We start from the raw sequence: 64,612 nt of genomic DNA on the forward strand, positions 1-64,612 counted from the left end.
TTCAACGGCCGGATTTTACTGTCGCATTTAATGCAAGGCACGTCCCCTGACATCAGCCTCCCCCTTGCCTTTATCCAGAATGCCGAAGTGACTCACTTCGCCGAAGTGATTCACTTCGCCCTTCGGGGGGGTAGTGATGGGGTGCGTACTAAACAAGCCCAACAGCAATGACGGCCCATCAGCCTAAAGCCCAAGAAAGAGTATCAGTTCGGCATGACTAAAGAGTACCAGTCCGGCATGACTAAAGAGTTCAGTTCGGCACAACCAAAGAGTTCGGCCCCAGCCTACAGCTCGGTAAAAGCCAACCAATCAAACTCTGCTCTCAGGTCGGCATCAAGCTCTACTCTCAGATCGGCAACCAAAGCAGTTCGGTCTCAGTAAGAGTTCGGCCTCAGCCTACAGCTCGGTAAAAGCCAACCAATCAAGTTCTGCTCTCAGGTCGGCATCAAGCTCTACTCTCAGATCGGCAACCAATGCAGTTCGGTCTCAGTATTCGACCGAACAAGGAGTTAGTGGACCCATACAGGATTTCCACAACTTCCAACACACCCACTACCACGTGGTGTCAACTCAGGCCACGATCGTAGGCCATGACCTACGCTACATGCAGGACCTCCACGACATCCACGACATCCACAACCATCATTAGTGGTGATGCAAGCCACGATCTTAGTTCAATGTATAAATAGAACTTAGATCAGATAGAAAAAGGTTAAGCTCTCTAGAGATAAAATAGCAAATAGCAAGTCTGTATTGTAAGCTGTAGAAAACAGATCAAGCAATACAATCTTGCCCTCCCTTCTTCCCGTGGACGTAGATTTACTTCAGTAAATCGAACCACGTAAATTCTTTGTGTCGTGATCTGTTTTCTCTACCAGCATTCACTAACATCAGAAATTCGCGGATCCATCACTGGCGCCGTCTGTGGGAAACAGAGAACCAAATTTGTGATAAAGCGAATTTTTGACCCTTTTTCCACCCCAGAAAAATGCATACCAGATCACACACTACCCGTAATACCGTTCGTGAAAATCATGAGGAAGCTAGTCCAGCCCGCAGGTCCGGAAAACAGCCTCGGGAGACATCTACTTCCAGTTTTCACGATGAAGGAACAAGCCGCTCAAAAGGTCCACACACCGAGTCTTCCCAGCAGCCTGATTTGAATGAGGCTGTCAAGCTGTTCTTGGCTGAGAAGCAGGATGAGTTCTTAGCCTTCCTGCAAAAGAGCCAACAGCCGAAGACGAAAACGGTAGATTCTCCTTCCTCATCCAGACATGAAAGTCACTACCACAGTAGTGCCGTGTCTTCCAGGAAGAAGAATCCTCAACCCCGACATGTTCCTGTTCCTCCTCGGTACCGGAACCACAGGAGAACTCCCTCTCCTCCGTACCGAAGAGATGTCGGGCTCGCCATGTACGGAGCATTAAAGACTCCGTTCTCGGACGATATCACCCGAACTCCTTTGCCGCGGAACTACCGGACACCGTCAATGACTTATGACGGGCTAGTGGATCCTCATGACTTCTTAGGACGCTATCAATATAATATGGCGAACCAGGGTCTCAATGAGGTCCATATGTGCAAGCTGTTCCCCGAGCTGCTTATCGGGAACGCGAGAAGGTGGTTCGATAGCCTCCCCCAAGGCGGCATTAGATCTTACCGAGATCTAATGGATGCTTTCCACAGGAGGTTCTTTCAGAAAGCGGAAGCCCGGATCACTTCGGCTCAGCTGCTTTCTATACGTCAAGGTCGCGACGAAAAGATCAGCGACTTCATGACGAGATTCCACAAGGAATGCCTACAAGTAGATGATCTCAACGATCTACTTGTCTTTTCGGCATTCCAAAATGGAATCCTGCCCGGAGCTCTGCCCTCAAACACCACCAGTGGTTTTCTAGTTTGTGTATTTTCAAAGACAAAAACAGCTCTGCCCTCAAACAATTGTGGTGTATACAGAGTTCTTAGTAATCTGCAAAGTGAAACATGAATGCATTAACATTAGTGGGAAAAAAAGCACATAATCATCACCATTTCAAACATGATTCAAGAATCCATACCATCTTTTTTCTTCAATAAACCCCTTGCAAAGAGCAAGCAAATGACCAAAAACCCCACTCCTGCTGCCCCTCCCACAATGATAGCCACTGTCTTCCCTGTATTAGGCCCTCCCCCTACAATAATCAAATTAAAAATCCAATCTTGCATTAATCAAATCCAAGAACCAATCAATTAAATAACATAATCGAACAAAAAATAGTACTACTACTACCTGAAGAAGAAGGAGATGATTTCTTGGGGATCCCATTAGGATAATAGCTATAGCCAATGAAGCACTTGTGGAGATAAATTTGAGCAGACATGGAGCTCCCACATTTCACCTGAGCTTTCTGGGCTGCATTTTTCACACACTCCACACAGTCAGAAGCCCCCACATCACCCTCACACTGCCCCAGCACATAAACAGCCTCATAACTGGTGGTGAAAAACCCACCACTCATCCCATTTTCAAGAGAACTCAAAGCAGCATCCCTCTTCTGCTCAAAGCCAGCTCCACCACCATTAGCCCCACTACAGCTCTCATACAGCATTTCCATCCCAGAAATCTGGGCAAAGCCAGCAACCTCATAGAGCATGTAGCAGCCATAAAGCTGCATTCTTGCTGCTATAGGCTTGCCACAGAGCTTGTCTATGAGTATGGGCAGCCTGCTCACACAGGTGTAGCAATCAAGATTTGATAGATCACCTCTGCACTGGAAAAGGCCGGAGATTGAAGACTGCCCACTGCCAGTTGAAGCCTTGTAGAACTTGGACTTTGAGGACTGTGTGAGAAGGGTGCCGTACAAGGAGGAAAGTGCTTGAGAATACACTCCTATTGGATCTGGAAAAGACTGCTTTGCACACCCCTTGTACACTATGCTGCTGAAATCAGGTGCAGATTTGGAGGGAGGGATGAGTTGAAGAGAGGTTAAAATGAGGAGAAGAAGAAGAGGGATAAATCTTGAGGGGTTTCTGGTTAACCCCATTAGCTCAATCTTGATGAACAAATCATGCTTCTTTTGTGGATTATTGGTTTCTACTGGAGGTCAAAAGACTGGAATTTGAGAAAGTTGGCGATGTGGGTTTTCAATTTCATTTAACAATGAGGAAAGATTGAAGTGCTTGGTTTCACTCTAGAGGTAGGTTTTTAGTAGTGTAGAAATAGGCTTCTCTTTATGTTTTACTGAAGGCTTCAGTTTCACAACTTTCACAAATGAAGAGGGATACCTTTTAGCTGTGCACGAGAAGAGTTGTGTGCTAGACTACTAATGTGAAATATCCCTTTGATAATTAATTGACTAGTGATGCTAAATGGTCATAATGTGGTCGGCCATAAAGAGTTAATTTAGTCCATTTACATGTATAAAAAAATTAGAATTACCGATATAAACTTATATGTGTGTGAATGGACTTGTGAGTTGATACTTATCTTTGAATTTCATTACGTAAAACACATTAATATCACGAATTAATGTATACGATGAACAGCAATCAAGAAATGACAGTAGTAATAAGTTGAACAAAAACTAGGAAAGAGCAACACTAACATGTTGAGCAACATATAATGAAGATGATATAAAAGTAAAATCAAGTAGTATTAAACCAAAAATTTGAAAAAAAATCAATTTTTTTTGTTATTTAATTAATTTATGGCTGGCCATAATGTGGCCGCATAGCTTTATTCTTAATTGACTTACTCCTTTCCTGTACAATTTTATCCTTGTCTGAGTTTTTGAATTTTGAAGATGATGAGAAGAGAGCCAAATAATTTAAATTCATAAAATTAAAAGCGGGAGAAAAAATATTCCTCTGTTGGGGTGGGGCATGGTGGATGCATCTGTTGGGAAGGAAGTAACGAAACGAAACGGGCGCGCGACGCCACGCGCTTCGCCCGCATCCACAACACGCGCCGCACGTATTCCGCGTTTCGTGCCGGAGGAACGAAACGGGCGCGCGACGCGTTGCGGACATGTGTTCCGTGCCCAGGCCGTGCCGTGTGCCGTCGTCGCGAGACGCAACACGGCCTGCGTCGCCACGCGCTTCGACGACGTGGCGCGCCCCTGCGTCGTGCGTGACGCCCACTCGCCGGCCCGCGAGTGGGCGTCGTCATTTATGACGCAATAAATCTTTTTTAATTCAAATTTATAAAAAAAAATTAAAAATGTGTAAACGGTAATATTACCGTTTTATATCCGTTTTTTTCTTTTTTTTATTTTTTTTACTCTATAAATACTCCTAATTCATCCTCATTTTACACACGACTACACATCTATTCTTCCTAAAATCAACTTCATTTCCTCTCCAATTTTCATCTAACATCTCATCAAAAAATGTCCGGCGACGGCAACTCCGGCGGTGGCGGCTCCGGCAGGTGGGATCTCAACACGTTTACCGATTGGGATACCATGTACAACACACTTGGTGGTTCCGGTTCGTCGACGCCACGCACGGCGGGTTCGGCGACGCCGGGTGGGTACCAACCACTCACTTTCGACGTGGATGCATACGCTCGACCCTCCGCCCCGCGGTATTCGCAGGGATTATCCCAGATTCGGGAGGATTTCCCCATTGAACCCACTCTGGGAGGAGGCCGAGGCGGGCGAGGAGGAGGATGGGGAGGAGGCCGAGGTGGTGGAAGCTCCAGGATGGAGTCGGAGGAGGAGGAGGAGGAGAAGGAAGAAGAGGTGGATCTAGGCCGGCATCCGTACAGCAACAACGAAACGATGGCGGTGTACAATGCCTGGATCACCGTCTCGTACCATCCCATCGTCGGGAATCAACAAGCCCACAAGCGCTTCTGGGAAAAGGTCACCGAGATCTACCACCAGATTAAGCCGAAAGGCTCCCGGAAGCGCACATATACAATGCTCCGCTCTCACTTTGGCCGAGTCGACAAACAGGTCAAAAAATTCTGCGGCATCTACTCGACCGAAGCGGCGCACTACCAAAGCGGATCCGCTTTCGGGAGTCGACATTCTGAGGGCGGCTTTGCGCGCCTACAACCAGGACACCGGCAAACAATTCAGATTTGTTGATGTTTGGCAAGCTGTCAAGGACGAGGAACGGTGGGCCGGTGGTGTCCGCTCCAGCTCGGGCTCAACCTCGAAGCGCACGAAGCACACGGCGAGTCGCCAATACTCGTCTGGTGACACCGGTGAGGGCAGTGGCGGACAAGAGGGTACACCGCAGGAGTTTGTGGGTACGGCCGGCGATGACGGGGGATCTAGCTGTGCGCGCCGTCGGCCGCAAGGGACGAAGGCGGCTAGAGCGAGGAAGGGCCGAGGCGAATCAAGCCAGGTGGGCTCGGGGGAGGCTCGAACACCCTTATGGCGGTGTACATGACCGCTACAATGGCGGACAGTTCCCGCTTCTCGCCCTCCCAATACGCAGCCTGGTGGAACGGAATTGTGCATATGGCAACACAACTTGGCCTTCCGACTCCCCCTCCACCTCAACCGCCTTCGGGGGATGATTCGCCGGCGGAGTAGTTTTTTTATTTTCTTTAAATTTATATTTTAATTTATGCAACGTTTAATTTTTTAGGATTTTAATTGTGTGTTTTTTATTTTTTAGAATTTTAAGTTGTAATTTTTTTATGTTGTGTGTTTTTAATGAAGTGTGTTTGTTTTAATTGAATTGGGTTGGAAATAAAAATTAAAAAAAAATGAAATTGAATGAATAGTAATTTAAGGAACGGTTAAGAAACGGATAAGGAACGGAGGGTTGCAGGCTCCGTTCCTTAGTTAAGGAATGGAGTTAAAAAGTACAGTGGGGCCCGCAAATAGTAGTTTAAGGAACGATTAAGGAATTGTGGGGGAACAACGTAGTGGATGCTCTAAAGAATCTCGGTTTTGGTGGAGTGATAGTTTAAGATGTTTGACCAAATTACACTTGACTTTGAATTTCCTAGAATTTTCTTAATCAAGTCTAATTTTCAATTTTTTTGTTTAATTATAAGTCGCATCTTTAAACTTTTGCTTGTTAGAGCATTAGCAATGGGAGCTAATCACCCTAGCTCATGGTCGGTCCCCCATCGGCCCCTATTGTGGAAGAGGGGCCTATCAACTGCCCTCCCCCTGCACCCCAATTGCCCGATCAATCGGCCATGGTCGATCCCATATCCCCATTGTGGTGATAGGCCGTGATCGGTCCTATCATGTAATTTTTTTATATAATTATTTTAAATCTCTGGATACCTTCATACCCCATTCTTTTACATTCACCCCTTCATTCTCACCCTATACTTCTTTTCCTCTCTCTAGAAAATGAATTCCGACAATTTCGGCATAATTCTGGATTCTGACGACGACGATGCTTGAGTCATTTTTCTTCCTTTTTCTACGTTTTTATGTGTTTTTTAGTTTGTTTTTGCTTAAATTATTTTTAAATGTAGGATGTTTTTAAAAAAAATAAGTATGGTATTTTTATAATTTATTTTTCTTAACTTTAATTTTATTTACGTTTTTATCTCATGTTATTTGATATCAACAATTAAAAATAAAATATACAAAGAGAGAAGATATGGAAATGAAATGGGAAGTGAGATATGCCCTTCTATTGCAGAGAGATAGTCCCGTGAGTAAAATGCTGACGTGAACGTATGAAAAAAAAGATAGGCCCTTGAGATTGGCCTATCCATTGCTAATACTCTTAGGAAAAATCCACAATAGGTACCTCCTAATCACGCATCTGTTCACCGTCATAACTCATATAATTACATCCCTTTATTTCAATCTCATATTACAATTCCGATATAGTCCCTCCATCTCATTAAATATGAAACATTTGCTTATCTGTACGAGATTTTATGTAGTTGTTGTTTTATGAATTAATGAAGAGAAAAATAAGGTAAGAGATGAAAAAGAAGAGATGATGGTGTTTTCATCTTATAAAACGTTTCATTTTTAGTGAGAAAAAATCCAAAAAGAAAAACGTTTCATTTTTAGTGGGACAAATGGGTATCATATTCCTCTCATTTAATTTTTAGTTTTTAATTTTTTAATTATCAATTAATTTTGACTTTTTATTACCAAAAATGCATAAGAAATAAATTATGAAATTACTTCAATAAAATTACTAAGTCCTAGAAATTAAAAATTAAAGGTATATTTCACGAATGAAATTTGTTGGTGCGGTTCCAAATATCTTCGATGAGGTAGGCTTGGAGCGACCATGGACTTATTTTTTGGGCATAGAAGCACGCCGATTAGAAACCTCTCGAAATTACGGAGGTGTGCCTTGACTTGGAGGATTATTTACGATGGTCGATCTAGACCCACCATTTGCTCGTCCTGCCAATAAGTAACATTGTTTCATTCATCTTCAATTATCATGTTATGTATTATAATGCATGCATACATAATGTTGAAGATGCATGATCGGTAGCATACATATCAGAAGATATCGCCATCATGCACTTTACCAGATTTAATAGACCACGTCGTCCAAATTCATCAGGGCTAAGTCGTGATTTCCATCCCAATAAATTACGAATAAAAATAAGTGGTCGTCTCCCTTTCATATCTCGAGCTAAAACGGTAAAGTCTCTCCCTTCCACATTCGTTCTCCCACTTCAACATCCATCCCCATCTCCCTACACCAAATTCCATAAGGAAACAAAAATCTAATAATTCAACAAATAATGTTGATGCAATTCTTAATCGGGCTATTGCCGAAAGTGGGGGCCCAAGATTTTGAAAGTACTCCTTCACCTTCAACTCATTGCCAAAGTCCAATGACAAGGATGGGCCAGCCACAACATTATAAAGCCCAACTTCTTGAAGAATTGCGTTTATAGGGTAGGGTTATTGACCTCCCTTAAATATCATCAAAACAGTTATGACCGATCTCCGAATTAGTTAAAAAAAATTAATTAGGATGCATTATCATCCATTAATTCCCACGTTCTTAGAATTGCATGTTCCTATTTCAATCACTTTCCCACGATTTAGCATGTTTATTCCTAGTTGTTTATTCATAATGAGTAAGTCTTTGTTAATATGTAAGTCATTGTGGCATTTAAATAGCAGTAATGCCAATATATATATATATATATGGGTTGCGATAGAACCATTCTTAAGTGTAGAACCTAGAACTCTACATATTTTATTCATTGGATGAGGAAAAAATGACGGTCAAGATTAAAAATCATACATATTAGACTATCTTTTCACGACATTCCGGACTCAACATGTGAAAAAACTCACATGTTGATGGAAGAATGAATGAAACGAAGAAGAGTCCATGCATGCTTTATTTTTTCACTTCTCTGCATTCACACATTAATAATAGTTTTGGTTGTAATGGGAAGTTGCTGTGCAAATCAACACCATTGGATTAAAAGATCTAACGACCTCCGTTTGGCATTTGTTCTACGTTTAAGAATGGTTCTACGTTTAAGAATGGTTCTATCTTGATCACAATTATATATAAAATATATATATATATATATATATATATATATATATATATATATATATATATATATATATATATATATATATATATGGAGTATATGGTAATGTTATTTTAAAAAATATTCCTCATACTACTTGCAAATATATATACATAAGAATATAATTAAATAACAACTAGGATATTAGTACCCATTAGATTGCGAGATCTAATGATCCGGGAGATGTCACATGAAATTTTTTATAATTATTATTTTAATATAAAAATATATTAATGTCATATTTTCGCATAGTATATTGTAATACAAATTTACGCATAACATGAAAATTTCTCAACACAAAATCTGCAATATATTTTTATCATAAATTTTGTTATTTCATATTTTCATAATTTTTTTAGTTATCATAATGTCAACAAAGTATATTAAAGATATATACACGAATACTCTGTTCTAATTTTATTAATTATATAGTACTAATTATTATCTAAGGTAGTTAATAGAGGTCATATATATCTAAATCTTTTCATATTATCTTACTCCCCATCGCTGGAAGATATGAACTATTTCTTTTTTAATCAATTTCTGAAAGTTATGAACTTTCTAATTTTAGAAATCCAATTATACTATACTTATAACGTGGACCTTATTATCTGCTAACACTACTTCTACGATCATTTTTTCTTCATCTCTTTTACTTTAAAATATGAGGCCAACCAAAAATTTAATCTTTTTAAAGACAGTGGGTATTAAATTTCACTGATCTCTCAATCTTTCAAATTTTCGGTCATAATAGAATATAAGGGGATGGTTACACTTTAAAGAGACCATTTATGGTTGCATTATAGACATTTCATCCCTATATCAGTATATGTGTGCATAACCAAAGACAAAATAATGATTTATTGGATCAATAAATTAACCATCTAGATTAAATATCCTATATGGAGTATCATTTTGTAGCATATATACACAGGTATATGATGTAAAATATGACCATTTCAATGGAAAGTATCTGCATATGTAAATTGATTAATGCACTATAATGACTTTACTTAAGTATCGTATCGTAATTATCTACTAATTTATACTCCCTAACAACCCACTTTCCCACGTTATATTTTTGAAAAACAAATCAAAACATCCTTATTTTAATCCCTAATTTTTTATTTTGCTTAATTGAATTAATCAACCAAAATTTTATGTTTGACTAATATGCACCCCCCCCCCCAAAAAAAAAAAGGCCTAATATACTATAAAATGACATATGGGATATTTAATCTTGACAATTAATTTATTGATCTAATTAGATCTTTAATTATACATTAAGATTTAGTAATTATTAATATATTTATAGAGAGAGAATTATTTTTTCAGATTTATTCAGTCAGATATTAGTGAATATACCATAGTAATCATTTTCTCTCTTCAAAAATGTATTTCAAAGCTTTAAATTTAACATAATTTTCTTGATTTAAATTTTTTTTTATAAAAAATATTAAATTAAAGGGGATATAATAATGAATCTAATGAGATAATAAGTTGTATAATGTTGAAATCAACAAATTTAAAAATAAAGGATCATGTTATTATATTAACACATTTGAAAAATAGTATATTCTAGTTTTTCAGTTTAGGATATCTTTTATTAATTGTCGCACTCACACTTTTACTATTTTACCTTACTTTACTCACTTAATATAAAACGTATATAAAGATAAGACTCATATTCTCTTATATTTTCCGCTCACTTTTTTCTACATTTTTTATAACCGTTCGGATCAAATTAGTTGGACATATAATGAAAGCTGGAGAAAATAGTATATTTTGCGATATGTTTTACCTTGTAAATTGATATCGTTAATAGTTTTATGCTACTATTTAGTGTAAATATAATTAACTTTCTCACCACTCAGAAATGTTTATTTTTGGAATATGTCCCATTTATTTTGACACTGAACACCAATGTTTTAAAAATCGGACCGGTAAGCGAATTGACAAGATTATCGGTTCACGGTTCAACTGGTCCAATCGGTCGAACTATCTATTGAACCAGAACATTGTACAAAACATATACATAAATATTAATTTTAAAATTATGTCATAACTTCAGCATAGAAAAAGCACTCATATACATAATCAAATATCGTTATTTAATTGAATAACTACACATTACTTAATAAACTTACCAACTAATTCTCCATTATGCAAACAACTATTATAATACTATTTTAGATTTAGATATAGGCTAGGCATATTATTAGGTTAGATGAAGAGTCTGACTCACGTATGGGGAAGGGAAGTCATTTACTTGTTTAAATTAATTTAGATAATTGGTCCAATTATATCACATTCAACACTCTCTCTTTCTTCTCTTCACCATCGCATAACATCACTTCCGCCTCTTTTCTTAAGCCAAAGTTCTCTTGAAAGTTACTTCTAGTAGGAGCTGGGATTGAAAGTGTGAAAGCAAATTTTTTTTTCAGTTTTTAAATCTGGAACCGGTCGAACCGATTAGCGGTTTCCAGCCGAACCGCCCGGTTTTACCAGTTCAAAACAGCCCAATTGTCTAACGGTCTTAGATGCCAAACCGGACCAGAAAAGCCATCGGTTCACGGCCGAACCGGTCCAATCAGTCAGTCTGATCCGGTTTTTAAAACACCACTGAACACGACACATCAACATGCCTATATTAATTATGCAAACTACACATCTTTCCTGGCGTTCTGACTCCGAAGTCTGGTCGACGTGCAGGGATTTTTTACATTTATTAAAAAACACTACTATTGTAATTTTTTGGCTATGGACAGGAGTGGAGCATTTTGTTTTTTTTTTTAATTTCAACATGGAAGTCAAGTTGCTTTTACATAAATTAAGATTGAAATGGTAAGAAATATGCCCATAGGCTAGATTCCTAAGCCATCACACATATAAATACAATGCAATCCCATATAAGGTTGTATCATCAAATGGCAAGAAATCTACTAGTTATCTTGGCCATCTGCTATATACAGTTAGGCCTATCATGTGCAAGCGAATGTAGCATCTTGGATCAGAAAGCAATCAAATATGGCTGCAAAATCACCCTCAAGAACTACTGTGAGAGCTGGAGGATGAACGTCGAGCTCCACAACATCCGGGATTTCGATGTTGTGCCAGAGGAGTGCGTGGAGTACATGGGAAAATACATGACATCAACGCAATACAAGGTGGACTCTGAGAGGACGATAGATGAGTGCAGGGTCTACGTGAGCAACAGCTGCGCCTTCAAGAAAGATGGTGCTGATGCATGGATCTTTGATGTTGACGACACCCTCCTATCGACCGTCCCTTACTACATGAATCATGGCTTCGGGTGAGGATAACTAAGCAGAGCTAGTTTTTGGAGTTTCTATAATGTCATGTGTTGATTCTAGATTTATGCTGCAGGGGCGTGAAGCTGAACTTGACGTCGATGGAGGAGTGGATGAAGAAGGGCAAAGCTACGGCGCTTGAGCACTCGTTGATGTTCTACAATGAGTTGAAAGGGCAAGGAGTAAAGATCATTTTGGTTTCATCAAGAAGGGAGTTTCTCAGATCTGCAACAGTTGATAATCTTGTTAATGCTGGCTTTTATGGATGGAAAACTCTCATACTAAGGTTTGGAATCTCTCTCCTTTTCGGCTGTACCCCTCGCCTAGGCTTAGGGCCAGGCGTGCTCTCTGGTTCCATTTCCTAATGTAGTGTTTGCAATTGCAGAGGAGCGGAAGATGAGAAGAAGGAAATCGGAAAATTCAAGGCTGATGTGAGGGAGCAGTTGATGAGTCGTGGCTATCATATATGGGGCATATTAGGGAACCAGTGGAGCAGCATTCAAGGGCCTCCCACTGCTCAAAGGACCTTCAAGCTGCCTAATCCTCTCTACTACGTTGCCTAACATCTTCGATTGAATGCTCTAGCTTGTTTCACTTCTTACTAATGTTGATCATCATCATGTAATAATTCTAGCAACTTCAATAAAACTGTTCTTTTTCTATCTGAGGAATAGTTCTAGACAGTTTTAAGCAGTGTCATATATGCAACACATAATAAAAAAGAGTATTATATATAAAGAAACAACATTACTTCAATCTCACAATTGCATACACACTGAACATAACAATACCTAGGAGACTAGCATATATCCACTATCTTGATTATTTTAAATGCTATACTAACCGTAACTCCATTCACTCCATCTTTTGGTCACCCTGCGTTTGCATCCTGGCAAAGTACTCAAACAAACTGCCATCGAAGCAGCACCTGACGGCCTCTTTCGACAGCAAACCTTCTCGATCTCTAGCTAGAATGTAGAGGACAATCCATTCAACTTTGCTTAAAATCCTGCAACATAAAAAAAAACGCAATGATATTGAAAAGAAGAAGGAAGTAAAAGTGATTGCATCTTAAATCTGAATGACACTTACCATCCAAGGAAGTCCAAGGCATTTCTGTTGGCTTCCGTCATGTTCCACACTTCTCTGAATGTAAGCTTATCGGGATATGTTTTGCCATACTTGCTAAAGATGCTCTCGAATTTCGTAGGGGAGTATCTGAGAATCGAACTACTTGTTAGGTATCATGCATGCTTCGCAGTTTAAAAAAGGCAGGGCAACTGATTGCGTACCTTCCTTCCGTGTCATAAGTTTCAGAATCACTTCCGTGTTTGGCCTTGTGGATATTAGCTATGTATATGGGGAATAGAGGAGAGGGAAGCCATCCCTGCACAATTAAGTATCTCACTCAGTAAATTTATATGCAGCCCTTGCAAATAACACAAGGTAGTTCGCCATATCAGCATTTGATATTATTTTGAAACAAAACCATGAGATTTCAAATAGCATAAGCTTTGATTGGGTTGAACTTAAAACAATTTAAACACGAAAAACCAGTTGCGTGCTCAACTACATATCATACTAGCAATGCCACACATATTCAAGATGATGATCTGCATATAAAACAGTCATACTTACTGGGAGTGTAGGATAACTCATTGACAAATTGACAAAAATACCCAGGAAAAGTGATATAAAGAAATTGAGTCCAATTTTCCGGCATCCTACAAAAAGATAAATGTCAATGTCCATCCATAATGCTAACTGTTGTTGCTTTCTCATATTATAAGTTAAAATGGAGATGCAAATATATTCGTTCTTGAATATGCCAATATCATCAATAAAAAAGTTTGATCATAATCAGGAAGTGGGAACAAAGAAACATCATTTCCACTCATCAATGGAAAACTAAGTAATGAAGGAATGAAAATTACCAGCATAGGTTTCCCATGGATAAACGATACCATTGCCGTCTAGATCAAAGAAAGCAACATGCTGCTGCAGGGGACTCATATCACCATGGCTATGCCCAGGAGTTCCATCAGGGTGTTCCATATCTGGAGCAACCAATCCTCTCACCATATCTAAATTCACATTTCCCAAAACACCAAGGCACCGCTCAGTTCGTTAGACAAGATAAGACTGCGATGCTAGATAAGGCACAATAGAATTTGTCTAGAATTAAATTAGTCGATAATGGTGAGATGGTTAATCATGAGATACATCATACAACAGATAGGATTAGTCATGGCTTTTAATCACAAGTATTTACAGCAACACTGACGCACTTATACACTACAAAATCCACATACATGATTGCACTACATACTAAGAAATAGACAATTGATACAAAATTGATATACAGATTGAAGTATAATTGAGGTGGAAGAGAAAGAGGGAAAATAACTGACAGGGCTTGGGAATGGAAGTTTCGAGATCTGTGCGCACCGGGCGCTCGCTGGTAACCGGCGCAAGCGGTGCCACCGTGGACAAGGCCGGATTTCCATTAGTTTCAACGGCTGCCATCACTCTGCTCTTCTCTTCTCTAAACTATACTTGTTCCTTGCAAAGCCAGAAAAAGCAATTCAATATCAATGCGAACAATCCCCACGCTTAATTTAATAGCGTCACATGCAAATCGCAACACGCAACAGTATTGCTATTTATGTCACGAATTCTGCGAAATTGGGAAGGCTGTCAAATCAGCCGACCTAAATATGATGAACTCAAGAGTTCCGTAATCGAAATACTACCGACTTCTGGTAGAGTTGATCATAATCTAATTAGGGAATTCACGTCCGAGCAATTGCCAACTAGCACGGATATGGCCCCGGACCCACTTTACTCAAAACTCACCTCCGTGCTCTTCCGTAAGGACAAGCACAAGGGTTTCACCATTCCATTATTCAATTTAAATAAAAACATTTCCACAAAATTAAAATTCATTAAAAATAACCGAAATAATATTACAAATCACAAAAAAATTAAAAATTACATAATTAAAGTCCTAAAAAATAAAAATTACATAATTAAAATTCTAAAAATTTAAAAGTACATAATTAAAATCCTAAAAATTAAAAATTACATAATTAAATTCATAAAATTAAAAACCCACTACTCGTGGTCGAATTTCACTCAAATGTGTTTGATTAGGTCTTCTTGTAGCGCAACATGGGTTCGGGTATCACCCATTGTGTGTCTTGTTTCGATCCTCTCACCCACCGTCGTATGCACACCTCGGCGTGGGGGAGACCTCGCGGTTGAGCTTCCGGCTTCATCCTCGTCGTAAAAGCTAGCCGCCCTCGGTCCTTCGTCGGCTATAATCATGTTGTGTAAGATAATACACGTGTATATGATGTCGGCGATATTTTTCACGTGCCACAGCCGAGACGGGGCCTTCACAATGTTGAATCGGGCTTGAAGGACCCCAAAAGCTCTTTCGACGTCTTTCCGAGCGGACTCTTGACTCTGCGCAAAAAGAACCCGTCTCGGGTCTTGCGGGTTGCTGAGCATCTTCACGAAAGTCGACCACCTTGGGTAGATACCATCGGCGAGATAATAACCCATGTGGTATACATTTCCGTTGACGGTGAAGTCGACTGCCGGTGCTACACCATTCAACACATCATTGAAGAGTGGCGAAGAATAGAGCACGTTCAAGTCGTTGTTGGATCAGGCAACACCGAAATATGCATGTCAAATCCATAGGCGGTAGTCGGCGACCGCTTCAAGGATAAGTGTTGGTTCCGCCTTTGTGGCCACTTAAGTGTTGCCCCCTCCAAGCAGTCGGGCAATTCTTCCACCTCCAATGCATGCAGTCAATGCTACTAAGCATACCGGGAAAGCCATGGACTGTTTCGTGAAGACGAAACAACCATTGGCAATCATCGGTGGTGGGTGCCCGAAGGAATTCATCACCGAAAGCTGAACGAACGCCCTCGCAAAAATTTTTAAGGCAAAAGATTCCAGTGGACTCACCGACATGCAAATACTTGTTGAAGAGGTCAGCAGTTTGCCCAATAGCAAGTTGTCGGATGGCACACGTACACTTCTGCAACGGCGAGAGACTTTGTCGACCGGCTGCGCCTACTTGTTTGAAAGTATTCAACACGGCCGGCCAATGTGTTGACAATACGCATAAACAAGCTCTTTGACATGCGAAAACGGCGCCGAAAGTAATCTTCCGGAAACCGCGGCTGGTCAGAAAAATAGTCGGCAGCGAGCCTTTCGTTGGCTCCCTCCCGGTCACGATGGATGTAGCGGCGAATTGATCTAGTTGGTTGAGGAGGAGGGGCGGGGGTATTCGCCGCGACATAGTCTTCATAAGCGGCACGATGTTGTTCATAGTATTCTTGTTCTTCGCGCTTCGTTTCCGCAATGAGATGAGTGAAATCCATTTGAGGGTTTGAGTAAGAGATGAAGGTGTAGATAAGTTGTATGAAAAAATATGAATGAGAGATGATTTGATGTGAAAAATGGATGATGAATGTGTGTATTTATAGATGATTTTGGAGTTAAAAAATAAAAATAAATTAAAAAATTACAGATAAACGGTAAAAAACGGCCATTTTTTTGGGATTGTGAAAATATTTTTTTTTTTATTTTTTGGTATTATTTTCGATTTTTTTAAAAAAAATTGAATTTCCAACGGAAATGTCGTTGGCCAATCAGAACGCGCTACGTCGGCTGCTCGCTGGCACGGACGTGCTCGATGTATCGAGCAGCGCCGCGCCAGCGACAAGAGCGCAGCGACGGACAGCGGTGCCGTGCCACTGGGACGGACGGACGCCGTCCTGCACACCGGTGCGGATGCTCTTATTGGGATGATGACACATCAACTTATTGTTCATTGAATCATAATATATCGAATTAACACATGCTCAAAAAGATGAAAACGCTAAGTACTTTAATATCTTGAAATATTAGTACTGCATTATTATGATCATCTTTGATTTGATTGACTACTTTTATGAAGAAAAAAAAGTTTCCTCTTTTACTTAACTCACGTTATCAAACACTAATTGAACTCTCAAAATAAAAAGTTTCCTCTTTTATTTTCACGTTATGAAAATTAAAAGTTTCCTCTTTTACTTTTATGAAAATGTACTGCAATCCTTATTACTGTAGGAGTGTACTGCAAATAATCACCACTATACTAATTGGCTTCCTCAAAAGAGTATAGTGGTGATTATTTGCGACATATTGCGTTTGTTATGGTATGAAGTACTCCCTCCGTTCCTCCCTTCTAATAGAGGCGTTTCTTTTAGGCACAAGATTTTAAAAAATTGTGTTAGTAAGTTAAGTAAATGAATAATAAGGGTATCCACAATGGGGAGCCCTAAGTGAAGGGGTTGGCAGCGGAAGCGTGCGTAAAATCCGATCACATAATTTGACCTATTTAGCAGATTATTTAGACAAATTCTATTCGCGTAATTAACACATGTATCATGCTCATAACTTGAATTAAAACATGCTTTAGCATATTAAATCCCTAAAACATGCTTACAACGGAATTAGCTAGTTTACCTCATTGATTCAATCAAGAATCGATGATGGCTTGCTCCGTCTCCACGTGAAGATCTTCAGTACTCGACCTCGGATTTTCTGACTGGTGTCCCGGACTGTACACTGATATTTGTGTGGGCAAATCTCACCAGCGTACTAGGACTTGAATAACGAAGACAGAACTCTGCTCACGGAGGAAGCAATTTTCGAACTCTCTCTTTCTCTAGAGGGGGGCGAAAATTCTAGCAATAATAATTATTGTTATTGTCGTTGCTCTCTTGTTCTGTCTCCTTTATTCTCCTATTTATATTAAGTCACATATTGGGCCTAGTCAGGGATCTAAGGAAGAATTTGGATCAGGCCTCACCCAACTAGCTTTTTACTAATTAAATTGAACCCACAATTTAAAATAAGCTTATATTGGAATATTACAAGCAGCCACTACAGAAGTAATATTGCACTGCCTCTCCAAATCCGAAATTACGAGTATTCCGGGTTTCCTTTTTAAGTAAGTAATTTATTTCCCGTGCTTAAGATGGAAACATCCATTAATTAATTAATTAATGTCTGCTATGGACTTAATTAATTAACATATTTTAATCTTCAATAGTGGACTCAGCAAGAAACGCTTATTTATTATTCATAGAGTAATTAAACTCCAACTAGCTAGGTTCAGAATAATAAAACCTTGTTTCGAGCTCCTCTCGTGGATGTTATCAAACGAGACTCTGCTCGCGCACGATTCAACGTAATAGCAATCCTAGCACCGCTAGATAACGATCACCACTACCCAATATACCTGGATCGTTGGGTGACGAAAAACCCGCACCTTTGGTAAGTCAAAGTAGTAGATACTCAATATCGTATGCTCAATGCTAACGTACATTGATTAAGAAATTAATTATCAAGACCTCGTCTTTCAGTAGATAGCATAAAGACATGTCTTGCTGTTAGATCCATTCAGTACTATACCACACCAACATCATCTTATTTCAATAAGGCTTAGAAATAATCGGACTGACATTGCAACCTTTCACGATAGGTAGTCTAGGCCTATCTGGGTTGTGAAATTCTGCTTTTTCTTTGTTCAAAACTGACCGTGTTACCTTAAATTGGACGACACCCACAACCGGTCTACTAGAACAAAGACTTAGACTTTGTTACGTTCTTATACATTTAAATATGCAATAAACAACCATTAAATGTAAAACATAACAACATTATGACAAAAATAGTCTATTTTATTTATTGGAAAATAGCTTATAGACTTTTACAGTATTCAATCACTCGAAAGGTGATTTCTAGTATACAAACTCTAACACTAAGGTGCGTCCTATGGCGCGCCACGTTAACAGTTTTATCCTCCTACCCCCCACCTGCAATTGGGCGTCCTAAGGCGCGCCCTATGGCGTGCCCTATGCATTTTATTTTATTTGAATATTTAAATAACAAAAAATTGGGAAAAAACTTCATTTCATATATAAAAATTAATACATTACAATACGAATTAAAAAAATATGTAAACTCAACGACGACGGTAACGGGCCCACACTTCTTCAATCATGTCGTTCATGAGTTGCGCATGGTCTTGTTGGTAATAGGTAACGCGGCATTCTAAACCACCAGCGGAAAACAGTCGGTCCCCACCGTGGTTGATCGGCAAAATAGTCTTCAACCAGACGTTGGTGAGCTGCCACGGTGGTTTAAATAGAAAAAAATAAAAAAACGTGTGGCATCGTCCGCGACCATCGTCCCTCGATCCCGCAATGGGGCGCCCGATGGCGCGGACGATAGGCCATCGTCCGCGCTTCAACCGCGGACGATGCATCGGGCGTGGGCGTAGGCCACGGACGATGGCGGGCACCCACAATGGGGCGAACGATGGCGCCCGCGGACGATGGCACGCATCGGGCGTCCCATTGTGGATGCCCTAAAATAGAAATGAAAAAGGCAGATAGATGAATAGAGAATAAAGTAAGAGAATAGAAGTTGTTTTTTGCCAAAAAAATAACGACTCAACTATAGTGGGACAACCTTAAAAGGAATACGACTCAGCTACATAGGGACGGAGGGAGTACTATTATTAACACATTAATTTGTAGGGATTCGATACATTTGCTTTATTAATATATCAAGATTAGTATGCTTCAATAACAAATTATATGCATTATCGTGTCATAAACATATTAATCTCTAGACTAATTTTCTTGAATTTACGGAGGATTATGCATATTTTATCTTGCGCTCCGTTTAAGAATTTAATTGATGAAATTTGTGCAATTATATGATTCATGGAATTTGGATAAAGCTTATAGCGGATGTAAGAGCACCCTCAACACGGTGCTGATGCATCCAGCACCGCCGTCCCATTGGCGGTTGGGGCGAAATGGAACGAAATGGGTGTTGGGCCACTCGCTAGAATGGACGTTCCGCGCAAGCGAGCTTCGCTGGCTGGAACGGAACCACACCCGAGGCGACATGCTGCAAAAAGAGTGGGCGGTGACGCCCACTCGACAGCCTGCGAATGGGCGTCAATTAGAGCATCCACAACCGTACTATTAGCTAAGAGCACGGTTGTGGGCCTGGCTCCACTTTTATCCATTTTTTATTTTCTGTTCTTAGCTAAGGCACAATACCTTCAATGGTGCTCTTAGCTAAGACACACTTTTATTTATTTTTATTTTATAGTTAAATTTAAATACTTCAATTACTAAAAACAATTCCATAAAAAGAATCCAACTTTTTACTGTAGTGGATGCTCTAATTGACGCCCATTCGCAAACACGAGTTTAAAAAAAAATTCAAAATCCAAAAAATCGTAAAAAAAAATCCCACTTCCCCAAATATTACCATCTTTTACTGTTTTTCCTACTTTTTAAATTTTTAATTCCAAAATTTATCATCTTTCATCAATTTTTTTCACCGACCTTACTCGACAAACATGCAGAACGCCCTCTAAGCCAATTCAGGTAGACGTCCGACTACGCCCGATGCAACTGTTGTCCTAACTTCAAGAGGGCAGCAACTCCCCCAAGGAAGGAGACAATTTGCCGGATTTCAACGTCTGCACTCCTAACAGCCCAACCGAGATGGATAAATTATTCAAGGTGTATGTTGGCACCTCGGAAGATCCGGTTGTTGGCACCAACCAAATCGGGAGGAGGGTTTTGGAGTGAGTCACTGAAAGCTACAATGCAAAACGAACGGCTGGAAATGTTCAGCGCAATGTAAGCACGCTGCGAAATGGGACTAAGGCGGCGAAGCTAGCCGCATGGGAAGACAGAGCCAAACCCAAGCTGTTAGAGTTTGTATACTATAAATCACCTTTCGAGTGATTGAATACTGTAAAACTCTATATGATATTTTTCAAAGGAATGAAACAGATTATTTTTGTCATAATGTTGTTATGTTTTACATTTAATGAATGTCTATTGCATATTTAAATGTATAAGCAACATAACAAAGTCTACGTCTTTGTTTTAGTAGACCGGTTGTGGGCGTCGTCCACTTATCGTGAAAGGTTGCAATGTCAGTCTACCTTATCGTGAAAGGTTGAATACGGCCCCCCTAGACTACCTATCGTGAAAGGTTACAATGTCAGTCCGTATATTTCTAAGTCTTACTGAAATAAGATGACATTGGTGTGGTATAGCACTGAATTAGATCTAACGACAAGATGAGTCTTTATGCTATCTACTGAAAGACGATGTCTTGATAATTAATTTCTTAATCAATGTACGTTAGCATTGAGCATACGGTATTGATTATGCACTACTTTGACTTACCAAAAGGTGCTGGTTTTTCGCAACCCAAGAATCTTGGTATATTGGGTAGTGGTGATTAATATCTAGCGGTGCTAGGATTGCTATTATATTGATCGTGCGCGAGGTGAATCTCGTTTGATAACGTCCACAAGAGGAGCTCGAAACAAGGTTTTATTTTTCGGAACCTAGCTAGTTCGAGTTTGATTACTCTATGAATAATAAATAAGAGTTTCTTGCTGAGTCCACTCTTGGAGTTAATAATATGTTAATTAATTAAGTCCATAGCAGGCATTGATTAATTAATGGATGTTTCTATCTTAAGCGCGGTAAATTAATGACAAACAAATGGAAACCCGGAATACTTGTAATTTCAGATTTGGATGGGCAGTGCAATATTACTTCTGTAGTGTCTGCTCGTAATATTCCAATACAAGCTTATATTAAATTGTGGGTTCAATTTAATTAGTAAAAACCTAATTGGGGAGGCCATATTCAAATTCTTCCATAGATCCCTTACTGGGCCTAATATGTGACTAAATATAAATAGGAGAATAAATGAGGCAGAAAATAAACTTGTATTTTCCATCAAAATTTCGTCCCCCTCCTATTTCATATAGGGGACAATTTTTCTCCTCCGGGAGAAAGGATTTCCGTCTTCTTTATTTAAGTCCTAGTATTCTGATGAGATTAACCCACACTAATATCAGATTACAGTCCAGGAACCAGTCAGAAGATCCGTGGTTTAGTACTCAAGATCTTCACGTGGAGAAGACGCGAGCCATCTTTGATTCTTTAGTGGATCAATGAGGTAAATTGGCTTACTCCGTAGTAAGCATGTTTTAGGTATTATTTGTGGAAAAACGTGTTTAAATTCAAGTTATGAGCATGATACATGTGAGAATTACTCGAATATAAATTTGTCTAAATAATCTGCTAAATAGATCAGAATTTATGTGATCCGTTAGAACGCACGCTTCCGCTACCAACCCCAATACAAGCCCCCCCTCCCTCTCCACCCCCTCCTATCCTTCCTAGTCCAAAAACCTTATTTGGATATCGTAGAATGCACTCAACACCAATACGAGCCGAATGAATCAACAACAACAAGTTGTGCATGCCTAGATGATTGAAGCCTCTTAAGTAAATTGGGTATATCGGTCATACTGCAGCACCCACCACAGTAGTTTTCAATTTTTAGGACATGAACGATGTCATTTTTAATTTTTAGGATTTAAATTATGTAGTTTAAAATTTTTAGAATTTTAAAATTATCCAATTTTGAAATTTAAGAATTTAAATTATGTAAGTAATATTATAGGAATTCGTAATGTAATTCATTAATATTTTTTTATTAATTATATTTTTGAATTAAAGAATAGAATAATTGATCCATAAAATTTGGACATTATGGAATAGAGAGGGACATTGTGTCCAAACACCATTTTCTAAAAAATCACTTTCCAATTATTTTTTGTTAACCTATATCATATCGATAAATGTACGTGTATATAATTGAATATTTTAGATATTTTATAGTATTAAAAATCACATCATAAACATTGATTCATTTAAAATAAATTGGGTACTTCAAATTATATAACTCTTCTGCATTAATTTAGTAAAAGAATAATTTTTGTATAACATTTTAAAATCTAAGACTATATGATTATTTTCAAATCAAGCTCAACATTGCATGTGAATTTCTAAAAAAAATTAAAAATCGTTCATATGTTTTTATTAGTAATTAATTAATTTATTGAACATAAATTTAGTTTAATTTAATTGAAAATATAAAGACTCTATAGACTAAAGGCTCATTTTGGTCCTTAACATATTGCAATTTTACGATTTTGGTCCAAAACATTATATTTTAAATTATTCGGTCCCTCAAAAATAAAAACGGGTCACATTTAGTCCGAATTGGATGGCACTATTAAAATTTAACAGTCAACGAATCTTAATTGGATGTTAACTGAATTAAGTTAATAATTAGGGTTTATTAATGTCTAATATCTAATTAACCCAAACAAGAACTAGGGCCGCCCGCTTCATCCCCACGCTCTCTCTCTCTCTCTCTCTCTCTCTCATTCAGTTCATCCAATTCCTCTTTCTCTCTTTTCCCCATTCCCGAACCGGGACGCCAGAACTTCCATCGCCCTTCTCCTTTTTCCCTCTCGAGGTCGCCGACTGTCGCTTGTAACTCTCCTCCACCTGCTCCTCTTTGGGTTGCCGTCGTTAGCAACTCGTGCTTTCTAGTGAGCGTCGGCTCTTGTCTTCGTAGTTGAAGTTCGTGTTCGCCATCGCTGCCGAACCGCCGCGTCGGGAGTCGTGCAGCGTTGTCATCAACTTCATCAGCCGACGTCGAGGGGGACGAGACCTCGAGGGTGGCGTATGTATCGTCCTCAATCATCGGTGAGAGGGCGGGGAAGTTGGAGAAGTGGGCGTGGGAAGTGAGGGGAAGGAGGAGGAGGAGCCCTTGCTGGGGTTGGAGGTGCAGGTTAGGTGAGACATAAGAGAAAGAGTGATGAATCTGTTCAAAGGAAGCTTGAGCTCTTCCTCATTGCAGGAGAGAAGGTCTTTTTGCGTTTTTTGATTTTGCAAAGAATTGCAATCAATAATCTTTTTGTTTTGGGTTAAAAATAAATGACAAGCAATTCCTTTTGTTAAAAATAATTTCAAATAAAATTAGAATTTTTTTGAAAAAAATTTAAAATTCGAATTTATTAACTTAATCCGGTCAATATCCAATTAAGATTCGTTGACTGTTAAATTTTAACAAGACCATCCAATTCGGACTAAATATGACCCGTTTTTATTTGTGAGGGACCAAATAATTCAAAAGATAATATTTTGGACTAAAATCGCAAAATCGTAATATGTTAAGCACGAAAATAAGCATTTATTCTACTCTATAATTATCTAATTTTATAAACCCGAGTCTTGTTAAAATCCAACTCTAGTCTGACTAGACAAATATATCTGTCTCCTCTCTTCCGCTTTTTTTCCCAACCCTTTTTTATCGGTGATTTGATTTGGTGGAATGGCTTCTGAGGTGGCGGAGAAGCAGCCGCACAAGCTCGAGAGGAAGTGGACCTTTTGGTTCGATAACCAGTCCAAGCCCAAGCAGGGCGCCGCCTGGGGCTCTTCTCTTCGCAAAGGATATACATTCGACACCGTCGAGGAATTCTGGTGGTACGTACCGATTAAGGCCTCCAAATGTTTGATTTGATGAACAACTTTGCTGCTTCCCTTTATTTGCTACCGTGTTAATAATTTCCGATTTGACATATACAAGCTTGCTGCTTTAATTTATTTTATGTGTTCTCGCCTATTTGTTCTTGTTTTTTTGTTAATTTTGTCAGTATTTGTTGGAATTTGATTGCTATTGCTTTGGATTTGGTTGCGACTGTGAGTCTTGAGTTTTAAAGATACAAGTATTGGCACTGAAGAAGGACTTAAAGTTGTACTTTTCTTCTATCTTGTTTTATTGATATTAAAAGCTTAAAAACTATCCTGGATTTTCTCAAACAAGTCAAGTGACTTCTGCAATAATGCACAACATATTACATTCTCTCCTCACTAAGAAGGACTGCTTTGAACATCTGTGCCAAGTCCATCAAAACTTAGATTTATTAGCATTATGAATTTATGATATACTCCCTCCGACCCACCCTAAGTGGAGCAGTTCCTTTTCGGCTCGTTATTTTATGTAGTGTTATTTTGTGAGTTAAGTGGACAGAATAAAGTAAGAGTGAGAAAAAGTAGAGAGAATGATGATTCTATTTTAAGAAATGTGTCATTTAGGGTGGGACATCCTAAAAGGGGAAATGTGTACTTAGGGTGGGACGGAGGGAGTATATATATATATATAGTTCTGAAAGGAGCACACAAAAATGCTAGGTGTGTGCCTTAACCAAATTGAGCCAACAGATGGTTTCTCAAGCTTTGTTTCATTCTCATTTAACTTGGTCTGGTTCCCATGTATGCAAAAACATTAAAGTGAGCCTTTCTGGTGCGTCATTATTCATTATCTGAGCCCAAATTGGTTCATATGTTTCAATGAGATTGTGCGTGCCTAACCAGGGCAATTTTTATCATGGTGTAACAAACTAAGAATTGAACTTAATGTAGTATCTACTATAATTGGATTCTGTAGTTTGGTTTATTTTACTGCTGTATTTTGCACTTTTTACATCTTTTGCAACTTCTGTTTTCAACCGGCCTGCGTATTTGTGCTGTTTTCCATTACTAAATAGCTGAAGCCAATAACTAGTTTTAAGCTGCTTAATAGAAGTTTGGTACAGGTAATGGATGGAATGCTGTGAAGTTTGCAGCTTGTCATTGTTTTTCTATTTGTGGGTGGGGGGATGGGAAGGCCCTTGGGTATTCTCTTGTCATCTGCAGAAAGACAATTGGTTATGACTTCCGCGTGAAATGGTGTTTTTTTTGCAGTTTATACGACCAGATATTTAGACCTAGCAAGTTCCCCGCAAATGCTGATTTTCACTTATTTAAAGCTGGAGTGGAGCCCAAATGGGAGGACCCCGAGTGTGCTAATGGGGGCAAGTGGACTGTGACTAGCAACAAAAAGACTGATCTGGATAACATGTGGCTTTCAACTGTAAGAAATTGCTGTCCTTCACTTCTGGTTACTATGTGTTTTACAAGTAGACCTAACTAGATGATTATGAAAAAACGATTGATGGATGTATGGGGTTTCCAATTTGACATTTCTTTCTGTGGTTTTGTTTGTTAGTTAATGGCTCTTATCGGAGAGCAGTTTGATGACGCTGATGAGATATGTGGAGTCGTTGCCAGTGTGCGCCAAAAGCAAGATAAACTCTCATTATGGACCAAGACCGCAGCCAATGAAGCAGCTCAGGTATTTCCATTAGATAGCTAATCATGTCGATGCACTTATTAAATGGGTTTTAGATGATAAAGAGAACAGAATTCATGATGAGTAAAATCTCATTTGTCATAGCTTATGCACTTTGAATGATAACCCCTTGGTCGGGGGCCAAATTATGATAGGCATGAAGTAAAGGAGCAAATGCCAGCATGTGAGCCATAACCATTACTTGAAGCTGAAAATCACATTTCCATAGAATTGATTTGGTTTAGTCATTCAACAGTGTTCTTTATATATGTCCATGTGGTTGGACATCAAGGACACTAACTTTCCAGGCCATTTATACTATTAAAAATTAAAATTATTATTTTATAAAAATGCTAGCAGAACTGTAGGAGTGGAAATATATCAAGCCCTTGCAGTGATAGAAGCTTCAGGCATTTATTGAAATTATTTTTCATCTTTGCCACGCAGATGGCCATTGGAAGGAAGTGGAAGGAAGTGATTGATACCACTGACAAGATCTCATACGGCTTTCATGTGCGTTTTATTCTCTCTTCATGAGTATTGTACACTTGGATGCCTCATTTTCCTAACGTTCTAATCCTTTTTGGGTTACTACAGGATGATTCTAGAAGAGAAAGTAGAGCACCAAGAAGTCGATACCAAGTGTGAAGCAAGAGCCTATGATGTTATCGAATCATGCTACTGCTTAAGTTCCCAAACTTAACCGAGAGCTGCGATGCTCTCTTTCTAGTGAATTACTGGTGTTTTGTCTCTCAGTCTATCTGTTATATTATGAATTGGTATATTGCCATATTGAATCACCTGTGAAAGATATTTTCATTTTCATTCTACATGTATTGTGATGAGCAGATTGTTGTAAAACTTTTTACTACTATAAATTTTGAATATTAGGAAAACATGTAACAGCTCATACATGAAAGAGCAAATGAAACAGTGGTATTCACGTCACATGAAAAGAGTTGTGTTTTGAATGTGTATGAATACATACACGAAAGCATAAGTCGAATCAAGCAAGAAAACCAAGCCACTCCCCGTTCTTCTTGGCCAGCCGAATAAGCCCCTGCCGCTGCTTGCTGTCAGCTCCTATCGATTTGCAAAATTCTGTTATCACCTGAACAGATAAAAAAAAGGTTAAAATCTATTGGTTGGAAATGTATTTTGAGTGACAAGAAAATGCTGGGATTTTGGTTACCTGTGAGTGAAGAGCAATGGCCTTGCCTCGAAGCTGGTTGAACCTCTTCTTTCCAATGATGTTTCTTGTGACGACGACGGCCGGAGCAAAGATGCCGCCTCTTCCACTCCCCATCATTGGCTGGGGCCGTACCGCCACCCTGAGTTGGGGGGGCCCGGCCGCCTTGGCCTGCAGCAAGGAGTGGTCTTCACCTGTACCCCAGCTCCCAAGAAAAGGAGAAGCAGAAACTGAGGTAGCAGCCATTGATTAGAAGTTAATCTTTGAGTTTTTTTGCTGAAATTTGTGTTGGAGGTTTTTCTGTTTTTTTCATGATTTATGTCTTATAAATATTTGAGGTGAGGAGGCGCGCTCAGAGCCACAGAAATCTGGTGGGCTTCGATTTTCTTTTCTATTTCTATTTTGATATTCAGTTAAATAGGGGTTCTTTTCTATATGACGGACAAAGGAGCAAATTAATGTGTTAAGGTGATCCATAAACTATAAATATTCATTTTCAAAAATTCCTAAAACTATTCTCATGAGCATGAACAACAAATTATTAAGGTGACATGGGGATTCTCTATGGTCAAGATGCGTTCTTGTAATCCAAAAATCTTTATTTCGCGGAATGAATCAGAATTTGTATAGCAAGATTCGATATTTCCATAGAGTTGTAAAAGTCATGCTAATTTTTCTGTTTTTTGGATTAAAAAGTGCCCTTAAAATTTCCTTCAGTGAGCTAACACTCCCTCTGTTTCTTATTAATAGAGATGCTTTTTTTTCGCACGCAGATTAAGAATAGTGTGTTATGTAGATAGTAAATAAAGTAAGAACGTGAATTATTTTTTGTCAAAAATAGAAATGACTCAATTATCTTCAAACTTCCCAAACTAGAAAAAAAAGGACTCAATTAACATGGAATGGGGGAGTACTACTTTAATTGAGGCTATGTCTAGTGAGATTGTCTCACAATTGAAACTAAAATAGGTGATCGAATAAAATAAGAGTGATTAGATATTTTTTGTCAAAAAAGGAAATGCATCAACTTAGTTGTGACATTTCATAAGGGAATACGACTCAACTTAGTTGGGACTGAGGGAGTATAATATAATTATTTCATATCGGTGTACAAAGAGAACTAAAATCACTATATAAATCTTATGAGCTCCTTATCCTATCACCAATTAGTTTTAGGATAAAATCCATAGATTTCTATCATGTATCAGAGCGGGTCTCCCACTATTGGTTAAATTTAGCTGATCCAGCGGTATTATCTGGGCTGTAACCAAAAAAATCATTGAACCAACAATATATCTAGACTTAAAAATTTGGGCTAGTATAAAAGTCCAATCCCTCAAAGCTTCACCTTAAAGAGTTTGAGGGAGGGTATTGACAATTAAATTAAGAGATACAACTATCCCACATCTGTATATAAAGAGAACTAAAATCACTATATAAGTCTCATGATATCCTTCTTTTATCATCAATTGATTTTAGGATGAAATTATGTATTACCGTCACTTATTTTTCACGAACTAGAGATATAGAGATGGGGAGAGATAGGAGTGAGGTGGAAGAGATGGGTGAGGTGCCAATGGCACGTTCAATTTTTATTTGAAAATTTAAAATTCATAAAAACGTTCAATTTTTATTTGAAAATTTAAAATTCATAAAAACATCATATCAATAGCCGGAAACTGAAACAAAACATCCAAATAGTCTCGCCCTAGTTTTTGTCCATAGCCCCAGTTTTTTTGTTCACAGCCCCAAATTTTTATAATCAATTTTTATTTTAATGTTTCAAGTAATTATGAATAAATTTATCGAACTATACGTAATTAGAAGAAAACGACTATACGTGAAGAAATTAAAATTAAACACTAAATTATCGTCGTACTAAAGTACAGGAAAAATTATACAACGAAAATTTAATCTAGTGCAAATTACAAAGGTGTTCACACTGCGCCGCCACCTCCCCTACGTGCCCACACTTCTTCAATCAAATCGGCATGGAGTGTGGTATGTGATGTGGTCCTGCGCATATCAGCAAAATGTTGGATCAAATATTCATTGCTCCGTGGTACGCCCATCTGGATCGGCGCGGAGGCAACACCGTGACTTGTACTTGCGCCCTCTTCCGGTGCCCAGCGCTCTGCCGCAAATCTTTCATCTTCTATTATCATATTATGCAATATGATACATGCTAACATAATATTCGCGACATCATCTTCGTGCCAAACCCGTGCCGGGCACCGTATAATGGCACACCGTGATTGGATGACACCAAAAGCCCGCTCAACATCCTTCCTAGCACCCTCTTGTTTGCGCGCAAAATATTGTTTCTTCGGTCCAACCGGTTGGTAGACAGTCTTGACGAATACGGGCCACCGCGGATATATCCCATCGGCCAAATAGTATAGCGACATCCTGAATCTCCGGCGGAATATCTCGGGTGGATAACGGGGGTTATCCACAAAGTAATCAGCCATTAGACGCTGGTGCGCACCGACGTGGTCTCGTGGGATGGTCTGCCGATGAGTAATCGCACGAGGGATCGCAGCCTCCGCCTCCTCCGCCAAGTGCGCCGCATCCTCCTGGGTGGCCTGGTGTTGCACCTGTTGAATCAGAGCATTCCACGTGTCTCTCCACAAATTGTCCATTTCTGACCACAAATTCTAGTGAGAGAAATTTTAAGTGTTGAAGAGTTGGAATGGTGTGAAAATAATGAATGGAATGAGGAGTATTTATAGGCGAATTAAATTGAATTAAAAAAAAAAATTCGCCGCCTACCGTCGTGCCGGGCACCGCTCCACTATAGGAATCCCGCCTATCCGCCGCGTCCTCCCCGGAGTCGCCGCGTCCTCGCCCCGGAGTCGCCGCATGCCCGTCCGCCGCCTACCGCGCCCACAATCCTCGTCTGCCCCGGGGGCGGACGTCACCTCCACTATAACCGCCCCGAGATCGCCCTGGCGGGGGCTATAGCCGCGGCTATACCATAGTGGACACTCTAAGTTCATGATATTCACATTTAAATTTCTAGATAACACCAAATTAGGATGATTTTAGCAACTATCTTCTGTTTTTATTTATTAGAGCATATGCAGTAGGGACGGATGTCCCGGCGGACAAGTCAGCAGACATCCTAAAAACACCTCCTGCCACTTCATTAGGACATTCCACAACACTGTCATGTCATAAGGACATCCTACTGCACAATAGCGGACATCTCCAACGACATCCCAGTGGACAAGAACAATAACAAAAATTCACAAATTCACAAATATACAATTTACGGAATTAAAATTTCAACACGAATACAGGGAAAATGCAACCATTTTATTTTTAAAAAAAACATACATAATTAAATAAAAAAAATACATAGTTCATAAAAAATACATCCCAAAGCTTCGACACACACGATCCCCTTCTCACTCCTCGTCGTCCCCTTGGCAAGTCCCGGCGTCACTCCCGGGCAGGGGTGGGAGCTCCAAATCGCGTCGCATACTGTCGATGACCCCTTAAGCATCTCCTTGTATACTGGGTCAGTCGTCTCCTACCACTTTTCTATGGTGTCTATCATGCTCTGCTGCTGCTGCATGCCCGCGAGTTGGGCGAGTTCGGGATTGGCCTGGCTAGGAGCTGCCGATTGGACCTCGTGGGACCTGCTGGCGCTTCCCCTGGCCATCCGCATAGCTGTCTTTTTCCCAACCGGGCGACGGTGGCGGGAGAACGATGGAGGGGTCGGGATCTCTGCGGCGCCGTCGGGGAGGTCGTGGGAACCGGCACTGCTGCTGTACTTGCCGGAGGAGTTGAGCTTTGTCCGCTTCGGCCAGCCAGCTTCAACACCCGCACGAAACTTGGCGGAATTCTGCAGCACAACATAGGCATCCCAATATTTGAAGACGCCGAACTTCTTCGACTTGTCGGGGTACTGGTGCATGGACAAACTCTTCACATCCTCCATGGCACATGCCGCTGATTGTCGTGCGGATGTTGTTTTCGTAGATGCCGTCAAATAGGCTGATGGCCCTCCTCAGCCGCTCCCACTGTTTCCGGCATTGCTCTCCAATGTGAGACTTCCCACATGGCGGGTAGAATTTGATGTAGTTCTGGCTAATGCGCCGCCACATTTTGTCGATAGTCTGGTTAGCCCCGATGTAGGGATCCTCGACTATACTGACCCAGGCCTTTGCCAGCGCGACGCATTCCGCCTCGCTCCAGACGGTCCTCTTTCCCTCGTCGGCCTACTCCCCCTCCCCTTCGTCCCCCGCACACAAGGACTCACTAGTGCCCTTGTCCTTGCCCTTCCCTTTGCCCTTCTTCTTCGACTTCCCTACCGCTGGTGGTATCTCAGTGGGAGACTCCCTGGCCAGAGATATCCCCAACTCCTCAAAAGAGAAAGTCTCAATGCCGGTGAACTGACTCTCCAGATGAGTACTCTGGGAATCGTTAGACAATAAATCCATGTAGGGGCGATACACATTGTCCCCAGGTGATTAGGGGACCCCCCAATCTGCTACCCCCGCAGCGGCAGACATGCCCTGCATCATACCGGGCATCATCATCCCGTGCATCCCTGGCATCATTCCCCCAATTCCGGCCGCCATTCCGGGCATCATTCCCCCATCATCCTGGCCGCCATCCCCGTCATCCCTCCACTCAGCTCAGGCATTTGGGGCACCATCCCACCCATTCAAGGGTACATATTATAGTACCCGCCCATCATCCCCGACATTTGGGGCATCATCCCCCATCCCCGCCATTCCGGGCATCCCTACACTTCCGCCGGCGTTTCCCCACCTCCGCAGGGGATCGTCAGTGTTTGTGACTCGCTCGTGGCGGGAGAATCACGGTCGTGCTCCATTTATCTTCAAAAGAAATGAGAGTAGAGAGAGAAACTCATTAATACAAGTGGTGCGAATGAAATGAAATCCAACGAGCCGTATATATAGAGTTTTTTTTAAAAAAATCGGAGACGTCCGTCGTGTCACCGCAATAGCGGATGTCACGAAAAACGACCCGACAGACATCCACGCTCAACCGCGGACGACCTCTCGTCCGCCGCCGACGTCTGTATCCGCCTCAAACGTCGCAATAGCGGACGTCCGCCGGAAAATCCGCTATTGTGGATGCTCTTATTACGAAATATTCGCATGTTGAAGAATGAAATTGGAAATGTATTGAAAACAAAAAGCAGAATTAAAATACTATGAGTGAGATCTATGTGGTAGTACTAAATTAAATTAGAAGGCTCTTCATTAATGATAACGAAATTACCTAAAAATAAACCCCCCCCAGTGGCCGTCAAATCTGAGCCGTTGGATCTATCAGCCAAATCTAGCAATTTAACGACCTTTCAGCAGCCAATTAAGAACAAGGCGTGAATATGGTAATGATCAGTGTTTTGATGATTTAATTATCATCAAATATCGCTCACATAAAGCCTTCACCGCTGCCAACAAACTACACTAAACACCTCTCTCTCTCTCTCTCTCTCTCTCTCTCTCACGCACACTTCAAATCTTTCAATTTCAATTCAAGTGGTTTTCATCAAATCGTATCAGTCTGTGTTATCAGAGTATCTGTGTATCGATGTCGAAATTCTGATTCTTCGAAGAAGCAGTTTGTTTTCTGCTATTGATAATTTGCTCCAAATCAGGCTCTACTCTTCTTCTCGGGATCTCTTCAATGCACTTCCCCCTTAGGTTTTCTGATTCTGTAATTTGATTGCTATCTTGGTCAATCTCTGCGTTGACTTTTCTGAAGTAATCGGTTGAGTTTCCTGAGATTAGCTCTAGAGACTGGGGTTTGATTTGATTTGATTTGATTTGATTGAGGGTGATGAATGTTAGTATCGATGTCTGTAAATTGAAATTTTGGTGAGGTTTAGATTTGTTGATGGATATGAGTATTAATGGTGTGAAGATAGAGGTGAACAATAGTTTGGAGTCTCCAAAGGTAGTTATGATTGAGGAGAGTGATGAGTCTAAAGCACTGTTGCCTTCGAGCAACGGTGGATTGGCGAACAAGTCGGATAAACCTAAGAGGAAAGTTCATTGGATGGATAACAATGGGGATAAGCTTGCAGAAATCTTGGAATTTCAACCTAGGTAATTAGGATTTTTTTTGATGTTTTATGTTGTTGATGCTGCTGTATTTGATTCTGGTGAGTTCTTCAGTTTTTCAATATATGCTGATCAATTTATGACTATGGAACTGCATTAAGTTAATAGACTGTAGATGATGGATGAATTGATGGTTTTGTTGGTGGCTATGCTTGATTTTGTGCTCTTTTTTGTTTCCAATCATATCATTATGCTACAGCACGGCACGATTTCAACAGAAATTGGTGAGTTTCTGCAACTATGGTGCTCAACATTTTAATCACTGATGTTTTGGCTAAATGAACACGACCTGACGTCCCTGTTATGTTACGAGGCTTCAGCCCCGTCACTGCATGGTTTCATTATTTCTTTCACTCGTGATAAGGTTATAGATTGACTATGCTCGACCCTTGTTGCTAGGAAGGATATATACGACACATTTTTGGTGGCTCTTAGTTTGTTTTACAGAGAATTTCAGTAGCTCTTCATTTGGTGGTGTATGATCAACGATGCTCATCATAATCTGCCATTGGTTGTACTGAATAGTTTCACACATTAGTCATTTTATATCTCTCGAGCCTCAAGTGTATGTAAGCCGATGTATTTAAAGTGAAACAGATTTTCTTTACATTAGCAGCGGGTTCTTTATTGATGCTACAAATGGAAACCGGTTGCTCTTCATACTCCTCATTAATGAATGTTCCATTCTTTTGCCTTGCAGTGATGTGAGCGACTCAGAAGAGGACGAATCAGATTCTTGCATCTGTAGGATAATGTAGACCGGATTCATTAGATCGCCTGCCAGTAACTTTCTGGTGATGTTGTGAGACATCAGTTTTTTTCCAGTGGAGAATTGATCTACCCCTGGAACGCCGACATACAACTAAAATGGAATCCTGCCTCATTCTCTCACAATTTTCTTGAAGTATACGAGTAACCAAAGGAAGACACCGGGTTCATGGTTTCGGGAATCTCATGACTATTGGTATATTATCTCAATTTTCTCATCTGGACAGCATATTAATATTAGCATAGTGTGTGCATTGTATTCTAGAAACATATGATTGCTTGTCATTATATAGTGAATGTTAATATAGTATATGATTTCTATCCCACATCGGTTATGTAACATAGCCTAGCTTAGTTACTTGTATATATATGTGGCCTATGTTTACTAATGAGAGATACACTACTACTTTCTCCAATATGTCTCTATATTTTACTGTTCCACATGGTATCACAGCGGGTTCGAATTCGTAGCTAGTTTTGTAAAAAAAAAAAAAACAAAAATTAGGGTTTCGAAAATTAGGGTTTTTTTTTCTGCCTCCGCTGCTCTGCTCCTGCTCCTGCTCCGGCTCCGCTGCTCTGCAACTGTTATCTGCCTGCAACCTTATCTGGCTACTGTTCTACTCCTACTCCGTTGCTATGCGCTATCATCTGCCTGCGCTGCTGCCCGCTACTTCTTTTTTATTGACTTGCACTCTTGCCTACTGCTCTGCATCGGATTTACTCTCGTTTTATCATGTCTGATTTTAGACCTCCAATTGGAACCACCATTAAGCTGAATGGTTCCAACTATATGCTTTGGTCTCGTGCTTTTCTCCTATTTTTGTGATCACAGAAGAAGAAAAGCCATGTTCAAACTGCCCCGCCTGCTACTACAGATGCCAACTACGACACTTGGTGTGCCGATGACTGCTCCGTCATGACTTGGCTTCTCAATAGCCTAGAACCAGCCATCAGTCAAAATATCATGTGCTTGGATAGTGCCAAAGCCATGTGGGATGCTCTACGGGAGATGTTCTTCAATGACAAAAACGTTTCTCGGGTATTTGAATTATATGAGAAACTTTTCTCTCATACTCAGGATACTCAGTCAGTCAATGATTACTTCTCTACCTTGAAAGGCCTTGCTGATGAGATCTTAGTTTATCATCCTCTTTCCTGTGATGCCACAACAAGAGCAAAACAATGGGAGGAATTCATGGTAGCAAAATTTTTGTCAGGTCTTAATGCTGATCTCCAGCCACTTCGAGATAGCTTAATGGCTAGTGATGACATCCCAACCTTGTCTAATGCGTTGTCTCGCGTTCTTCGTGTCTCCACCGGGCGTACGGAATCCACCTCGTTTGATAATTCAGCTATGTCTGCTCGCGGTCGAGGTTCGTATGGTGGACGTGGCCGTGGACAGGGACGTGGCCGAGGTCGAGGACGAGGGTTTCATGATCGACTATGTGATCATTGTGGTCGTTCGAATCATGAGTCTGATAAGTGTTGGAAGAAGTTTGGCAAACCAGATTGGGCTAATAACATTGAGTTTGCTGCGCCAAGTTCTTCATCTACTACTACTGATGCCTCTACCTCTGTAGCTGCGTTTGCTGTGTCTCCTGGTAAGTCTTGGATGTTGGATTCAGATGCCTCTACCCATATTACTGGTACAAAATCCCTTTTGACATCTTTTTCTCCATCTTCTCTCCCATCTGTTCGTCTTGCTGATGGCAACTATTCTCCTGTAACTGGCACTGGTGTTGTCAAACCCACTACTCATATTACCCTTGATAATGTTTTGTTTGCCCCAAATTTTTCAGTCAGCTTAATATCTATTGGTCAGCTAACAAAAACTCACAATTGTTCTGTCACTTTTTATCCTTCATATGGTATCTTTCAGGACCTGCAGACGAAGAGGACGGTTGGTGGAGGACATGAGCGTGGCGGTCTGTACTACTTGGATAATGTTTCACCTGTCTCTCCTAGTGCTCTCTCTGCTGCTGTGTCTCCATATCAGTGGCATTGTCGTTTTGGTCATCCGTCTTCTGCTAGTCTTCGTAGTTTAGTTCCAGTTGCGTCTGTTGATTTTAATTGTGAGTCATGTGAGTTGGGCAAACACCATCGCACTTCCTTTCCTTCTCGAGTCGAGACTCGTAGCTCTTCTATTTTTGATTTAGTTCATTGTGATGTTTGGGGTCCGAGTAGGATTGAGTCCAGAGGGGGTTTCAAGTATTTTCTAATTCTTGTTAATGATTATTCCCGTATGTCATGGTTGTATTTGCTTAAACACAGAAGTGAAGTCCCTACTGTTCTAAAATCTTTTTATCATGAAATAAAGACCCAATATTCTGTTGATCTGCGTGTTCTTCGTACTGATAATGCTCTTGAGTTCACACAACAGTCTATCTCATTTTTTTGTGAATCTCATGGTATAATTCATCAAACCTCTTGCTCTCACACTTCTCAACAAAATGGGGTAGCTGAGCGTAAGCATCGTCATGTTTTAGATGTTGCGCGTACTCTTATGTCTCACATGCATGTGCCTAAGTATCTATGGTCTGATGCTGTTCTTACTGCATGCTTCCTTATTAACAGGATGCCATCTAGTGTGTTGCATGGGGATATTCCTTTTTCGTGTCTTCATCCTGATAAACCTCTTTATCATATTCCTCCACGCATTTTTGGATGTACTTGTTTTGTTCATGATCTGACTCCTGGGTTGGATAAGTTGTCTCCTCGCTCTATTAAGTGTGTTTTTCTTGGTTATTCTAGAACCAAAAAGGGATACCGATGCTTTGACCCTCTTACCAAACGTCATTATATCTCTGCAGACGTTACTTTCTTTGAGTTTCAGCCTTATTTTACTCATTCTCAAACTAAACCAACCAGCCAGCCAGTTATATCATACTCCTTTACCTGCCCAAACTTTTGTTTCTCCTATGTCTTCTGCTCCTCTTTTACAGGTCTATACACGACGTCGTCGACCTGCAACAACCCCTGAAGCCCCTGAAACAGTACCAACAGTCTCATGTCCACTGCCACAGTCATCTTCGCCTCCAGCTTCTGAAGATCCACCTCCTTCTGATGAGTTACCCATAGCCATTCGCAAAGGTAAACGTACTTGTACCACCAAACACCCCGTATCTAATCATGTTTCCTTTACTCGCTTGAGTGCTCCTTTTCGTGCCTTTGCTCTTTGCCTTTTGTCTACAGTGATTCCAACTTCTTACCAAGAGGCACTCAAACACCCTTTATGGCGAGCCGCTATGGATGAGGAGATGCGAGCTCTCTTGAGTCGTGGTACTTGGGTTCTGGTCCATGCCCCTGATTCGGTGGATATTGTGTCTTGTCGTTGGGTGTTTACCATAAAATTTCTGGCTGATGGCAGTATTAATTGTTACAAAGCTCGGCTTGTGGCCAAAGGATACACGCAAACTTATGGTATTGATTACTTTGAGACGTTCTCGCCCACTGCTCGTATGAATTCAATCCGAATTCTGTTCTCTTTGGCTATTAATCTTTCGTGGCCCATGTATCAACTTGATGTGAAGAATGCTTTCTTGTATGGTGATTTGACTCCGATGGTCTTTATGGAGCAACCTCCGGGATATGTTGCTCAGGGGGAGGATGCTACTAAAGTTTGTTGTCTCAAAAAGGCAATTTATGGCCTTAAACAAAGTCCCAAGGCGTGGTTCAATAAGTTCAGCAGTGTCCTTGGAACTATTGGTTTTAAGCAATGCAAGTCTGATCATTCGGTTTTTGTGCGACATCAAGCATCGGGTATTGTTATTTTCATTGTATATGTTGATGATATACTCATATCTGGAAGTGATGTTCGTGGAATTGAGGAAACTAAGAAATATTTGCAGCAACATTTTGTTATCAAGGATCTGGGCCGTCCTAAGTATTTCTTGGGAATTGAAATTGCACACGGAAATTCTGGAGTGTCTCTATCTCAGCAAAAGTATGCTACAGATCTATTGAAAGAAACTGGACTACTTGGAGCAAAGCCCGTTGATACTCCTATGGAGGTTGATCCAAGTGTTTGGGATGACAGTGGAGAAGTCTTGGAGGATAAAGCTAAGTATAGACGTCTAGTTGGAAAACTTATCTACTTGACAGTAACAAGGCCGGATATTTCCTTTGTTGTTGGCTTAGTCAGTCGTTTTCTGGATAAGCCTAAGCAAGTTCACTGGGATGCCGCTATTCGAATTCTTCAATATGTCAAGAAATCTCCCGGCAACGGATTGTTATTCAAAAAGAATGGGCATCTAAAAATTGAAGGATATTCTGATGCTGATTATGCTGGTTCTAAGTCTGATAGAAAGTCTACTTCTGGATATTGCACCTACTTGGGAGGAAACCTTGTAACTTGGCGAAGCAAGAAACAACATACTGTTGCGAGATCGTCTGCCGAGGCCGAGTATAGAGCTATGGCTCATACTGCTACTGAGATGATCGGAGTCAAGAATCTACTTGGAGAATTGGGATTCACTTTCAATGAACCTTTACCTATGCATTGTGATAACCAAGCTGCAATCTATATTGCAAACAATCCGGTTTTTCATGAGAGGACTAAACATATTGAAGTTGATTGTCATTTCATTCGAGAGTGTGTTTTGAATCGGACAATTACTACTCCTTTCACTTCATCGTCTAACCAGATTGCTGATATCTTCACAAAACCGTTGCCTGTGAAGCGTTTCTCAGAACTTTGTACCAAGCTGGACTTGATCAATATATATGATCCAGCTTGAGGGGGAGTGTTAATATAGTATATGATTTATATCCCACATCGGTTATGTAACATAGCCTAGCTTAGTTACTTGTATATATAAGTGGCCTATGTTTACTAATGAGAGATACACTACTACTTTCTCCATTATGTCTCTATATTTTACTGTTCTACAGTGAAGTTATAGGAGCTTCCATTTGCTTCCTGGTTCCCACCTCTGTACAAATTGACAGTTTTGTGTATCTGGCTGATTTCTTGAGCAATATATATTTGGATTTTTGTCATGATCAAGACGGATATTTCCGTCACAGTTCCCTTTTCATATTAAATTTGACTTTACTGAACAAAGTCTAAATCTTGAGACTGATAAAGAATCAGTTCATATAAACCAACAAATCATTCAACCATTTCTTTTACTGTCACTTTTACACGAATAAAACAGTGCATACCAATTTGAGTTCCTTTAAAAATGGAGTAACGTAAAAAATAGTAACAATGATAATAATTTGACAATGTCAAACTACTCTTGAACCTCTCCAAAAATAGTGGCAGACGAGAAAAAATTTCCGGTCAATAAGCAGAAGGAACACCCTTGTAAGGATCACCAAATGCTGCGACATTTCCAGGTCTACTGAACACAATCTAGAAAGAAAAGAACATCAGGTCGTAAAAAGTTTCAATAGTCGTCGCTAAAATTCTACAAAGATTCAGGAAACAGCAGCAGCTATAAGTTTGTAAACCTGATAGTTTCCTAGTGTACAGGTTTTGAATCCTGCAGCACAATAATCGAAGTAATACTCCCAAGTTCGGATGAACTTGTCGTTGAATCCCAGATCCTTTATTTGACTGCGAACCACAGAATTAACGAAAATGTCTAGGATTAAGATGGCTTTCTCACTTGAGGCTGATTTTTTTTTCTTGATTCTTACCTTTCATTTTTGAGGAAGTTTTCACGCCAGTATCTGAGTGTCTGGTAGTAATGGACTCCAAAGTCTTCAAGGTGCTCCACGCTGCATAAACGTGAAGTGTTAACTTCTTTTCTCGTTAAATTTGGCCTTGTGCATAATGAGGTATAACCGTGGACTGTAGTTTTGATTACCAGAATCTCGAGGCAGCAGCCATGGCTGATGTTACTCGGCTTAGTGAAGGCAGGCAACCTCCTGGGAATATATACTCTTTGATAAAGTCTGAACTACGCCTATATTCATCATACCTCTCATCTGGTATCGATATGAACTGACAAACACAGCATTGCACATACTTCAACTAATAGAATCATGGCACTAGTAGTGATGTAAGCACGTGGTTTCTCCACCGGACTGACCTGAAGAACGAGAAGGCCATCTATTGCCAACACAGATTCACAGCACCGGAAAAACTCTTCCATGAACTCGTGACCTACAGCTTCTAACATCTCACTGCATTTGCCAAAATTCTGTCATAAATATCAGTGTCATTAATATAAGAGAAAAAAGAAGAAAAGAAACTTACCACGATATTATTCTGTCATATTTCACATTGTTTGGCAACTGTCTGTAGTCACATAGAAGGAATTTTATGTGATCCTGATGCAATGTTTTACACAATGTATTGTAAAGAAATTTCATTTAACTTGAATAATTCGACTGTTTTCAGATCGAGTTATTAAAACCTGCAGGCCGGCCTCCTTTACTTTGAGTTCAGCATATTGCAGCTGCTGTTCGGATAAGGTGATACCGGTGTATTTGCAGCCGGTTCTTTTAACGACTTCAATTGCTAAAGTTCCCCAACCACACCCGATCTCCAAAATGTGACCATCCTTGCTGATCTTTGCCTATGATCAATTAACATCACCTTTGAAATATCCATTTTTTCTAGATTGAAGCAATTAAAAAAAGTCACCTTGTCAATTAGAAGAGAAATTTTCCTGAGCTGAGCAATCTTTAGGTCTTCACCTTCAGACTATCAATATAATTAGAAGGGATCAGCAACATTAGGTGTATATTTCTGAAAAAAAGATAAGAAGAGCTCTTCACCTTGAATATTGCACAGGAATATGTCATTGTTTCGTCCAGAAAGAGCAAGAAGAGTTCGTTGCTCTGGCAAACAACACAGACAAATTTAGGATCCGCGTTAAGTAGACTGTACGAGTAAAGTTGGAAGACAAGATTTTCTAGTACACACTTACTAAGTCATAATGCCTTGAGATATTACGCTGTGCCTGAGTTACTGTGTTCTGCCTCGACACATGCTGGAAAAAATATTTTGCAGAAGCCACTGCTGATGTGAAAAGCATCGGTGTCCACCATCCTCTACAACTGTACAAGGTCAAATTCACCGTAAAGTTGTTGGAAAAAACTGCATCATAAGAACACAGAAAATCGGTTTCAAGTTATTACCTTTTGTTATTCGGCTGCGCAGTTGAAGTATTCAAATCTCTATTGGCGATAAACAACTGCAAAATGGAATTCAGGTTAGCCACTGTTACCAGGAACAGAACTTCAACGTTGAAGATAAATTTGGATTCATTCCCTCACCATGAAAAGGTTGTGCAAACCTTCATTCTTATCAACAAAAGAAAAGTCACCATTAATGTATGCATCAGCTAGGCCTAAATCTGCTTCTTTTGCAACCTAAACAAGACAACCATAAAATGATTCATCACTGTATGAATATACTCGAATACGATCTCTGATGTAAAAATTGTATTCCAAGACACAAATAAAATAGATAACTACCTTCCAATAAAACTGTGGAGTATGAACTCTCAAAGTCACTTTCAAGAAGCTCCCTTTCTTGCTGCCTTCGAAGGTGTACATAGTACCTCCGATCTCCAATAATCTGTGGCAGCACGTGTTATAATGTTACACACTACAAACAGGTTAAACAAAACATGACTGGAGAAATTTTCCATTTTCTAGAATATACTAATGGAAAAGACAAGAAGAAAGAGTATTACATCTGCAACTTACGTTAGGCTGCCTGTAGCTATAAGACGTTCAAGAAACCTAGTAACAAGAAAACGCGCCCCCGTTTCAAGCCAAGTAGGTACCATGTATTTGGGGTTGCTCTTTAGCATACAGTTTTTTCTAAGTAAGCCATTGGCAGCATTTATTCCTGCCTGTTACAACACAGGTTAAGCTTACAATCCATTATCAGCTCTTCTAATGAATTCAATTGAAAATGTTGCATTAATACATGAAAAGGATTCTAAATATTCTTACAGTAAGAGTAACACTATGATTGGCCACTTAAAATGTGTAATCTTAAATCTATGAACGTAGCTGTGTACTTTAGTCGACACGTACCTTTAGTCCATCCTCGTGAAAGCCATAGCCTGAGAGAACAATACAAAGAAACAACATAAGTATATATTGGGAGTAGATGGCGTCGTGCATTAGTGAAAATGGCTTTTCCATGCACCTTGATACGCTCCACAGAACCAAATCCTTCTCTTCCCTTGTATGAGATCTAGCTGAGATGAAGCTTTAGACGCAGCAACTGACGGAATGGGGTGGCCAGTCGACCACTTCAGCAGTGTGTGTTGAGGTGTGGAAGGAGGGTTGAGCGTCACTAGATAAGGTAGCCCCTTCTCCTCAATGTTCTACACAAAATGAAAAAATGCAACTTTTTCAACATCAGCACCGGCAGAAGGGACAACGGAAAACTTCCATGACGAAGGTGACCTGTAGAATGTTGAGCCAATATGTGACACAAACTTTGTCATTGATGGATCCAAGAAAGTTCCAAGCGCTCCATGCTGCCGGGTTTTTGGGCATTAGACTTATGTCGCGGTGAAGGTAAATGTCACTGCTCATCAAGGTCAGAGAATGAATGTGCGGTTTAGAATATCAAGCATGAGAGAGAAGGTGAAAGATAGGTTCGATGGAACACCTATAGGCATACTGAAAAGCACCCAGTATTCTTAGTTCATCGAACGTCGCCTGCTCTCCTAACATCTTCAGAGCATCCGGAGCATGAGCACCAATTATGCACCCGTCATACGCTTCTTCTGAGCCGTCCTTGGTCCTTACAATGCAGCCTGAAACTCTTAATCGCATCAAAATTGAAGTTCATATAGTAGCATGAAACTCGAAGAAAAACTATCAATAGAAGACTATCGAGCACTCACCCTCATCGTTTCCTGAAATCGAACATACTTCAGCATTGGTTCTTACTTGACACCCTCTACTTTCCAGCACTTTCTTCATCTGGTGCAACAAATTCATCTCAGAATCTCACCATAAGATAAACATATTCCATGATAAATGCTTAACAATAATTTTAAAACAAAAAAAAAGAGAGAGATGTCGAAGTACTACCTTATTGACATAAGTTCGTGAACGACACTTCACAGTAAGCCACTGAGGGCGGCCAAAGAGCTGCGCAACACATCATTAGCTCAACGAATGTCGGCCAAAACGGGAAGAAAGCACAAATGGTCTAACAAGAAAATACCTGAAGAAGATGGTGGTTTCGACAAAATGAAAGTATGGAATATGCAGAGAAGCTCATCACTCCTTCGGAAGAGCACGACCAGATCGAGCCACAGATTGGAATCTAGTCAGACGATTGAAATAGCACATAAGCAAACTGCTTCCATCAAATCCATACATAACAATAACATAAAAATATTCAAATCATCTCACAAGATAGGCCTTTTGAAAGAGCTCAGAGTAACCACGTGATTGTACGAAGCTCCCAAGTGTCTGATTCCTATCGACGTCTGGATTGTTTTCAAGATCTTCGAGGTAACTGCAATGGTTCAGGAACATATGTACATACGGAGATCAGCAAAAAAACACGAGCATAAGTGTGAGGTGTGAAGCTTAGTAATTACTCGAGCACATCATTCTTGAACTTGATGATTTCTCTGATCATATTCCAAAAGTAGGGATTCAACACGTTCTTCTTCTGTGCAAATAATCCAGACAGAGCACCACGACTGCCCCATTCGCAGCCTCGGCCATTGTCTAAGCTCACTGAGAAGGACATGTCCGAGAGCTCCATCTCAACTCCAAGATTCTCAAAGAATTCCATCATGTTTGGATAAGTAACCTGTCAAATATCTCACCTTGATAAACTGTTGCTGATTTCACTCGTTTCATGAAAATGTTGTTGATCTTGATCAACTAGAATTCTTGAACAATGTGAAATCATAACTCATCATGTTTTAGGCATCAGAGATCCAAAACAGCTACCTCCACATCATGCACATTTTAAAATTCAAGAACTATAAGAGAGCAATTGAAAATTCTTATTTTTTCGAACAAAAAGAGGTTACATATAACATTATCTAATTCAACTTGAGATTACATAATTCAACTTAATTTGTTTGTCATGTTGTGTCTCATTGTAAATATGTTAGAGTAGCTAAAGAAAAATATAACATAGTAGTATCACATAATAACATGGAAATAATACATGTACAAAATTATTCTTGATGAAGTTATTTAAACATAGTTAAAAATAAAAAAAAGTTTCTTGATTCGCATGTTTAAAAGTAAAAATCGTAAAATCGTTTAAAGAGTGTTAGTGTCGTAAAATCGTGTAACTTTTTGCTACACAATTTAACAGTTAAATTGAGTGCACAATTTTCGCAAGGTTAAATCGTACAGTGTGCATATGCTACGAGGGTAAATTTCTCATGGATATTTTTTACTTTTTAGATTTGGCTAGAATAAGGTGTTTGCACTATTTATTGTTTCAATAATCAACACTAATATCAATTATTAAATTAAATAATTATAAACCAAATTATTTACCTCGGTCTTTGAAAAGTATAAACTATTTCCTTATTCGTCTGTCTCTATAAAGTAGTATGAATTTACTGATTTTGGAATAGTTAAACAACACATTACTTTCACTACACTACATTACTAATGATGTGGAGTTCAATTTCCACTAACACTATTTTCACTACCATTTATCTATCTCTTTTACTATACAAATTATACATTGAAACTAGGGCTGGGGAAAAATACCGAAATGCCGAAATACCGAAATACCGGCCTTATCGTACCGAAAAAAATACCGAATTTTCGGTATACCGTGATTTTCGGTACGGTATGATACCTTACCGAAATATTTCGGTAAGGTAAATGTATGAATTTTTATATACCGCGGCATACCGAATTCGGTATATACCGTAATTTAAGGTATATACCGTAAAATATGAATATAATAATATATAAAGTATTTTATATATTTTTAAATTATAAAATTTATTGTGAAATATAAAATAATATGAATAAAATATACTAGTATTTAATACCCGTATATTATTTAAATTACTATAAAATATATATAGTATTCTAAAAACTCAAATATTCAATTTTCATTGATATTGAAAGTAAGGTATACCGCAAAAGTATGTTATACCGAACTTTGGTACGACATACCAAAAATGAGGTACGCTATCGGTATGAAAATTCTCCATACCGAAAATAAAGTATACCGAAAATTTTGGTAAGATAAATGTATGATTTTTTCGCATACCGAATTTACGGTATGGTGGTTTCGGTAAAGTATACCGTACCTACCCACCCTAATTGAAACTCGTGTTTAAGTTAATGTTAGGGGAAGGAGTGCAAATTCTCTTACGACATTCTTAAATCCAATGGTCGAATTTAATAAAAATATCTGTTAAAAATTCTATGGACCACATGAAAATGATAATTTGGAAAAAGAAAGAGCCTAAAAGCCCAAAGATTATGGGCCCATATGTAACAGTAAAATACAAAGCTACAGACACGCAAATGATAACGACTGAAGTCCACTGTCCACCCCATTGCTTAGCTGGCATTTCCCCCTTATAATTAATTGAATGCAAAGTACTGTTTTTACAAATATTTCACTAAATATAATATCGGCCTTAAATAAAACCATAAACCCATGTACTACATAAAATAACAAAAATAAAACAGTTTGATTAAAACTATAAACATGTTTCGATATGGACATTTGTACCACATGACTGTGATATCTACTTTTAGCATAAAAAATTAAAAAACTAATGTTGAAGAAGTCACATCATTGTCTCCAATTGTAAATTAGTAAATGAACATCCAAAAAGCTAATTACAACACACAAGGCCTGTGCTAGTGAACTTTTTCCTAACCTAAGTAAATTAAGGATTATAAGAGTCAATCACTCCACAAATGTACTAGTACTACTAACTAATCATGCCAACATGATTAACTTTGTTCTCACTAGTCACTATAATGCAATATCCGATATTGTTTCCTAGGACCTTTTCAATTATACTCAATTGGTTTTATGTTAATATAAGTGTTTCATTTTCTACATTCATTTTAGAAAATTAGTAATAGTAGTAATATGGAGAAGAAGTAAATTAAGAGAAAATAATGTAGATAAGACTTTTTTATTTTTTAGCGTAAGAATGGAGTATTATTTTTCCAAAGCTACTGCAGAAAATGAAACGTGTTTGTTAAGGAGGAACGGATGGAGCATGTTAGTAGAATAAACACGGGTTTAAAATACTACTCGATTATGTTATGTTAACGTAATTTTATACCAAAAAAAAAGAAATTATCGAGTAGAAAATGACTTACTCGATTGAAAACCATAAATCCGAGGTCAAGAGAAGTTGCATCAACATCAAAGGTCTTGGCATGGCCGCCTAAGTAATCCTCCTTCTCATAGAGCACCACCTCCTCGCCGCCCTCCGCCGCCACATACGCCGCAACCAGCCCACTCACTCCGCCTCCTACGACCGCCACTCTCATCTTCCACCTTAGATATTGTCTTCAAATCTCAATTTAACTGCATTACACTTCCACTTTAGAGAGAGAGAGAGAGTAGAAGAAGAAGGTAGAAAGAAATAGTTGGAGGGAATTTCGTTATCACAATACCAATTTTTAGATAAGGGAATGCAAGTGCTCACTATTTTCTGTCTTATTTGTAAATTGCTATTAGCCTATTGAATTTATACAAATTGATACAATATGATCAATTTCTTATCTAATTATTTTAATTAAAAATGTGTATTTTTGTGCATTTCTGCATATACTGCTGTATTTAAATACACTGAGTGCTCAATATCGGAGTATTTATTGCGATCATGTGGACTTTAGGTACATATTAATATTGGCATGTCACTATGTCAGAATGTTCATACATGTATAAAAGTGTTTGTCACTACAATAAAATGTCCCGGTTGAGACGTAATTTTTGAAGAGGTATGGCACTTCAAATGTAAAAAACAATTGTGATATTTAAGGCTCTAAGCTAATTTTGGTGACATATATACGTGTGGTTATGGAGTAGTATTTGTCATGACATGTAAAAATGTAACTACTACTATTTTTTATAATTATTTATTGAAAAAAAAATAGTTTCATCAATAAAAAAAATGTAAAGTAAAATTTTATATATATGTGTGAGAAAAAGAGAGATATTGTGACACTTATTTGTCAAAAATATTTTGTGATAGCCTAAGATGTAGCGAAATTTAGTTACACGAATAGATGTCATAAACTTTGTTTCCAATTCTAAAAATAACAACGTTTGCTTATATTTTTATGTGTCACAAAAGAGTATAAATGCATGTGATTTTAGACACTTATAAACGTAGCAACACCTCTCAACTCTCAAAGTGTTACTACTAGATATTAATTTATATTGCAATAAGCAATCCACGTAAAAGAAAAACCAAACATTTGATAGACTTTGACTCTAAAGACGATTGTGAAATTTGAACTTTATTGAGTTATTCCCTCCACCACTAACCTATTATCCCTAAAAGAATTAGTGTTACATATTACTTGCGCTTGTTGCTAGATAGTAATACAAGAAACTAGATTAAAATACTAGCTAATTGAATTACTAGTTTTGAATAGCAACATTAATCAAAAGGAATGGCAACAAAAGAGGCCACGCCACGACTTGTTTTCTGGCAGTGCCACGAAAACTCTAGATTAAGTTGATTAATTATGCAAAATGGGTCTATTAATTGACATATTTGTCGGAATCATATTAATAAAGTTCAAAAATACTTTCGGAATCATGTTGTGTTTTCCTCTAGTAGTTAATTTGTCAACATAAGATTCTTGTTCAAACTTTCGGAATTTTAATTTTTGCAAATTTTATAGGAGACGTGGAACTATATATCATTCACATTTCACCACAAAAAGTTAAGGTAAGGTAGCTGAGTACATTATAATAAGAAACTAAATATATTAATGTCTAAATTATGTACTACTTGGTTTATGTCACAAATTAACGGTATATAAAATAATGGAGTAGTCTGCTGTACAATTAGAATAGAGTTAATCTGTAACTTCATAAATTTGTATCGCAACAAAAATTAATACGCATCTTAATAATATACTTAATTCAATAAAAAATGTATTTGAAGCGAATAAGTTATAATTATTTAGATGCGTTAATGCGATCATAAATATAAATCCCATATTATTTGTATAAGTAATTTATAAACGATGTATAAAACCAAATATCGATTTAAATTCATTAATTCCAAAAATATTTATTAATAATAGGTATGATAGGCACAACAACTCTTCCCACATCCGCGTATGTTATATTATTGGCCAATAGAGTGAGAGGTAGTGCCAATAATTTAGTAATCAGTCAATTTTATACATTTGGATATTTTGTTTGCGGTTGGCTCATTAAAAACGTGGTAGCTTTGCATCCAAGGAGATCTATTACCACTGTGAATTTCTGATTCAATACGTTAATTTGTGACAGAGCTAAAGCCAAAATAATTTGGGTATTTGCGACTACTCATTATGAAATTCGATGCACATCTTAAATAAATGAGTCAAATATTTTTAAGAGCAAATTAAGATCTTAGTTTTAAAATTAAATTTATTTCTATCATAAAATATATTTTTGAATATTTTAAAGTCCACAAATACTATTCGAATTATTTTATAAATATATTATCAATATTAGATAAGTCAAGATATAAAAGATTCTATTTTATTACACTATAAGTCAAGATATAAATATTCTATTTCACGGTGGATTTGAATTTTAAATCGTCCATATCTATAAATATAAAAGGAGAATTTCAGATATATTTATAAAATATTATTTTAACTTAAAAATTATCTATTGATTAAAATTGTTTTTAATTAAAGGATCACTAAATTTTGGAGTTACTAATTTCATAATCTATTAATTTCCAATTCATTACTCGAATTTAGAAACTTTTTAAAGTGTTTATTCTCTCTATTTTTTAACTTATCATCTATAAATATTTCTTCAAGGACCATTAAATTTAGCAGATACATTGATCGATATAAATCGAAAACTCAAAAAAATTATAACATCTACTATTGATTGGAATAATTTATAGGGTAGTATTTAGAGACATAATATCTTTATGCCATAATGCCCTTATGTCATTTTGCCATATGCTTAATTTATATAGGGTAGCACTTCAAAAATAACTCATTTTGAGCTTACAACATCTTACAAATATCATCCATTAGATTGACACATCCGACGATCTGGAAACATCCACCTAAGATTTAGTTATTGTGATACATATATAATTATTATTGCATTAAAGGGTAGAAAGGAAAACACAAAGACCGTCTTGCAATTTTGACCCTATATGTACGCAATCAATTCAATCAGTTATATTCGCTCCCTGTATTCTTGATGCATTAACTATTTTATATATGGGAAGTCATTTTCTCTTTCTTTTAAGGTTATATAATTTCTTCAAACACATAAAATCTTTCAACGCATAAAATCTCCCAATCAAAAATACAAATTAATTATAATTACCCTAAATAAATAAATTTACATATTAACTGTAAGACTTCAAACTCTACAATGTCGAATTCCATAATTTCATTGACAAGCGTGTTCATGAATATCAATAATTCATTAGAATGTAATATTTTGATTTAATTAAAAATGTATTTCATCCCCAGATGTAAGTATTTTTGTCACGACCGCACTTTTTTTAGGATAGAAAGCCCGGTTGATCGCGACTAGGGGAGGATGAAAGAAGTTGGGAAGAAAGGGTAAAACTGTGGCACAACTGAAACCGAACCGAAATAACTCAAATAATATATATCAGAGTGCACGATACAAAGAGCACAAACTCGACTTTTACATTGCAGCGGAAGAGTCAAGAGCAGATAACGTCGTGTATGGAGACACGTCGCATCCGAGTACTATTCTATCGAATGATCTTCATCATCTATGCTCAACACCGCCCGCCGTCATCACTGCTCAACCTGCACATTTTTAAAACATATGCAAGGCTGAGTACTTGGTGTACTTAGTGGACACATGCCGAAATATATTTTACTGAAAAACTAGTTTTGCAAAGCCACTCTTTGAGTGAGCTCGAGGTTTTAGGAAAAGGTCCGAGAACACTAAAACATTTTCCTTTTTCAAAAGCGATATGTAGATCTATTTTTCTAGAACATATGTCGTATCTGACTAACTCCTGGGGAACAGAAGCCCACTAACCTCCTAGTGAACAGAATTCACGAAACTCCTGGTGAACCGGAATGTATGGGCTTATCCCACTTACAAACCCGAATTCACGAACTCCTGGTGAAACGGAATGTATGGGCTCATCCCACTTACAAACCCGAATTCACAAAACTGAAACTCCTGGTCTAGTAGGGACATCACCTTGCTAGTCAATCATATAGGCAAAGTTCAAAACAAAACATGGCTTGGCATAACCTTTGCAGCCTTATTTTTCTCATAAAACCGTTTTTTAACATAAACTCATCTTTCTTTCATCAAAAGCCGAACACAAAACTTTCCTTTTTTTCTCGTACACGTATTTGGATCAAAACTCATTTCTATCGGTCAAATCCGAACTCAAAACTCCCAAAACTTCATTTTCCTCGTAAATATACTTTTAACAAAACTCATTTCTATCGGCCAGAACAGAACACAAATATCAACGAAGGCTGACACTTCACAAGCACTCATAAGGCAACACATAACATCATATAAATCACATCACTTTCACTTTAGGTAAATATCACTTTTCATAACACTGCACGTCAAATAGCGAGCTCTCACTTAACATCACATCTTAAATAGAAACACACGAAAATACTTCTCATAAAAACTTTATAGTAAGCTGAAAGCCCATAAAAATACTTTAGTTCGAAAGCCCACCTCGTTTGCTTAAAACTCCTAAACTTGGATTTTCCTTACTCCACCCTTAACTCGCGGAGATAGCCTCAGCTCTCGGTGATTCCTCTTGGTTTGGTGGACGGATGTCCTGCCCCTGCCACTACTCCTTGCTCCCCTCTCCACTCCTTGTGCAGCTCTTATGTTGTGTGAATATTGGTGTCGAATGGTGTGTGAAGGAAGGTGGTGGTGGGCTACTTTTATATGAGAAAAGTCTTGGCATTTTGTGGATAATTTGGAATAAATATTCCTTTTCTTTTGAATTTGAAATAAAAGTTTTACTACCCCTTTGGTGTTAGCATTGGGAAGGATGCTCTTGTATTTCTAGCTATGGGATCCTTCCCCTTTTACCATGACAAAAAAGACATCTTGCCTAATCGGTGTAAAGCATTGGGGAGAGTCAAGGAGATGAGGTCACCATCACTTAGTCCTTTGTCTCTATTACATCTTTGAGAAGATATGGAAATCACCAAGCATCATTTCTCTCCTTTATTTTGTGCATTTGTTGTACACTTAAATTTCGATTGGGCAAAATCTTACTATTTTTGTGTTTCATTTGATAGGTTGGAGAAAAAACCTTGGCTTATTGTGGGGTGTAGGAAACGAGATGGACATGGAAGAGATCACCTTGTAGATCAACCTCCTTCATCAATTGTCTTTTTCTTAATTTATCTTCCTATAAGGACTAGACTTTGTAAAGTAGGAATTGACTCTTCCTTAGTTGCATAACACATGTACCAAGGCATTCCAATTATAGATGAAAAGTAGCTTCCGTTATTCCTACTTGTACGAAATTCTTGGCATTCTCTTTTCCCAATAATTGTAGCTCACAAACCTTGGAATTCCTTGCACTTTAATTCCATGAGGCATAAGAACCAAACAAAGCTTAGGTCATTCCTTAAATCCAATTTAGCACGTGCAAAATAAATTCAATCGTCTCCTCATCCTTTTTTTTATACTCCAAAATCTATGCACGAAAAGTCAGGGTGTTACAATTTTATTTCATTTTCAATTTCAATAAAAGTTTCTTTTTTTTTGTAATGCAATGTATAAGGTTTGTATTTGAGTTTTATGCTTTACCAAGTACATCGTATGCATTACAAAATAAATAATTGCATCTGAATGCACAAATAGTTACATTTAATACACGAGAAATTGCTTGCATTTTATAAATATATGGTTGCTTACAACACACAAATCATTGCATCGTAATAATTATGTCTATCGCATTTCACTAACCAGAATATACGTTGCACTGGAACAAAATAATGGATCATAAATTTGGTCACAATTCCACTACAAAATTACAATTGTACTCGGCGACATTAGACACGTAGTCTACAAAACTCCGAATCTTTGGTTTGAGCCATCCCCGGGTGTTTCAATCAGAGCATATTCCATTAAAATTAGGAAACATCTTTTCAAATTGTTGCAATCAGACTCGCAAAATTTTTCAGAGAATTCTTGAAATATAGTCATTTTATGTCCTTTTCATCATGTCTTTGGTACACATTATCACCATCGTCATTTCCAGTTTCATACTAATTGCTTCATCTCTTTTGGCGCTTGTTACCTGGTTAAATAAAATTACTTGAGTCATGCAAGTGCAATCCAGATGCAGTTCGTAAACGAATACATATTTATTGCATCAATCGTAAAAAACATATTACTTTTTCTATGATTTAAAATATGCAACAATTTATGACAAAAAACTCAAAAAGTATGATGCTAACACTATTCAACCAACAATGTGTTTTTGCCTTCAATCAGTGCTAAGGCTAAATATCTGTAATTTTCGGAAGACTAAATAAACAAATTGTCGTACAAATTAAGCAAATTCTCAAACAAATGAAGCAAAGTTCAGCACAAAGTAAGCAATCTTTCAAACAAAACAAGCAAACTATTAATGCACAATTACAAACAAATTAAGCAAATTCTTGCCCAAAATAAGCAATCTTTCGAATAAATTGAAACCTCTCAACTATCAAAATAAGCAATCTTTCGAGTAAATTGAAACCTCTCTACTCTCAAATTAAGCAATCTTTCAAACAACTTAAGCAAATTCTCACCCAAAATAAGCAATCTTTTGAATAAATTGAAATCTCTCTACTCACGAATTAAGCAATCTTACAACAACTTTAGCAAATTTTCGCCCAAAATAGGCAATCGTTCGAATAAATTGAAACATCTTTACTCTCAAATTAAACAATCTTTCCAACAAGAAAACAGTAGTACTCATATCCTGCCAACCTATCTAACATTTGATCAATTAAAGGAAGTGGGAAGTGATTTTTCCTAGTGGTTGCATTCAAAGCATGATAATCAATGTAAACTCTCTATCCAGACACAACTCAAGTGGCTATCAACTCATCATTATTACCTTGCACAACTGTCAAATCTCTTAAATAGGTCTATGTCAGAGAGTTCGGCGGCGCACACCCGAACTCACATTTATATAATATTGTCCGCTTTAGGCAAAATCTTCACGGGTTTGCTCTTGGGACGCTCTCCGAAACGCCTCATACTGATGAGTTGGAGTAACTCATATATATATGCTTGCAACTCATACTTGTTATTCGATGTGGGTTATAGTTTGTACCCCATTAGTCTATGTATGTAACAATTTTAATAACATTGCGACCCACACAAAATGAGAGTTATGTTCCTACGAAATTTTGAGTTCATATGATTAGATCTCTTAAATGAATAAATTATCTAAATGAGAAGCAATTTCTAGTCATATCTTAATTCATGCATTTGGAAGAATAGTTGCAGAGATTTTAATTATTGTGTTGATTGGATAGGTAATCGATCGGTAAAAATTATGATTTTCGTTAGAGAGGGATTGGATATTTTGAATACGATCTAATTTTGAATACGATTTACATAACATAAAATGATCACGAAAATGAATGGACGATCTAATTTGAAATTGGCGGGACTAACATTGCTCTTCGTCATGGAAGTTTTCAATTGTCCCTTCTGCCGGTGCTGATGTTGAAAAAGTTGTGTTTTTTCATTTTGTGTAGAACATTGAGGAGAAGGGGCTATGTTAAGAATGCGCTTCCAATCCGTGATCAATTCCTCCGTGAAGTCGCGGGAACTCTTGTCCGACAATCAAGCACGATAAGAACTAGGGTTTGTGAGAAGAAGAAAGTAAAATTTGCGTGAAAATATTCTATTCCGTAAAGAGTGAAATAAAATACACTCCTATTTATACTAGGACCCTAGGGTTGATTCGACCTACGATCCGGGAAAGAATCAACGAAGAAAACCCGGAAAGGAGCTTATAATACGCCCGACGCAAAATAATAATTAAAATAACAAAATAAATCCCTAAACAATAAAAATAATGAAATAAAAGGAAATAACTAAACTAAATAATCCTCTTCTGTCTCAGCTTGGTGAAGTCCGCCTCAAGGCTTGGCGTAGTCGGCCAAGCGGTTCGGTTGAGGTCTCTGTCTCCGTGATCGGTCCCTCGCGATGCTCCGTTCGGGCTCTTTGTGATTTGTTTCCCCCGTATCCACGATCTCCTCGTCCGCTAGCCCTTCGGTAACACTCTCCCTAATCCGAGCTGCATGCTCCGTAACAACTCCCCCTCCTTAGGAGCGAACTTGTCGCAAAGGAGCAAGTCCGGAAATCGCCTCTGCACCACGTCTCGTGGCTCCCACGTCGGCTGATCGCTGTCATCGCTCCATTCCAACAATAGCTCTTCCACCGCAGCACCGTCGCGCCACACCGTACGGCGGTCCATCACCCGAGACGGGCGAACCACTGGCTTGCCATGCGTGAATGAAGAAGGCAGGCTCACCGCCTGATTATTCTCACCGAATATAAATGGTTTAAGCAAGCTTACATGAAACACATCGTGCAATCTACTTCCTTCTGGTAGCTTTAGCCGATACGCAACCTGCCCAATGCGTTCCAACACCTCGTACGGGCCATAGAAACGTCTTCCCAGCTTTGTAGACAATGGCCTCGCCACGGAATGTTGCCTATACAACTGCAACTTTAACAAAACCATCTCCCCGACTTCAAATTCAACCTCACGACGATGTTTATTAGCCGCTGCTCTCATCCGCTATTGTGCGCGCTCCAAGTTCCCTCTAAGCGTAACAAATAAATCTCCCCGCTGCCTAATCATCAATGCCACATCAGGAGGTGTCGTCGCCGCGATCAGTGAAGGAGGTTCACGACCGTACAAGGCCATAAACGGCGATGTCCCTAAGCCTTCGTGATGAAAGCAATTAAGCGCCAGTTCCGCCCAAGGCAGAAAGTTCACCCATTTCGACGGTCTATCCGCCACGAAAGCCCGATATACTGCTCCAAGCCACGATTCCGTACCTCCGTTTGCCCATCCGACTGCGGGTGATAGGCGGTCGAAAAATGGAGTTTTGTACCACTAAGGCGCAACATATCCTCCCAAACCGCGTTCAAGAACACCGGGTCACGATCCGACACCAAAGTCTTTGGAAAACCGTGATGTTTAACCACTGTCTCGATGAACACCGAGGCCACCTTCAACGCATTATAATTACTTGGCAATGGCGCAAAGTGAGCATACTTTGTCAAGCGATCGACTGCCTCTAAGATCGTAGTAAACCCCCTCGATTGGGGAAGGCACGTGATGAAATTCATTGAAACATCCTCCCAAACCTGTGAAGGGATCGGTAACGGTTGCAACAACCCTGCTGGTTTCTGTGTGGAATATTTCATCGTCTGGAACCCATAGCAGGACTCCACAAACTTCTTGACCTCCTTACGCATCCCTTTCCAAAAGAACACCGCGGCCAGGCGCTTAAAAGTATGGTCGATCCCACGATGGCCAGCCGATGGGGCGGCGTGAAACTCTCGGAGCAACATCTTCTTTACCGCCGAATCCTTACTAACATACAACCGGCGTCTGTAATAAAACAGGTCATCCACCAAAGTCACATCCGGGTCGGCGGTCCCTGCCTCCAACGCTGATCGAAGCTCGATCAAGTCTGCCGTGCTCTCGGCCTCCTTCCGCAAAACCTCCAAGACATCGGGAATCGGGCGAGCCACCGCTGCAAGCAAATGGGCATCCTCGATCGGGTCACAGGCCTCCAATGCAACGCTCAATTCCGATCCTAATCCCGGATCCATATCCACATCACGCCTCGACAGAGCGTCTGCTACCCTGTTCGATGCTCCGGTCTTGTATTCTATTCTGAACTTATAGCCCATCAATTTCCTTGCATAGAACTGCTGATCTGGAGTCTGGATTACCTGCTGCAGAAGGTCCTTCAAGCTCTTTTGATCACTCCAAATCACGAATTCCCAGCCAAGCAGATATTGGCGCCATTTCTGTACCGCCTCTACGATGGCATATAGTTCCTTGTGATAAGTAGAAGCTATACGCCGCTTCGGGCCTAACTTCTTACTGAAAAATGCCAAGGGGTGGCCATCCTATAGCAACACAGCACTGATTCCAAAATCCGACGCGTCCGTCTCCAAGTAAAATGTCCGTGTGAAATCGGGCAACCGAAGAACAAGAGCAGTGGACATTGCTTCCTTCAAGGCCACGAAACTCGATTCTGCCTCTGCTGACCATTGAAACGAGTCCTTCTTTAATAGGTCCGTGAGGGGACCCGCAATCGACGCATAGTGCCTAACTAAGCGTCTGTAGTAACCTGTGAGCCCAAGAAATCTGCGAAGCTGACGTGTCGAGCCGGGCACAGGCCATGCTGTCATTGCCTCGATCTTAGAGGGATCAGCCTTGAGGTTCCCGTCCGTAATCAGATGACCAAGGTACTCGACCGTCGTACACGCGAAGGTGCACTTAGATAGCTTAACAAAGAAGCCGTTCTTAGTCAAAATAGCCAGGACCTCATTCAAATGGCGAACGTGCGACGACAGAGTTGGACTGTAGATGAGTATGTCGTCGAAGAAGACGATCACAAATTGCCGCAAGAACGGGCGAAACAATGTGTTCATGGCCGCCTGGAAGGTGGAGGGCGCGTTCGTTAGACCGAACGGCATGACCAAGAACTCAAAATGGCCATCATGTGTGCGACAGGTCGTCTTATATATATCATCGTCGAACATCCTGATTTGGTGATACCCGAAACGCAGGTCAAGCTTGGAGAAGAACCTAGCAGACCCCAGTTCATCGAACAGCTCGTCTGTGGTTGGAATCGGGAAATGATTGGGCACCGTCGCTGCGTTCAATGCATGGCAATCTATAAAAAACGGTATGACCGGTCTTTCTTCCGAATAAGTAGGACCGGCGAGGAGAATGGGCTCTGGCTGGGTCATATGATGACTGTGTCAAGCATCTCCTTAACCTGTCGTTCTATTTCTGTCTTTTGAAAATATGGGTATCTGTATAGCCGTACATTGATTGGCTTCGACTCCGGTAGAAGATGAATTCTATGATCGAACTGACGTCTAGGGGGCATTCCCATTGGCACCTCGAACACATTCCTATGTGCTTCCAAAACCGCCACAACCTCCAGAGCTACCTCGTCCGAAAAGGAGATAGGCGCTACTGCTTCCGTAACCGTCTCCTGATGAGGCAATTAGATGAGCTCCAACATTTCCGCCTCCCCTTGAAGCGCGAACAACGATGCAAACCGTCGTAACGACACAGCCCGGGCCAGAGGCGGCACCAGCTTCAGTCGAATATTTTCCCCATTCCGCACAAACTCCAATGTGCCAGTATCGAAGTCATTCGTCACCCGACGTAGTGATTTAAACCACATCCTACCTAGTATCACGTCCGGTTCGTGGATCGGAAGAATATGCAAATCCACCAGAAAGACATGACTCTGGACCACAATGCGGGTCTGTCTGCTTACCCATGAGCACCGTAAGGACTATCCATTCCCAACATATACCCTGAACGGGCGCACCTTTTGTAGAGGGAGCGCTAGCTGTTCGGCCCCGCGAGGATGTTGGAAGTCATGGGAGCTCCCCGTGTCCACCAGGATGCGCACCTCAGCGGCTCCGATCATACCCGCTAACTCAATGTCATCTTCCTTTTGTCTGCCCTCCATCGCAAAAATGTGTGATAAATCCACCGTCACCAACTGATTACTCGGCAATTCTTCCCCGTCATCCAGCACTTCTTCGTCGGATTCCAAATCCATACCCATGTAAACCAAAAATTTTTCCCGACAGTTATGACCTGGCGCCCATTTCTCCTGACAGAACCAACATAACCCATGGCGCGAACGCTCCGCTTCCTCAGCCGCCGTCAACCTGATCACCGGCAACTTGGAATATTCGGCGAACTTCTGTTGAGGAGGCCTAGAAGCTTGAGGGGGAGCCGACAACGCTAGTTGCTGAGGTTGACCGACGTTGCGCTGGTCAAAATGACTCCCGCCGCGGCGTTGAAAGTCGGACTGCACCTGTAGCTTATCCAAGCAACAATCGTACTCTACTGCCAACGCCATTGCCGCAGGTACGGACGATGGGTGCTGATGTCGGACCTGATTCTTCACTAGTTGCGACAGGCCCTCGATGTAAATAGGGAGTAGGATATACTCGGGGACCCCCCGAACGCAATTAAGCATCGTCTCATAGGACAAATTATACTCTGCAAGCGACCTGAGACAGTTTTGCAATTAAGCCAATAAAGTTCTGGAAACACTGTGGATCAAATCGCCTACGCACATCCGCTAAGAAGTCTGACCAGTTTGCTTCAGGATTGTTGTCGCGAAGTTAAAGATCCACTCAGACGACTTCCCTTCGAACATCATCACCACATAATGCAACATGTGGTCAACCGGCGTCCCCCTGTGTTCAAAGTAATACTCCACCCTCGATATCCAATTTGCTGCATCAGACCCGTCAAAACGCGAAGCTTTCATCTTTTCATAACGTGGCTGCTCCTGATGGTAATGATCATAACGAGGGGTATCGGCATAGGCCGGTCCGTCGTGTCTGCCCCACGCGGTGTCCTCACCCGGCATGTGTCTCCCGGAACGATTCTCCAATCTATGGGCGGGATTATCCCACGCCGACGGCTGTCTGCCGCGATGACTCTCACCGGTCAGCCTGTGTCTGTCCCAAGCCGACGCGTCGTGTCTGTCTTCGGTCAGTCCCTGCTGCGGCCCACGTGTCGATGGAACGCCGGCGAACCCCAATTGAGGTAGTGAAGTAACCGCCGTTGCTGTCGACAAAACTGGGCGATTTCGCTTCGACTCCTCTCGCCCCCTCGTCCAATCCGCGTACGGTGGATCAGGGTCGGGCCGCGGTGGCGCCTGCGCTGCGGCTGCACGCCGATCAGACGCATCCATTCTCGCCTCCAACCGTGCAAGCGACGCGAGCACATGCTCGAAAGCTAGCGCCGGTGTATCCAACGCCCGAGTCGATGAAGATTGCGACTCCACCCTGTGATGAAGCCGACGGATGTTGCCGCGAGCGGCTTCGTGCGATTAATCCCCACACGATTCGCCATATCAGTGAGTTCAACAATGAAGGCGCCACTTGTTAAGAATGCGCTTCCAATCCGTGATCAATTCCTCCGTGAAGTTGCGGGAACTCTTGCCCGACAATCATGCACGATAAGAACTAGGGTTTGTGAGAAGAAGAAAGTAAAATTTGCGTGAAAATATTTTATTCCTTAAAGAGTGAAATAAAATACACGCCTATTTATACTAGGACCCTAAGGCTGATTCGACTTATGATCCGGGAAAGAATCAAGAGTTCTTTCTTTTTTTGGTAAAACATGTTAAATGCATTCCATTTTAATGAAGAAGATTAGATTTATTCCGAATGGGGGAGAGACGCACAAGGGCTATGCGTCGTTATTAATGAAACGCACAACCCTTATGCGTCTTTGGTTAATGACGCACAAGGGTTATGCGTCGTTCAACGACGCATAAGGGTTATGTGTCTTACTCTAATGACGCATAACCCTTGTGCGTCACACTGGTTAGTATTCCCGCCTATCACGCGGGTGACCCGGGTTCGATCCCCGGCTGTTGGGTCGTGATACCGCCGATCTCACACACGCACGAACGATGAAATAAAGCACGCAAACGATATAACGTGGTTCGGTGATAATCCACCTACGTCCACGGAGAAGATGACCGGAATCTTATTGATGGAACTCTCAATACAAGAACTTCACACTCACAATCTATCACTCTAAGCAAACGCTAGCTAGTGCAAGAATTCTCTTCTAATTGTGTGTGTAATCTGTGTTCTGCGTCTCTCACTACTGAGCTCTATCGAGCTATTTATACAAGATGCAATCAAGAAATAAAATCCAACTAACTCTATTTCCCAAAGTTAGTTATAACCGCTGCTCGGCTAAAACCGAACTGCCATTCTTGGTTAGCAACCGAACTGCATTTCTCGGCTATCAACCGAACTGCCATTCTTGGTTAGCAACCGAACTGCATTTCTCGGCTATCAACCGAACTGCCTTTCTCGGTTATCAACCGAACTGCCTTTCTCGGCTAGCTCAAAGCCGAGCTTTATTTCTTGATCTCTTCTCGGAGCTGCCGAGGCTCCACCACTCGATCACAACCGGACTCAAAGCCGAGCTTCATTTCCGAGCTCAGAAGCCGAGCTCCAGTAGTTTGCATGGACACACTTTCACAAATCTCCACCTTGTCCTTGCAAAACTCCATCACTATCTGGATTCCCTTCTCAATCCTTGTTACAAGCTTCAACACTCCACAATCTCAACCAACTTCAAACAATGTTTGAATTTCGAAGTTGGCAGAGATTTTGTCAACATGTCTGATGCATTTTCTTCGGTAGGAACTTTCACCACATTGATCTTTCCACTTTGAATCTCATCTCTGATGAAGTGTCTCCTCACATCTATATGCTTCGACCTCTCATGGAACATTTGATGTTTTGCTAAACATATAGCCGAGTTGCTGTCACAGTTAATCTTCACTGCTCCCAGCTTCATTCCTAAATCTTCCAAGATTCCTTGCAACCATTTTCCTTCCTTTGCAGCCTCAGTCAGAGAAATATACTCAGCTTCGGTTGTGGACAGTGCAACCACAGACTGCAAATTTGATTTCCAGCTGATTGCTGTGCCATATAGTGTGAAGATGTAACCACTCTGAGACTTTCTGTTGTCTAAGTTAGCCGCATAATCCGAGTCACAGAATCCTTCTAGGACTTCCCTCTCCTCAGACCAAACTCCACCACCAAACTTCAAGCCAACCATGACAGACCCTTTCAGATATTTCAGAATCCACTTTAGTGCTGCCCAGTGATCCCTACCTGGATCAGCCATATATCTGCTTGCAACGCTTATGGCATGAGCCACATCCGGCCTTGTACATATCATCAAGTACATCACACTTCCCACTATATTTGCATAGGGTATCCTGCTCATCTCTTCTCTATCTTCAGCTGTCTTTGGCATCTGTTCTTTACTGAGTTTGAAGCAGCTAGCCAATGGAGTGGATACTGACTTTTCACTCCTTACCTGGTATTTTTCTACCACCTTTCTGATATAATCAGCCTGAACCAATTTCAGTTCTTTCTTCTTTCTGTTCCTGACAATATCCATACCCAAGATTCTCTTGGCTTCCCCAAGATCTTTCATATCAAATCTCTGCTTCAACTCCTCCTTGACAGACAGCAGCTCACTTTTGCTTGATCCTGCCAGCAGAATATCATCCACATACAGCAGTAGATAGGCCAGTATTAGATTTCCACTTCTCTTGACATACACGCAGCTATCAAAACTGGATCTCTCAAATGCCATCAATTCCATCTGCTCATGAAACTTCTTGTTCCACTGCCGGCTGCTTTGCTTGAGCCCATATAGGCTTTTCTTTAACAAGCAAACTTTCTTTTCTTCTCCCGGCTTCTCAAAACCCTTAGGCTGCATCATATAGATCGTTTCCTCTAGATCTCCATGCAAAAATGTTGTCTTCACATCAAGTTGATGCAGCTCCCAGTTGAAATGAGCAGTCATGGCCAATAAGATCCGAATGGAAGTGTGCTTCACCACTGGAGAGAACACCTCTGTGTAGTCAATACCCTCTACTTGTGTGAATCCTCTAGCAACCAGCCTTGCCTTAAACCGTATGCTTTCAACTTCCCCCACCTCTACTTTCTTCTTAAACAGCCATTTGCAACTGATCAGCTTCTGAGTCCCTGGATCAGTCACCAAAATCCAAGTCCCATTTTTCAGCAAGGACTCTATTTCTTCTTCCATGGCCTTGATCCATTTCTGACTTTCCTTGCAACTCATGGCTTCTTCATAGGTTGAGGGTTCTGAAAACATGAGTACTTCTGCTACACATAGAGCAAAGAAGCTCATGTCATAATCTGAGAATCTGCTAGGTAGGCCTGCATTTCTTCTTGGATTTCTTCTGGCCCCTTGAGCTGCAGCAGCTTGCTGCACTGGTGACTCCTGCTCACCTGTGTTCTGAGTATGTTGAGAGCTAGTTGCTCCACCTTCTTCTTGATTTCCTGTGATCACAACATCCTCATCAGTGTCTGTTCCAGCAGATTCTCCACCAAACTCAAGGTTTTGCATTTCAGAGCTACTGCCACCACCAGAGGGCTTCCCATCATCTTTAAATGGCATCTCCTCTTCATTGAATGTCACATCTCTGCTCACAATGATATTTCTGCCTTCTCTATCCAAATTCCACAATCTGTATCCTTTTACCCCATCTTGGTATCCCAACAACACACATTTCTTTGCCCTTGGCTCCAATTTACTCTGCTTAATGTGTGCATAAGCAGCACACCCAAACACCTTCAAGGCTGAGTAATCACCTAGGCTTCCATACCATCTTTGATCTGGGGTCTCATTGGATATAGCAGATGATGGACACTTATTGATCAGATTAGCTGCAGTAGAGACAGCCTCTGCCCAGAATCTCTTTGGCATTCCAGAGTAGAATAGCATGCACCTCACCCTTTCTAGCAATGTCCTATTCATTCTTTCTGCCAGCCCGTTCTGTTGAGGATTTCTTGGCACGGTCCTATGCCTTCTTATCCCTTTCACCTTACAGAAACTATCAAACTCCGCAGACAGAAACTCCATGCCATTATCAGTCCTTAGATATTTAAGCACTGAGCCCTTTTCATTCTCATATCTAGCATGCCATTCTCTAAATTTTTCAAAAGCTTGGGACTTCTCTCTTAGAATGTAAATCCACACTTTTCTTGAGTAATCATCTATGATGGAGATGAAATACTTACCTCCACCTATGGATTCAGTTTGGGATGGCCCCCACAAGTCACTGTGGGCATACACAAATGGGGCTGATGAAGTGTGTTTCCCACCAGAAAATGGCAGCTTCTTTGCCTTTCCTAGAATGCAAGATTCACATTTCTTTAGGCTGTCTGATGCACTTAACTTCATCACTCCTTGTTTAGCCAGCTCTCTTATGCCTTTCTCACCCACATGTCCAAGCCTGGCATGCCATAGATGCAGGTCTTCTGTCTGGGCAAGATTCACAGCATCAACCACGGTTTCACCCAGCAAATATTATAGGCTGTTCTTTCTCTGAGCCTCCATCACAATTCTGGTGCCTTTTGTTACTGTGAGGATCCCATCACCAGAGTTGAATCTGCACCCTTTTGACTCTAGCATTCCAAGAGATATTAAATTTCTCTTGATTTGAGGAATGAATCTGACTTCTGTGAGAGTCTTCATACTCCCATCCTTCATCCTCAATCTGATGTTCCCAATGCCCTTGACATTGCACACTTGATCATTTCCTAGCATCACTGATCCTTCCCAAGCTGATAATTCTTGGAACCAAGATTTGTGTGAGCAAATGTGGAAGGAGCACCCTGAATCCATGATCCAGCATTCTTCAATCTTGGCCCCTGAGTGGATATTCAAAGCTTCATTATCTTCAACATCCTGAGCCAGATCAGCAGTCTCTATGTTCCCAGCCTTTTCTTGCTCTTGTTTCCTCTTCCAAGCAAAACAATGCTTCTTTAAATGGCCCGGTTTCTTACAGTAGTGACAGCTTCTCTTCTCCTTCCATACTCCACCTTCTTCCTTCTTCTGGAACTTCTTCTTGGAACCCCTTTTATTCTGATTATTTTTCACATGCAGACTCTCAGCTACTGGATCAGTTTGTTTGTTATTAGCCTTCTGCGATTCCTTCATCTTCAATGCAGAATGAATCTCTTCATAGGTGACCTTGGTTTCTCTTCCAAGAAGCACTGCATCCTTGAAGTGCTCATAACTTTTAGGCAGGGAATTGAGCAACATCAATGCCTTATCCTCATCTTTAATGACCTCATCGATATTCTCAAGATCATCTATGCATTTCCCAAACTCCTCGAGCTGTTCAGAAATGCTCTTCCCATCTGAAAACTTGAAAGCAAGAAGCCTTTGCTTCAAATGTAACCGGTTCGCCAGAGACTTGGTCATGTACAATGACTCAAGTTTCCCCCATACTCCTGCAGCCGTCTCCTCCTTGGAAACTTCCCTTAGCACCCTGTCCGTGAGGTTCAAGATCAGGGTGCTATAAGCCTTATACTGCATATCTTGAAGCCTTTGCTTCTCCTTTTCATCAGCATCAGGTTTGCCTTCTTTAGCGTCACCTTCATTCTTCAAGATATCCCATAGGCCTTGCTGCATCAAGATGGCCTTCATCTTCAGCCTCCACAGCCCAAAATCGTTTCTCCCGGTGAACTTTTCCACCTCGAACTTGGCTGTAGACATTTCTCAAAACGAGCGGTGGGCAATCGCCAAGATCAGCTTATACAACGGAACCTCTAGACACGAACTCACCCAGAAACCAATCAATCGGCAAATCGTGGAAG

The 64,612-nt window shown here is 40.0% G+C and overlaps 7 protein-coding genes and 1 long non-coding RNA gene across 9 annotated transcripts; 3 read left to right on the forward strand and 5 right to left on the reverse strand.

Annotated features, from left to right (window-relative positions):
- Nucleotides 1-1,760: 1,760 nt before the first annotated feature.
- Nucleotides 1,761-3,276, reverse strand: LOC121773762 (plasmodesmata-located protein 3-like). The gene is made up of 3 exons (XM_042170682.1): nucleotides 2,270-3,276; nucleotides 2,058-2,171; nucleotides 1,761-1,969 (listed from the first exon to the last, which is right to left on the reverse strand). Exons 1-3 carry the CDS (start codon nucleotides 3,021-3,023, stop codon nucleotides 1,962-1,964), a joined length of 876 nt encoding a protein of 291 aa, XP_042026616.1. The 5' UTR covers nucleotides 3,024-3,276; the 3' UTR covers nucleotides 1,761-1,961.
- Nucleotides 3,277-11,183: 7,907 nt separating this feature from the next.
- On the forward strand, nucleotides 11,184-12,385 carry LOC121774108 (acid phosphatase 1-like). Its single transcript, XM_042171022.1, has 3 exons — nucleotides 11,184-11,804; nucleotides 11,879-12,088; nucleotides 12,188-12,385. The coding sequence occupies exons 1-3, from the start codon at nucleotides 11,389-11,391 to the stop codon at nucleotides 12,363-12,365; spliced, it is 804 nt and encodes a 267-aa protein (XP_042026956.1). The 5' UTR covers nucleotides 11,184-11,388; the 3' UTR covers nucleotides 12,366-12,385.
- Nucleotides 12,386-12,514: 129 nt separating this feature from the next.
- Nucleotides 12,515-14,539, reverse strand: LOC121774109 (peroxygenase-like). The gene is made up of 6 exons (XM_042171023.1): nucleotides 14,214-14,539; nucleotides 13,737-13,886; nucleotides 13,441-13,526; nucleotides 13,095-13,189; nucleotides 12,895-13,020; nucleotides 12,515-12,811 (listed from the first exon to the last, which is right to left on the reverse strand). Exons 1-6 carry the CDS (start codon nucleotides 14,326-14,328, stop codon nucleotides 12,658-12,660), a joined length of 726 nt encoding a protein of 241 aa, XP_042026957.1. The 5' UTR covers nucleotides 14,329-14,539; the 3' UTR covers nucleotides 12,515-12,657.
- Nucleotides 14,540-24,025: 9,486 nt separating this feature from the next.
- Nucleotides 24,026-26,811, forward strand: LOC121775528 (eukaryotic translation initiation factor-like). Its single transcript, XM_042172612.1, has 5 exons — nucleotides 24,026-24,263; nucleotides 25,524-25,692; nucleotides 25,828-25,953; nucleotides 26,398-26,463; nucleotides 26,548-26,811. The coding sequence occupies exons 1-5, from the start codon at nucleotides 24,112-24,114 to the stop codon at nucleotides 26,596-26,598; spliced, it is 564 nt and encodes a 187-aa protein (XP_042028546.1). The 5' UTR covers nucleotides 24,026-24,111; the 3' UTR covers nucleotides 26,599-26,811.
- Nucleotides 26,801-27,446, reverse strand: LOC121775529 (protein PROTON GRADIENT REGULATION 5, chloroplastic-like). The gene is made up of 2 exons (XM_042172613.1): nucleotides 27,143-27,446; nucleotides 26,801-27,061 (listed from the first exon to the last, which is right to left on the reverse strand). Exons 1-2 carry the CDS (start codon nucleotides 27,383-27,385, stop codon nucleotides 26,957-26,959), a joined length of 348 nt encoding a protein of 115 aa, XP_042028547.1. The 5' UTR covers nucleotides 27,386-27,446; the 3' UTR covers nucleotides 26,801-26,956.
- Nucleotides 27,447-34,625: 7,179 nt separating this feature from the next.
- Nucleotides 34,626-36,348, forward strand: LOC121773839. Its single transcript, XM_042170756.1, has 2 exons — nucleotides 34,626-35,615; nucleotides 35,894-36,348. Exons 1-2 carry the CDS (start codon nucleotides 34,931-34,933, stop codon nucleotides 35,929-35,931), a joined length of 723 nt encoding a protein of 240 aa, XP_042026690.1. The 5' UTR covers nucleotides 34,626-34,930; the 3' UTR covers nucleotides 35,932-36,348.
- A 2,764-nt stretch (nucleotides 36,349-39,112) lies between these two features.
- Nucleotides 39,113-46,724, reverse strand: LOC121775577. Of its 2 annotated transcripts, XM_042172671.1 has the most exons (25): nucleotides 46,582-46,724; nucleotides 46,282-46,492; nucleotides 43,548-43,765; nucleotides 43,357-43,462; nucleotides 43,166-43,267; nucleotides 43,030-43,089; nucleotides 42,840-42,918; nucleotides 42,602-42,749; nucleotides 42,394-42,517; nucleotides 42,131-42,311; nucleotides 42,016-42,044; nucleotides 41,680-41,828; nucleotides 41,446-41,548; nucleotides 41,245-41,340; nucleotides 41,107-41,162; nucleotides 40,896-41,025; nucleotides 40,744-40,806; nucleotides 40,610-40,669; nucleotides 40,380-40,541; nucleotides 40,220-40,293; nucleotides 40,053-40,146; nucleotides 39,828-39,964; nucleotides 39,658-39,738; nucleotides 39,469-39,574; nucleotides 39,113-39,370 (listed from the first exon to the last, which is right to left on the reverse strand). In XM_042172671.1, the coding sequence occupies exons 2-25, from the start codon at nucleotides 46,453-46,455 to the stop codon at nucleotides 39,299-39,301; spliced, it is 2,604 nt and encodes an 867-aa protein (XP_042028605.1). In that variant the 5' UTR covers nucleotides 46,456-46,492; nucleotides 46,582-46,724; the 3' UTR covers nucleotides 39,113-39,298. The 2 variants fall into 2 exon arrangements, with proteins under 2 accessions (XP_042028605.1, XP_042028606.1); XM_042172672.1 differs by lacking the exon at nucleotides 46,582-46,724 and having other exon boundaries at nucleotides 46,282-46,571.
- A 2,732-nt stretch (nucleotides 46,725-49,456) lies between these two features.
- Nucleotides 49,457-51,025, reverse strand: LOC121773978. The gene is made up of 2 exons (XR_006044891.1): nucleotides 50,855-51,025; nucleotides 49,457-49,947 (listed from the first exon to the last, which is right to left on the reverse strand). It is a non-coding gene; the product is annotated as an uncharacterized LOC121773978 (long non-coding RNA).
- Between the last annotated feature and the right edge of the window lie 13,587 nt (nucleotides 51,026-64,612).

Source organism: Salvia splendens, chromosome 17, assembly GCF_004379255.2.
Source record: "Salvia splendens isolate huo1 chromosome 17, SspV2, whole genome shotgun sequence".
NCBI lineage: Eukaryota > Viridiplantae > Streptophyta > Magnoliopsida > Lamiales > Lamiaceae > Salvia > Salvia splendens.

What these genes read in the sequence shown, in the direction of transcription:
- LOC121773762 (XM_042170682.1), bottom strand. Translation starts at nt 3,023, where the DNA reads ATGGGGTTAACCAGAAACCCCTCAAGATTTATCCCTCTTCTTCTTCTC. An exon ending in ATCATCTCCTTCTTCTTCAG is followed by an intron (nt 2,172 to 2,269) that starts GTAGTAGTAGTA and finishes TGATTATTGTAG; the next exon opens with GGGGAGGGCCTAATACAGGG.
- LOC121774108 (XM_042171022.1), top strand. Translation starts at nt 11,389, where the DNA reads ATGCAATCCCATATAAGGTTGTATCATCAAATGGCAAGAAATCTACTA. An exon ending in TACATGAATCATGGCTTCGG is followed by an intron (nt 11,805 to 11,878) that starts GTGAGGATAACT and finishes TTTATGCTGCAG; the next exon opens with GGGCGTGAAGCTGAACTTGA. An exon ending in TGGAAAACTCTCATACTAAG is followed by an intron (nt 12,089 to 12,187) that starts GTTTGGAATCTC and finishes TTGCAATTGCAG; the next exon opens with AGGAGCGGAAGATGAGAAGA.
- LOC121774109 (XM_042171023.1), bottom strand. Translation starts at nt 14,328, where the DNA reads ATGGCAGCCGTTGAAACTAATGGAAATCCGGCCTTGTCCACGGTGGCA. An exon ending in ACTTATGACACGGAAGGAAG is followed by an intron (nt 13,021 to 13,094) that starts GTACGCAATCAG and finishes TTCGATTCTCAG; the next exon opens with ATACTCCCCTACGAAATTCG. An exon ending in GCCTTGGACTTCCTTGGATG is followed by an intron (nt 12,812 to 12,894) that starts GTAAGTGTCATT and finishes TTTATGTTGCAG; the next exon opens with GATTTTAAGCAAAGTTGAAT.
- LOC121775528 (XM_042172612.1), top strand. Translation starts at nt 24,112, where the DNA reads ATGGCTTCTGAGGTGGCGGAGAAGCAGCCGCACAAGCTCGAGAGGAAG. An exon ending in CAGCCAATGAAGCAGCTCAG is followed by an intron (nt 25,954 to 26,397) that starts GTATTTCCATTA and finishes TTTGCCACGCAG; the next exon opens with ATGGCCATTGGAAGGAAGTG. An exon ending in AGATCTCATACGGCTTTCAT is followed by an intron (nt 26,464 to 26,547) that starts GTGCGTTTTATT and finishes GGGTTACTACAG; the next exon opens with GATGATTCTAGAAGAGAAAG.
- LOC121775529 (XM_042172613.1), bottom strand. Translation starts at nt 27,385, where the DNA reads ATGGCTGCTACCTCAGTTTCTGCTTCTCCTTTTCTTGGGAGCTGGGGT. An exon ending in CCATTGCTCTTCACTCACAG is followed by an intron (nt 27,062 to 27,142) that starts GTAACCAAAATC and finishes TTATCTGTTCAG; the next exon opens with GTGATAACAGAATTTTGCAA.
- LOC121773839 (XM_042170756.1), top strand. Translation starts at nt 34,931, where the DNA reads ATGACTTGGCTTCTCAATAGCCTAGAACCAGCCATCAGTCAAAATATC. An exon ending in TGCGTTTGCTGTGTCTCCTG is followed by an intron (nt 35,616 to 35,893) that starts GTAAGTCTTGGA and finishes GGTATCTTTCAG; the next exon opens with GACCTGCAGACGAAGAGGAC.
- LOC121775577 (XM_042172671.1), bottom strand. Translation starts at nt 46,455, where the DNA reads ATGAGAGTGGCGGTCGTAGGAGGCGGAGTGAGTGGGCTGGTTGCGGCG. An exon ending in CACGAACTTATGTCAATAAG is followed by an intron (nt 42,919 to 43,029) that starts GTAGTACTTCGA and finishes TTGTTGCACCAG; the next exon opens with ATGAAGAAAGTGCTGGAAAG. An exon ending in GTTTGCACAACCTTTTCATG is followed by an intron (nt 41,163 to 41,244) that starts GTGAGGGAATGA and finishes TCCATTTTGCAG; the next exon opens with TTGTTTATCGCCAATAGAGA.